Source organism: Grampus griseus (assembly GCF_964374135.1).
Source record: "Grampus griseus genome assembly, chromosome: X".
NCBI lineage: Eukaryota > Metazoa > Chordata > Mammalia > Artiodactyla > Delphinidae > Grampus > Grampus griseus.
The window spans coordinates 58350923-58422421 of record NC_138999.1 but is presented as its reverse complement, the minus strand read 5'-3'; the positions used below and the strand labels follow the sequence as shown (position 1 = coordinate 58422421).

Here is a 71499-nt window from a genome sequence, read left to right as displayed (position 1 = left end):
GGCAGAAGGATACACACACACACATACATACATACACACTGAAATAAGGAAAAAAGAAAGTATGTTTTATTGATTTTATCGACTCTTTGACCACCTGCTCTGGGCCAAGAATGTTAAACACTTGGCATATTATCTCATTTAATCCTTGCAGCATTCCCTACTTGGTATCTCTAACTTAAAAATGAGAAAACTGGGGCTCTTTGAGATTTGGGAACATGCACATTCACATTTATCTTCAAGGTAGAGGCAAAGGTGAAAAAGAGTAAAGAACTGAAACTCCCTAGGGTATAGTCTTTCCTCAAAAGGGCCCCAACCTGAATCCTCATCAGCTCTATCATTCATTCAGGCCCAAAGCCCTCAAATAGTGTTCTATCTACAGACCACAGACATGTACATCCCCTTTCCATGAGGGGAATGTCCGGAAAGGACCTTAATCTCATAGAAATGGTACCTCTTGATCTACCTCGGTTTCATCTTCTCATCCCAAGACCCCAAGTGGCCGATCACAGCCACCTCCATTCCTCCTGTTTGGGAGCTTGATCATCTTCCTAGCTGTCTTGACCTGTCTGTGGCCAAATGCCTTTTCACTTGAACTGATCTGAGATCAGATGGGAGTTTGCAAAAGAAATCTTTTTCAGAAATTGAGGGGAGGAGTTCGGGGAGCGCGCGGAGCGCAGGTCCCGCGGCGGCGGCGGCGGCGGCGGCGGCGGCGGCGGCGGCGGCGGCGGCGGCGGCGCGGCGCGACGCGACGCGGCTCAGGCGACGGAGCGGGCGGCCGCGTGCGCCGCCGCGTGCGCCTCCGCCTCCTCCGCCATTGCTGTTTACCCAGCTGCATTGTGGGAGTTTGACCTCCACCACCGCCAACCGCCGCCTCCGCTTGCGCCGTCGCCGCCTCCGCTTGCGCCGTCGCCGCCTCCGCTCGCGCCGTCGCCGCCGCCGCTCACGCCATGACCGACGACGAAGTCATACGGAAGCGTCTCCTAATCGACGGAGAGGGTGCTGGAGATGATGAGAGAATTAATCTGCTAGTGAAAAGTTTCATTAAATGGTGCTACTCTGGAGCCCAGGAAGAGGGGTACAGCCAGTACCAACAAATGCTGAGCACACTGTCCCAATGTGAACTTTCAATGGGCAAAACTTTGCTGGTATATAATATGAATCTCAAAGAAGTGGAAAATTATGAAAAAACTTACAAAGAAATAGAAGGTAACATTGCTGGAGCACATGAAAAAATTGCTGAGTTCAAAAAGCAAATTCTTCAAGCAAAACAAATACGAAAAAATCGCCAAGAATATGATGCATTGGCAAAAGCGATCCAGCGTCATCCAGACAGGCATGAGACATTAAAGGAAATAGAGGCTCTGGGAAAAGAATTAGAGCATCTTTCACGTGTTAAACAAAGTGTTGAAGATAAGCTAGAATTGAGAAGAAAACAGTTTCACGTTCTTTTTACTACCATCCACGAACTTCAGCAAGCACTGGAAAATGATGAAAAGCTCTCAGAGGTAGAAGCAGCTCAAGAAACAAGCATGGGAACTGATCCTAAACCATAGACTAACTCATCACTCACCATTCCCAAGAATACTGAAGTAGCAACATGATCTTAGTGTGTTCAGAATTTGTTGTGTTCTTGAGACAATTAAAGTTTTGGCAGTGAACTACGTTGCTGTTAAATTTTAATTCACAGTTCATTCATATTGCTTCACACAAAGGGAGATGACTTCATTATATGTTTGTTTTTATTGAAATGCCTTTTTTTTTTTTTTGCAGTGCGCGGGCCTCTCACTGTTGTGGCCTCTCCCGTTGCGGAGCTCCAGACACGCAGGCTCAGCGGCCATGGCTCACGGGCCCAGCCGCTCCGTGGCATGTGGGATCTTCCCGGACCAGGGCAGGAACCCATGTCCCCTTCATCGGCAGGCGGACTCTCAACCACTGCGCCACCAGGGAAGCCCTGAAATGCCTTTTTTATACTTAAAAGTTAGGAAGCAACATCCAAAAATGTTTAATGAAGTATTTTCAAGCCAGATATGTTAGTGCTCATTGGTATTCTAGGTAGTTTTTAACTGGTAACATTGATTTGCTCACAAAATAAGTGGAAGATAGTGAGAAGGTGGCATTTCTAGGATTTACCTGAGAAAATTAGTAAATTTCTGGAAATCATTACCACTTTTGAAAATGAAGTCCATGAATAGGCTCTCAGGAGGGCCGTGAACTTGGTGAAATTATGTACAAAATGTTTGTGGTGTATGCTTATTGTGGGAGAGGTTCCATGATATTAAGAATCACTGATATCAGAGGTAATTACAAGATGCAAAGTAAAATCAATATGCAAAACTTTCTAGAAAAAAAAAAGAAATTGAGGGGAACACACAAATTTTTAAAAATTCCAGAACCCTAGAAATAAATGAGTTTATAGAAGACATTCCTTTTCCTAATGGAACTCAGATCTTTCCACTGATGGGCTTGGCTGGCACAGTTTATAGGGCACTCAATCCTATTCCTAGTCTTGGCCTCAATCCTGTCTCAACCACGCTACTCAGACTCATTGCCTGGAAAGTTTGGGTTGGTGCCATCATTAGGGCTGATGGGATTCTCCATCCTTTCCAGAACCTGCTTTGTTAATTTAGCTTTGGACAGGGGGTGAGGTGGGAACATTTCCAGATTATCTCCTGGTCCTAGGAAACTTTATACTTGTCCTGAGTAGCTCTGCTGGCCCCTGAGAGAACTACCCTGGTTCCTGGTCCCATGTATGAAGAAAGCACTTATCTAGCCCTCAAGAGGCCTTTCTTGCACTTCAGGGGGCCTTGCAGGGGTTTCTGTAACTCCTCTTAGAGACCTCTATGGCTTTAGTCTCTGAAAAGCCTACCTTCACCCCGTCCTGTTTCTCTCGGTCCCTTTTGGTTTTCCTGAAGCATATCTAGGGTAGACACCTCTTGGGGTGGTGATTTGGCTCACAGCAACATGCTTGTGATAGTCACTGCTGATTGTCTAGCCAATAGCTATTTCCTCACTTTTTTTTTTTTGCTAACAGATGGAAATATGTTGGGTCCTTGGTGGTGAATTAACCAATCCCAGAACTCCATATTCCTAGACATGATATTGGTAAAACAATGAATTTTCCTCCTAGCTTAAGTCACTTCTGATGTGTTTTCGATTAATTGCAGCTGAAAGCATCTCTGGGCATGCCCCAATTCACAGGCCTAATAGTCAAGTCTGCCCTGTGCTATATGACCCTGTCTTCCCTCCATCACTTATTGTTCCAGGGTTTAAAAATTTGTTCCAAGTTGGTCCAATCAACTTCACTCTCTGGGGAGTTTGATAATGGGATACTCAAAGCAACAAAGCTTGGGTGCCAGTCATTGGAGCTGAGTCTTATGAGTGGCAGTGCTCTTGTGAGGAAGGGTCACAAACTTATACTGTTTAGGTCTACAGAGACGTCCTGGTTTCTTCCCCTTCTGAGGGCAACTCTTCCTTTTGTTGCTTGCAACCAAAGAGCCCTAGATAATGACATCTAACCGATTAGAACTACTTCTACCCTTTTGTGACACACAGCTGTTATTCTAGGCCTGAAATTACAAATTGCTTTCATTTCCGTGTCAATACTGCCTAGAGTGCTCAGTTTAAGACGGATTTTGAGGTTGAGTCAGCACTGAAGTTGGGGTGCAGTGACCAATTAGTAATGTCCACCATAGGCACAGGAATGGGTATAAGGCACTATATACAATCGTCCCTCTGTATCCATGAGGAATTGGTTTCAGGACCCCCATGAATAGCAAAATCCGTGGATGCTCAAGTTTCTTATATAAAATGGCATAGTATTTGCATATAACCTATGCACATCCTCCCATATACTTTAAATCATCTCTAGATTACTTATAATACCTAATACAATATAAATACTATGAAAATAGTTGTAAATACAATGTAAATGCTATGGAAATAGTTGCCAGAGCAAGGCAAATTCAAGTTTTGCCTTTTGGAACTTTCTGAAAAATTAAAAATATATATTTTCAATCTATGGTTGGTTGAATCCTCAGATGCAGTATCTGCCAACATGGAGGGCCAGCTGTATTTGCAGTGGTTAAGTGGCACCAAGTATTTGCAGACCTTATCTAGGCTAACACCTGGGGCTGTTCTCTCTAGGGGCCTATGTGGCTTCTTTCTGAAGCCCGTCCATCTGCCCAGTTCACTAACACAACTTTGTGACCTTGGCCACATCACTTTCTTTCTCTGAGCTCCAGTTCTGTAAGTGTAAAATTAAGAGGTTGGATCAGATAATCACGAGGTCCTTTCTAGTCCTATGACTCAGGTCAGGCCCCTTCAAAGGTCAGTAGAAGACTCTCTGTCTCTTCTCATTTCAAAACTCACTCCCCTCCCCCTATTACAGCACTCACTGAGTTTCAGTGTCTCGCCTGAGAAATGCCTCCAGTTCTTAGTCTGTTGGCAGAGGAGAGAGGATTGGCAGGTCTCGAGCCCAATGAATCATCAGGCCTTTCCCAGTTCAGGTTATAATCTCCACCTACTTCCCCAGGGTTTCTCTGATGATTCATTCAGGTGCCCCTCTCCTATCCTTGGGAATGACCTTCCAGAATTTTATCTCTCCAGTTTTGCAGTAGAAAAATACTTCACATGCTGAGTTATGGTAATAGACCATCTTCATAAACAGTAAAAGGGTGATTCTCTCCTGCCCTCCCTCCTCTGCCCCACCTCCATCATCCACACCATGTCCCACCCTAATCAGGCCTTCACCCCACCCCTTGGCTGCCATTGCACCTCCCCTTCCTCTCTCCCTCCAGACACAGTTCTGCATTCCTGAGGATTTATTCTCTTATATGCCAACTGCCTGTACCTCTCTCTTTTCCCTACATTAGGCTCTGGCCTTTGGTGGCAACCCAGCCTTTACCTTCTCCCCACCCTGCCACCCGGCTCCAGCCTCATTGCCCCCCTTGAGGGCCTCTCCCGCTGCAGCTGTTGCAGTCTGAAGAAGCACAACAATAAAAATTACCACATGTATTAAAGTGAAGCTCTTGTTGGACAACTGCAGATTTCCCTGGGCAGGATTTCAGTTCGATGTTCTCAGGGTTCCTACGCAGCCTGAGTTTCTGCCCAGACCTTCCCCACCCCCACCCCAGATGTCTGGGTCTGTAGGGAACCAGAGCCCTGGCCTGTCCCAGAGGACCAACACTCCAGAATTTCCTTGTCCACAAGTCAGGGGCCAAAGGAACAGAGAGGGCAGGGGAAAGTCAGCCAAATGGGCCAGGGAGCAGGCAGCTTGCCCTGTAGAGGAGTTTAAGTCAGAACTGGGGGCCTGACGGCAGGGAGCCAAGCTTCGCCTCACTGAAGCAGAAACCAATCTTGCAAATAAACACATAAACAGATTACCAGTGAGTCAGTAAGGGCTGCTAAAGGGGTTGGAGAGTTGAGCTGTCCCCAGCCCCACTCCCCGGCACTTCTCCCAAAGCTTAGGCCCCTGCTTTGCCCAGGAGGGCATGGAAGAGGGATTGGGTCTCCAAAAGCATAGGCCCCACCCAGCTTCTCAGTTGCTGAGGGAAGCCCTGAGCTTGGCCAGGCCCGGGCCTCTCTCCACTGTTGCCCCCTTTCTCCCTGCCTTCTCCTCTCGGGATCCCACTCCAACTTTTTTGTCTTCTCAAGCTTGGACTCCTGCTCATCTCGCTTGTGTGCACTTCTGCTATCTCTTGCCAGTCTTTCCCTGCTCCCAGCCACTTTCCCAATCGCCCTCAAGCACATTTCCCACTATGCGCCTCCCTCTCTGGGTCTCCTTTCCAAATATCCACCATGAGCCTTGAAAATGGCCCCAGGGAACGCTCACTTTACCTCCTCTCCCTACGCTTACTCTTTCAGAAGCCCAGGCAATTTCAGTTTGGGCCTCAGTCTGTCCCAGGATGCTGAGACCCCTGTCCAGCCTCCACAAGCTTACTTAAGGGATGTTGACATGCTATGGTACAGAACTGCGGTGTGCAGGCTCTGAGCCTCAGAGAGACTTTCCCAGCCTGGACCTTTCTGCCACTCCCATCACAACCACTAGGGAATGGCACCAAGTCTTCAGGTGCCCAAGGAGGGCCCAAGGGGATTTTGATAACAGATCAGAAAGCATGCCTCCATTTGGCCAGAGGGAGGGCATACTGCCCTTGGGCTAGGCTGTAAGTTCCATAGCTCTATCTGTGCTGTTCCTTCATCCTCAAGGCCTAGGTGTCTGGCACATAGGAGGCACTTAACAAATAGCTGGGAAAATGCGTGCATACGTATCTAAAAGAATAAAGCTTATAGCAACAAACTTCTAGGGCATGGGATGGTGCTTCCTCATAGGACTAAAACCCCAAGCAGACTAAAACAATACCTATTTATTAGCTCACAGTTCTGTAGGTCAGAAGTTAGGATGGGTTCTACTGGGTTCTCTGCTCAGAGTCTCATAAGACCAAGATCAAGTTTTCAGTTCACTTAGGCTCTTATCTGGAAGCTTGAGTAAGAATCCATTTCCACGTTGATTTAGGTTTTTGGCAGAATCCACTTCTTTGCGGCTGTAGGCCCTGTTTCCTTGCTGGCTGTCAGTTGGGGGCCCTCACTGCTCTGACAGAGGTTACCAGCATTTCTTCTCAGGTGCCCCCTCTGTCTTCAAACGAGCAACAATGTGTCAACTCTGACTTCTCCTTCTGCCTTCTCTTCGGCCACCAGCTGGAGAAAGTTCTCCGCTTTTAAGGGTTCCTGTGATTAAATTAGGCACATCTAGAAAAAACTTTTTTATTATGGTAAAATATACGTAACATAAAATATACCATTTTAACCATTTTAAGTGTACAACTCAGTATCATTGAGTACATTTGTATTGTTGTGCACCCATCACCACTAATCATCTGCAAAACCCCAAACTGAAACTCTATATCAATTAAACAATAATCCATTCCTTCCTCCTCCAGCCCCTGGAAACCACTATTCTACTTTCTTTCTCTATGAATTTGACTATTCTAGGTACCTCATATAAATGAAATTATGCAATACTTTTTCGTGTGTGACTGGCTTATTTCACGTAGCATAATGTCTTCAAGATTTATCCATGTTGTAGCATGTATCAGAATTTCCTTCCTTTTTAAGGCTGAATGATCTTCTACTCAATCTCCCATTTTTTAAGGTCAACTAGGCTATATAACATAACACAAGCATGGGAGTAATATCTTATCACACTTACAGGTTCTGAGAATGAGGACATGAAATCCTGGGGGCCATTCTTAGAAATTCCACCTACCACAGCCTCCAGTTCAGGGATGTTGAGTATTGCTGTCTTCTACCCAGAGCAAACAGATCAGTGTGTGTAGTAGTCAGAACATGCATTGGACCTGGTGAAAGTGGATGGTGTGGGGAATGGGCTGAGAGATCCAGTGAGGAAGGGCACTAATATTTATTGAATACCCACTCACTATGTGCTAGGTGCTGATAGGTGCTTTTACATGCATTATTTCATTTAACCCTCACAACACCCATGAGAAATATACATTACAGACTCCATTTGACAGATGAGGAAACAGGCTCAGTGTGTTTAAATGATTCTCCCAAAGTCTCACAACCAGTAAGAGGAAACACGTGCCTGACACCAAAGTCCATGCTCTTTCCACTATACATACCACCTTCCAATACTTGAAGTGAGATTGGTCAAACCTATGAGGGCATGATCAGATGGCTCTTGCCCCCACTCCTCTCCCACCTTGCCCACCTGTAGTGGAACAGTATTTGTGCATGCTGGAAGCACAGCAGAAGGTGACTGTTAAGGACTGAATGTTGTGTCTCCCCGAAATTCATATGTTGAAGGCTTAACCACAAATGCAACTGTATTTGGAGGTAGAGCCTGTGTAGAGGTAATAAAGATTAAATGAGGTCATAAGGGTGGGGCCCTGATCACACAGGCTGGTGTCCTTATAAGAAGAGGAGATGACCCCAGAACTCTTTCTTTCCTTTCTCCCTCCCACCCCTCTCTCTTCCATGTGAGGCCATAGTGAGAAGGGCAGCTGTCTGCAAGCCAGAAAGAGAGCCCTTTCCAGGAACCAAATCTGCTGGCACCTTGATCTTGGACTTCCCAGCTTCCAGAACTGTGGGAAAATAAATATCTGTTGTTTAAGCCACTCAGTCTGTGGTATTCTTTTATGGTAGCCTGAGTAGAGTGAGACAGTGACCGTGATATTCAGTGGCAAGATTGAAATAAAGCTCCCAGCCCACTTGTGCAATCCCACTCTATGTCTTTGACCTTTCTGGTATACACTGAGAGCCAGCCTTGGTGTCTTCCCGGCCCTGGCTCTGGGGCCAAGAAGGAAGGGGGAAGGAGCCAGTTTCTGAGCCTCAGGTTGGCTTGATGCAGCTGCCTGTGAACTAGATAGGGCTGTTCATGCAGCTGGGGCCCTGGGTGCGAGGCCACCTCCCCGGGCAGGGCCAGGAAGGCTGCAAGAGGAATTAGCTCCAGCTGAAAATCTGCAGCAAGAAGCAGGGCAAGTGCATGGTACCATCAATGTGCAATTCATTTGTGACTGCAAACAGCATATTTGGGATGTGACAGCAGACTGCAGGGTCAAGCAGCCAGCAGAGCTGGATTGGTTTGGAGGCAGTTCAAGACTCTAAACTGAAAAACCACATTTTTTGGGAAAGACCATGAGCATCTGTTTCAACCCCAAGATTGGCCCCTCCCCACTGATGTTGCTGATCTCTTTTGTCAGAGTGTATAAGTCTCAACTGTGGCCCCTAGAAGAAAAGCTCCCAGTTGTTCAATGGCATCTCACCCTCGGGGCTCTACCTTAGTTATCTTTTGCTGGGTAACAAATTACCACAAACTTTGTGGCTTAAAACAACAACAAATTTATTATCTCATGGCTTCTATGCATCAGAAATCTGGGCAAAGCTTAGCTGAGTCATCTGCTCAGGGTTTCACTAGGTTGAAATCAAGGTGTCCACAAGGCTGCAATCTCCTCTAAAGCTTGGAGTTCTCTACCAAGCTCACTAGTTGTTGGCAGAATTTAGTTCCTTGTGATTGTAGGACTTAAGTCTCCATTTTCTTGCTGGCTGTTGGCTGGGGATTACTCTCAGCTCCTAGAGGCCACCCTCGGGTCCTTACTACATGGCCCTTTTCATAGGCAGTTCATAACACGGTGTTTTACTTCTACAAGGCCAAAAAAGAGCATCTGCTTGGCCCTCTCTGTCTCTGTCTCTCCCTCTCTCATTTTTAACTGTTTACTTGGAAATAGTTATAAAATTGCAGGAAGTTGTAAATATAGTACAGAGAAGTCCCATGTATCCTTATCCAGTGTTCCTCAGTGGTTACAGCTTAAATAATTATAGTACAATGTCCAATCCAGGCAACTGACATTGGTGTGACGTATGCATATAGTTCTACGCCATTTTATCGCATGTACAAATTTGTGTAAACACCATTGCAGTCAAGATTCAGCACTATTTTATCACTTCAAAAGTCTCCCTCCTACTATTCCTTTATGGTCACGCCCACCCCTTTCCCTCCCACCATCTCTAACTCCTGGTAACTATTAATCTGCTCCCCAACTATAATTTTGTCATTTTGAGAATGTTATACAACAAACAGTATGTGACCTTTTGAGACTGGCTTTTTTTTCACTCAGCATAATACCCTTATGATCCATCTAAGCTTTTGCATGTATCTATTGTTTGTCCCTTTTTATTGCTGAGTAGTATTCCATGGTCTGGATGTACCACAGTTTGTTTAACCACTCACCTGTGAGGGACATCTTGGTTGTTTTCAGTTCTGGCTATTACAAATGAAGCTGTTATGAACAATTATGTGCAGATTTTTGTGTCAACATAGGTTTTCATTTTCTTGGAATAAATATAAGAGTACAATTGCTGGGTTACTTGGTAAGCATATGTATAGTTTTTAAACAAACTACCATACTCTTTTCGAAAGTGACTACATTATCTTACATTTCTATCAATACCAGCAGTATATGAGTGATCCAGTTTCTCACCTCTTCACCAGCATTTGGTGTTGTCACTTTTTAAAAAGTTGTTGTTGTTGTTGTTTATTTTAGCCTTTTGGATAGGTGGCTTTAATTAGCAATTCCCTAATGGCTACTGATGTTGAACGTTTTTTCATGTGGTTATTTACTATCTGCATATTCTCTTCATGGAAATATCTCTTCATACCTTTTGCTTATTTTCTGATTGGATGGTTTTTTACCATTGAGTTTTGAGAGTTCTTTATACATTCTAGATACCTGTCCTTTATCAGATACATGGTTGCAAAGATTTTCTCCCAGTCTGTAGCTTTCTTTTCTTTTTCTTAACAAGATCTTTAACAGAGCAAAAGTTTTTAATTTTGATGACATCAATTTTATTATTTTTTTTCTTTTATGGATCAGGCTTTTCATGTCAAATCTAAAAACACTTCACCAATTCCTAGGTCCCAAAGATTTTCTCCTATGTTTTCTTCTAAACGTTTTATAGTTTTACATTTTATATTTATATCTATGATCCACTTTGAGTAAATTTTTATGTAAGGTACAAAGTTTACATCAAGTTTAATTTTTGGGGGGGCTATGGATATCCAAATGCAGCAGCATTGTTTGTTGAAAACACTTCTTGTCTCCTTTAAGGGCTCACCTGATTCAGTCAGCACTCAGAATCATCTTCCTTTTGATTAACTCAAAGTCAACTGATTATGGACCTTAATAACATCTGGAACATCCTTTTTAAAATATAGTCCCACCTACACTCAAGGGGAGGGGATTACATGGATCACTAGCGGGGAGGAGTCATCCTACAAATCTGTCTATCGCATGCTAGGAACATCCATTCACACTGATTTTTTTCTCCCCCTGGGTTTGAGAAAGACCTAGCCTTAGTGTCTTGTCTAGGTGAGGTTTGGCTGGTTTGAAAAGTTCTAGAGGGAGCTGAAGGTAGGTAAGTGTGCATGTGTGATGCCAGGACCCAAGAAAAATATGATTTGGCTGTTCCTTCCCAGAGTTAATGCTGGGTGCTTTCACTCTGCACTAAACAGCTATGACGGTGAGGCGAAGCATGGGATGGGAGAAGGGCACTATTACATGAACCTTTTCTTTGAAAATAGAGCTCGGATTAGCCAACTCAGAGCAGAAGCTTTTCCTAGGTCCAATTAACGTAGGAAATGCCCACTCTCTTGCAATCTATTTTCTTTTTTTTTACATCTTTAGTGGAGTATAATTGCTTTACAATGGTGTGTTAGTTTCTGCTTTATAACAAAGTGAATCAGTTATACATATACATATGTTCCCATATCTCTTCCCTCTTGCGTCTAACTTTTACCAGAGTCAGTATTCTGTCTCTGCTCTATTCAGCTAATAAGCGTTCTAGTCAGATAATTGTCAGTGTTTGGGGCCCAAAGGTGAAACTTCTTTTAGCTGTGACTTCTTTTAGCCATGGGACTCCTTTTGTCCCTCTGCCCTTCTCTTGGAGACATCTACCACATCTCTTCTGCCTGAAAGAATCAGGTCTGAAGAAGGGAATGCCCAATGGGAGCCTTGTGGTAAAAGACTCAACAGCCTCTCTGAAACTGCAGACCAGCCACTACTGTAGAGGGACTAGGTTGACTCTCTGACCTTTGAATGCAAGGCTATGTGGTGAAATCAGGTCACAATGGTGTTCTTTCAAGCTGGGGCCCACCAGGAAATTGTAAGGAGTAAGTGGCCAAGAAGGTTGAGAAAAATTCAAGAAAAAAGATGCATTGAGCAATGTAAGGGGAAAGCCATTAGAAGAGACCCACCTGAAATGAGTGGGATCCAAAGCCTGTTTGTTTATTAGTCCTTCATGAAGCCAAAAACAAACAAACAAACAAACAAAGCAAAACTTAAAGCAAGAAGAGTGAGAAGGATCACAGAAGTCTCATCTGGTCACATTCTTTTATTCTCTCCCATACTGCTCTGGACTTTCTTCCTTACCAAGCCCATCATTCTCAATGTGAATGGCATCCCTGGAGCTGAGCAGTGTGTCAACTCTGATTCCAATGTGTGCTCTGCAAATGTCACTCTAAGGTAAGCAAACTCCCCTACACACTCAACCTCTTCTCAGAGTGCACCCTGTACCTCCTGCACTAACTCCTGAAACCAGGCTCTTTGTGGGCACAGTGCTTTCTCTACAACTCAGCTCCTCCTCCCACATCCCACCAGCACATTGCCTCCAAGTAGGGTCAGCATCACCTAAATCCCTGCAGCTGCTTCCTGACCACTGGCCCCCACTATTGCGTAAAGCCTCTTCCTCCTTCAATACTCTTTCCATCTGATATTATCACCCTCTATCCTCCTCCCTCTACCATCGCTGTTATCCAGTCTCCCACATTCTTAGAGTGTTTTGATTCTCTCTGGTTTATATATTCCTTCCTCATTCCAACTCCTGTTGTCACACTGGCTGATTTCAAAATCCATGTAGATGATTCTACCTGTTTATGTAGCCCAGTGGTTCTCAACTTGCATTCACTTGGAAAACTTAAAAAATACTGATGCCTGGGACCAACCCAAACCAATTGAATCTGAATGTCTGTGGATGTGGCTTTAGCACAGTTTTTTTTTTTTTTAGCCCCCAGGTGATTCTAGTGTGCCAGGATTGCAGTGAAGATTAAGATTTCCGTTGCAAGCCAGGATTGAGGACTACTGCTCTGGCCTCACAGATCCTTGATATCCTTAATTCTAATGACTTTCATTTCCACTACAGTTCAGAAAGCAATTTCATGGTCATATCCTGACCTTGGCATCACCTGGAATCTCACTACCTCTGAATTCTGTCATCCCAAGAGTCCCACTACAATCTTGCAGCTCTCACACTTCCCTACTCCCATACCTCTTCCATCTCATTACAACTTCTGACCCTTAAACCCACCATTCTCCTAGTTTATTAGCAGTCCCCCATCCTTGCTTCTTTCCCTACACATACTGGCTTCCATGACTGATCATTCTCACCAGTATAACTTCACTACTCAAGCTCTCTTTTTTTAAAAAAAATTATTTATTTTATTATTTATTTATTTATTTAGGCTGTGTTGGATCTTTTGTTGCTGTGCACGGGCTTTCTCTAGTTGCGGTGAGCAGGGGCTACTCTTCGTTGCAGTGCACGGGCTTCTCACTGCGATGGCCTCTCTTGTTGTGGAGCACGGGCTCTAGGCACATGGGCTTCAGTAGCTGTGGCACACGGGCTCTAGAGCACAGGCTCAGTAGTTGTGGCGTATGGGCTTAGCTGCTCCGCAGCATGTGGGATCTTCCCAGACCAGGGCTTGAACCCGTGTCCCCTGCATTGGCAGGCGGATTCCCAACCACTGCACCACCAGGGAAGCCCTACCCAAGCTCTCTTGCCTATCTATTACACTTACCTTACAAATCCCAAACCCTGATTCAACTGGAAAATCTGCCTCATCTGTTCTTCTGCCAGAACTTCTGGAGAAGAATTGGATGCCAGTCAAATGGGTACCACTACAAATGTGTGAGTTCTAATTTTAGTTGTTTTCTGAACACTGTTGATCCTTTGATTTCTATTCAACTCTCTCTCCCATTTCCCTTGGCCACAATTCTAAACCTTTGTCCCTTTTTTGAATAGAGGCCATAGGTATGAGCTCCCCTTCCAGAACTACAAGCTTTTGTGCATCTCCTGGTGTCCTTTTCTCTTTCCTTTTGCTCTCAGAGGAGTGTTCCTTTTCCTGCACAAGGCTAATTCTTCTTTCCGTGTTCTGGATCCAATCATCATGCCTCCTTCTTTATTGACTCTTCAATCTCTGCTGGCTTCTTCCCTTGAGACTACACACACACACACACACACACACACACACACACACACCCCATCTCTCTCATCTTCTAAAAACTCTCTCTTGAGCTTGTATTTTCCTTCAGCTACTACCTTCATGTGTTTGGTCTCAGCTAAGCTTCTTGAAAGAGCGGTCTAATTCACGGTCTCCATTTCCTCACCTCTCAGTTACTTCTCAAACCACAGCTACCAGGCTTCTGCTACTATGCTAACTGCATGGGCAACAGTCAGGGCAGAAGCCACAGGGACATTTGCAATCTTTCTTTGATTGGAACTCTTCTCTATACCATCTGTGTTAACTACTTCTGCCTTTTGAAAACCTACCTTGGGTCTCATGATTCTCCCCTACCATGGCTCACCTCCTACCTCACTGACTGACTGCTTCTTCTCAGTCTTCATTGCTGCATCATCCATATTCTATTTTAATTGAAGTATAGTTGATTTACAATGTTATGCTAGTTTCAGGTGTACAGCAAAGTGATTCAGTTCTATATATATATATGTGTGTGTGTGTGTGTGTGTATATATATTCTTTTTCAGATTCTCTTCTATTATAGGTTATTATAAGACATTGAATATAGTTCCCTGTGTTATAAGTACTTGTTGTTTATCTATTTTATACATAATAGTGTGTATCTGTTAATCCCAAACTCCTAATTTATCCCCCCATCCATAGTCTTTTATATGTATTTTAAAATTTGGCAGATTTGAAGGTCCTGTCCTTAATCCTCATTGCCTCTCTCTATACCTTCTCCCTAGCTAGCTTCATACCAAGGAGTCCTCAAACTCTCAGTCCAGTCAAGCCCCTTGGCTGAGCTCTAGACCTATATATCCAATTGTCTACTGGATCTCGCTTCTCCCTCCTCCTAGTATTTTATATGTCCCAAACAAGCTCTTTACTTTCCTGAATCCTCTTCCATCAAACTATGAAACCAGAGCCCATTGTTTCTCACCTTTATTGGTGACGGTATTATCCATTAAATCTCTCACAACAGAAACCCTGGTGTAGCTATCTAGACTGTCCTCTCTCCCTCAATGCTCACATCCAATTAAACATCAAGTCCTATCGATTCTACTTCCTAAATAGCTGTCCAATGTGTCTACTGCTCTCCGCTGCTACCGTCTTCATTCAGGTCTTTATATCTCGCCATAACTAGTGATACAGCTTCCTAACTTGTCCCTTTGTCTATAGCCTTGGTCCTCAGTGATTGCTTCACCCAGCAGCCAGAGCGATTAGATATTCAGTAAAGTTTTGTTGAATGAATGGAGGTCCAAATTCTCTCCAAAGTGATATACAAAGCCTATTCCTACTTTCCAGCCTCATTTCCTCTCTTGCAATTTAGGTTCTAGCTAGTGAGTGCAAGAACAGATCTCACCACAGGACTTCTGATTCCGAGTTTGAGTGCTCTTTCAACTACAGCCCAGCTGCTTCCCTTTCAGCCTTGGAAGTCCTAAAAAACCCTCTACTTCAGAGCATTTGGATACAGTCCCAACTGGAGGCAAGAGGACAGACAATATATGTCCCCTTGTCACTTCCTGTGAGGGAATGCTATGATGTTAGACATTCAAGGGAAGGAAGGAGGTAGATTCTGTCGAGGTGTAAAGCATGGAAGAATTCAGACCATAATTACTACATTCATTAACTCATTCACATTCATTTATTCAACAGACATTTACTTTGTGCCAGGCTCTGAGGGTATGATGTGGGTTCTCCTGCCTTCAGGAGTATTGATGGACATGATGGGAAGTTTTTGACATAGTGGGAAGCACAAGGGGATGAGCCAGTGGAGCATGACCTTGGTGGTGGTGGGGAGTGAGCACCTCCCATGTCGAGGGGAGAATGGCCAAAGGGCTGCTCCAGGATGTGTCCTGGCCTACTGCAGTACCACGACAGTGTGACATCATGAGATGGCGGGCAGAGAGGGAGTCATGAGTGTGGAGCAAAACATTACTGTTTTAGCTCCTCAATCCTTGCTGTGACCACCTCTTAGAGCAACAATGACCCCCATCTCCCTGGATACCTTGGATGTGGCCAAGTCAACCTTCCGAGATAGGCGGCAGCATCAACTTCCCTGGGGAGGTGTTATTGTATGGAATGGAGCATGTCCACCGAGGGACAATTTGCCCAGAATTCTCAGTCTGAGTTTCCTCCTATAAGCTTCTAGCTCTTCACTGGTGACTCACTCAGGTGTCCCCCAAGGAGGGTCTTTTATCCAGAGTTTTAGAACTTCTTGGACAGTGTTTGAAAAACCATTTTATATACCAGACAACTGCTGCCAACATCGTTGGTGGAGAAGGGTTGGCCCATCACACAGTCACTGGCCTGGGAGGACTAGGGCAGGCAGCGGGGATTGAGGCTGCAAAGCTTAGCGGGTGGAGGAATGTCTGCACTGTGACCCTCTGCTTTCTCCTCAGGGGTCTGAGCCAGACCCCTAGGCTGGTCTCCTCTGTGCCCCTCCCCTCGGCCCCCACCCTTTCTGGGCATGGCTGTACCAGACCCAGAAGACACCGCCCCAGGGGCTCATAACCTGAGCGAGACAGTCCAATTACCTTCAATTTATGGAGCTCAATTGGAGTGAGTTCAGAAAAGAGCAACCTGAACAATTAAGGGACCAGAGGGCTCAGCTTCTGGGGCAAGATAAAAGGCAGGAGGTCTGAGGCAGCAGTAGTGGTTTCGGGGGAGTGGTGACTAAGGGGGAGGGCCCACAGGAATGTCTGCCAGCAAGTGAGCATTGAAGGGGTCCAACACCTGGGAGGAAGGGGGTGGAACGAGTAGGAAAAAGACAAGGGCTGCGAGTCCCCAGGAAGGGTAGGCAAAAAGCTCAGAGCTCAGATCCAGCCTTTGGGAGTCAAGCCATGTTGAGCAAGTAATAAATTTCAGCTTTCCTAGCCCAGGCTCTGGCTTGAGGGACTCTCAGGCTGCCCCAGAAAACAGAGCAAGCAGGAGGGTGATGCCTCTGACAGAAAGAAGCCTAGACCTGGGGCCTGTTGAACACTCAGGCCCCATAAGAAAGTCATATGGTGGAGAAGATGGTGGTTTGCTAGGCTGGTTGAGCTCCAAAGTATCCTGGAGCCAGGATCTGTTCTAGCCATGTTAAGATCCCATAGGGAAGGATGCTCTTAATCCAACTCAATTCTTAAATCAGATTTTGTATTCAATACTTAAGAGGTATAGTGGGCATGGCCTAGTACTGGTTGACAGGGGCCCCTGCTTCTGGACCAGACTCTGCTCCTGCCAGGCTGTGTGACCTTAGGTAAGTCTTTTCCTTACTCTTGGTCTGTTTCCTTTTCTGCCAAACAAGGAGACCCTTCTAAGGCAGCTGAACCCTCCCCCTTTTCATGAAATCTTAACAGAACCGTACTAAATAAAACAGATCAAACCAGTGCTCTGTGAATAGAAATGTTTTTACTGAGTTCAAATTTATCTCATTTGCCTTAGTAGAAAGTAAATCAAGCAGAATTATGGGGCGATTTTGATCAAATTAGTGATTTGAAATGAAGGGTTATGGCTCTTGGTTGCTGTCTGATAGCTACCAACACATCCAATGTTTGCAGAACATCCGAAGCTCATCTCTAAAGCCCGAGGCCTCCACAGAACTCTGGGCAAAAGCCATCACCTCAGTTATCTCTCCAGATTCTCTCCAGTTATCTCTCCAGATTCAGTTATCTCTCCAGATTCTTTCCAACTCAGACTTTTTCAGAATCTATACTGTGAGTCTCTAGAAGGCAGGTGCTCTGTCTCCTTTACTTTGCTTTCCCTGTACCTCAGGACCTTTACACCAGTCCAGGGCTTCACACAGACTTTTAAAAAACAAAAAGGAAAAAGAAAGAAGTCTGTTGGATCAAATTGGGGACCTTTGGTCAGGTAAAGGAAGGGGGCCTTGGTAAGGAGGGTGCCCTACTCAGATGTAGGCGCTCTGCTCCCTCCCAGATGACTGGGAGAAACGCTTTCGGAGAAGGAGGGTTTAAGTCCTGGTCTTCTGGTGCATTTCTCTTGCCAACCCCTTTTCACTTCAGCCGAAATCCCCAGAAGGCTTCACCTCTAGGTGCCAAGGAGGCAGCCCAAACCTGGACTTCGTAGAGGTCTAGTAAAGCCAAGCAGACCAGAGTAGACCAGGTGGCCTGGGCAGGAAGGAGCAGAGTGAAACTGACTTAATTACACTTGGACGTGGATGACTGTGGTAGTGACTTCTCCAAGTAGTTTACTAAGCAATGGTGCACTCCATCTGAAGAGGGAAGATTCTGTTCCAGCAGGCAATGGGGGTCCAGTAATGTCAGAACTGCTGAATTTTTAAGAAGATAGAAATCTGGATTTTATGTGAACTCTCCCTAATCTATATACAATAAAAATAGTAATAGCAACAGCAAGCATGTCTATAGCACTTACTACATGTCAGGCACTGTTCTAGGTGCTTTAGACATCCTAACTCAATATTCGCTGTAACTCTACGAGGTAGAGGACTATTGTGTAGCTCCATTTCACAGATGAGCAAAGTGAGGCACAGAGAGTTTAAGTAACCTTCCCAGAGTCACACAGAACAAGTGGCACAGTCAGGATGCAAACCCGGGCCATGCTCTTAATGACTATACTCTTACTGAACTTTTGTTTAACACCCTTATTAAACCTCTTATCGAGGAAACTGAAGTCAAATTTAAGCACTGCACAGACCAACACTGCCAAGCCAGACAAAATGCTTTTGGAAGCCTCCGGTTGGAGACCTCAGCTTTAGAGGCTACCTGGCAAGAAGCTGGCTCTTGCTCTGTTGATCCTGCAAACCTCAATATTGACTGAGTTGCCCTGCCATCATTCAGACCCAGGCAGGGTGTCAGCACAGCCCAGCATCCAGGTGAAAGCCCTTTCCTCTGTTTCACTAACGCTACCTGTGTTTTCAACTGCTCTTGAGAACAGAGTGATGGTACAGGGCCTGGGCCAGTTGGCTTACCTTTGGGTCCTAAACAGGTCACCAAACTCTGGGTGAGAGGGTGCTGGCACTGCTCTTGGAGTTGGAATCTCGGCTTCTAGTCCTGGCCTTTTGCTTTGCGTTTTATTTATGGTTTTCTTTCTCTGGTTTTTTTGGTGGTGGGGGCGAAGGTGGGGCTTTTAGCCTCTCTGAGCCTCAGTTTCTTCATCTGTAAACTCAAACTGATAGTCCCTATTGCACAGGGTTATGGTGAGGAGCACCAGACACTGTGTGTACATGTGCATAGCAAATGGAAGAGGATATTCTTAGCAGTAGAGCTTGTTTGGGGGACAGGAAGCTGTCATTTCCCCGGGGAAGCTACCCTGAGATGGAGTCAGGGAAGATGAGCTGTCTCCTCTTATTCCACCCTTCTCAGGGTTATGTTTTTGATCCCAAGTTCTTTCTTCTATCAGGCCACTCCTAAGACCATGAATGAGCCATATCTAACTCTGGGCACGGATTTCAAGGGCGCAAGCAGCCTGAAATTAACCATCAGTGCTTTATTTGCCAATACATCTGCCTTTGCCAATTTTCCTGTTCACTTGTATGCTTTTCCATGTTAATTTCCATGTTTATGTGCTGGGTTCAACAAGGCTAAATTCAATATAGGAGTCTAGCTACCTATAGTCTTAGCGTCTGTGAATATTGTTACTCAAGAAAAAACTGCTGAAAGTGAGACTCAGCATCACAGAGAAACCTGGTCATGCATGTCATCAACCACTTTGTGAAAGGATGGTGTGCCTTTGATGAGTAAAAGCCTCATGGACCAGCAGGAGGGGCATAAAGGCGTGGGCAACGTGGATGGGAAAGGGGACAGGGAGATGGCAGGAGAGCAAAACAGATCCAGGGGACAGGGGAGACAAAGGGAGGAGGCAAAGGAATAAACATGGATATGCTCCCATGTTCTAGGGGAGGCAGGTGCTGTGTTCTCTGCATACCTCCAGCTGTGACAGTGTGATCATGAGTTAACACTGTTCAAACAGATGCCTATGGAGCCCTGTACAGAGTCCCACAGAGCCTCCCACTGTGTTCACTTCCCCTTCCAGCTCCTCTTCTACTCGGGGCAGCCGACCAGCGGTAGGCCTTTTACTCTAGATGTAAGTTGAGGAGAGGCTAAAATAGTGAGGTCAGTGGAGGGTCTTGAATGCCAGCTTCCCATTTTTCCAAACAATGGGAGCCATTACAGGGGCAAGATGTCAGGCCGGTGGTCCAGGAGGCTCCTGGTCCTGTGCAAGGAAGTCTGGGCTGCAAGGGCAGGAGGCTGGAGGCAGGGAGGCCTGTTGGGAGGTAATGAGGAACTGGGCAGGCAACAGCAGTGAGGATGGAGGGATCAGTTTAGGATATAGAATGCGCATAGAGATATCGGATACCTGGGCTAACAGCAGTGGAGTAGAAGCCACCAAAGGAGGAGTCCCAGATGACTGGCTTCTTGTTTGCTCCAGGGGCCGAGAGGAAAAGCAGAGCTGTTAACACAAAAGGGGAATTGGCCCCTTCATGGCTGGGGCCCCTTCTCACCAAAAGGCTATCCCTGAATCCCTGACATCCCTTTAGCTCGGGCCTGGCTGCACCGGGTGGCCGAGCGGCTCAGGGCGGCGGCCGCGGGAGCTCTCTCTCGTCCCTGGGGTCCAGGGAGGCCTGAAGCCTGAATGGGCTGAAAAGGGAGGGCGCCCCTGGGCCCCACCCGCCCCTGCGCTCCGCCCGACCTCACTTTGGCCTGCCGGGTCGGAAAGCCAAGGAGAGCCACAGGAGGAGGAAAGCGGGTCCCACTGGCTGGGGTGGGGGCGGGGACGGGAAGGGCCTGGACGCGGGGCAGCGCGGAGGAGGGAGAACGAGGCGGACTAGGAAGAGCCCACGGGGCAGGCGCCGACGGACCCCCGCGCCAAGGCCCGGTTCGGCTGTTGCGCCTCCGCCTCCCTGGCGCCTCCTGCCCGGGTAGGAGGAGCCACAGCGCCACCCAGCGGCCGGTGGCGGGGAACGGCAGTCAGGGCTCTTGCGTGGTCCCAGAAGAGTGAGGGAGTTGAGTGGACCAGGTACGCGGAGGAAGGCTTAGAGGGTAGCGAGTGCGAAGGTGGGGCACATAGTGGTTGATGGACTCTTAAACCAGACCCTACGTTCGCTTCGCCCACCAATCCATACGGCACGTGGCACTAGATGACTCTTCCTCCGGGTCAGCTGATAATACTCCTCTTAAGCTCAACCATCTTCCATGGCTTCCCATGGGCCTCGCTGTAAAGCTCAAATTTCCCACCTTGACCTTCAGGACCTTCCATGTTTTGACCTCAGGCTGTCTTTCAGGCTTCATCTTTTGCCACCCACTCCACGCATCCGACCACCACTCACGCCTGCCCAAATGAACCACTGATCCGCATCCACATCCATTCACTTAGTGAAACTTTACTAAGGCACTGGGGAAACAGGGAGCAGACAGAAAGCGCTTGTCTACTCAGTGCTTACATTCAAGTGAAGAGAGAGGCAATGAACAAGAAAGACGATGTGTAAACAAGATCGTTTCAAATAGTTACCAGCACTAGATCATATAGAAACAAGTGGTATGATAGAGCATCTGCAGGCAGGAAGGGCACTACCATACCCAGAGTAGTCAGGAAAGGACTTTCGGAGAAAGTGGCATGTAAGCTGACATCTGATAATAAGAAGGGGTCAGTCTTGCAAAAATCTAGGGGAAGAACATTTCAGGCTGAGGAAGGGCAGGTACAAAGGTCTTGAGACAGGAGTCAGCTGAGTGTATCAGAGGAAAAGAAATAAGGCCGGGTGGCTGAAGGAAACTAAAGGGAGTGTACTGGGCGATTGGAGGTAGGCAAGTGACAGGTCATGTAGGGCCCTGTGGGCCATGGTAAGGGGTTTGGATTTTATTCCGATTAAGCTGGGAAACTATTGGAGGGTTTTGGCAGGGGAGAGACATGATCTGATTTGCATTTTTGAAAGATCACTGTGGGTGGACTGTGTGTGTGTGTGTGTGTATGCAAAATTGGAAGCAGGGAGACCAGTTAGAGTGCCATTGCAGTGGTCCAGGAGAGAGCTGATGGTGGCCTGGTCTACGTGGTGACAATGGAGGTGGGAGAAATTGTCAGACTCTAGAGGTATTTTGGAGTAATTTCTGTTCATGTGTCCAAAACATCTAAGAATGTTTTTGGAGGGAAGGAAAAGCAAGGATTATGAATTCCTCCTCTGTGCTAAGAACTGTGCTCAACGCTATCACATATACTACTTCGTTTAAGTTAATTTATTTAATTTTTATAACGACATCTAACCCTATCCTTTTATGTTAGAGATAAGTACATTAACCCCAAAAGGAAACGGGACTTTATGAAAGGCAAAGCCGTCATAGCACCAAATAATTCACTATTTTGAGTCCTACATGTAAGTCCCTTCCCCCCCATTTCACAGCCTAATACAGTTTATCCAAACCCATTATGCTAAGGTCTTTTTCAGCCTCTTGTTAATTGCTAGTATTACACAATGCAAATATATTTCAGAGTGAAACTGAAGGTCTCGAAAAAGATATAGGGTTTCATGAAGTCAATGAAAGTGACGTAGAAGACCATCTCTAACGTCATGTGGAGTCATTCATAAATGGAATTTGGCAGAGAGAGACCAGTTACCACCAGCAGAAGAGAAAATTGACTTGGGTAATGACAGGATCAAGGCTTCAAAGAGAATGATTCAACTCTCAAAGGATCACACGAGGTCCTTGGGATAATTGAAGAAGCTCTCTAATTTTGGAAAAATAAAACAAAACTCTGTTTATGATTGCGTGGCAAAAGTCAATATTGTGTTGTCATGCACGTCAGTCAGGAAAATTGTTATCCCCCAATGCTTGATTCATTCTTTGTTCATTCTAAGAATTAGTGCATATGTGCAATTATTTACACATTTTAAATTTAAACAAAAATGTTTTCACCTTTCCAATTTTATTTTCCAAGATAAAGTCCCAGTCAAACCCTTCCCTCCTTTTCCCCCACTCTATTGTGAAATGTTGGTCCCCACTTCAAATGGACTCATTGTAAGTGGCCTTTTTCTAGCACCACTTGTCTGAGAATAACAAGGACTTCACATAGCCCCAGCCATCGCTTCATCCCGTGATTGGCAAGCCTGGCTGCACGTTAGAATCTCCTGTGGAGTCTGTTAAACAATACTGAAGCTGGGATCCCAACCTGTGCTAATTCAATCCAAATCTCTGCTGGTGGGACCAGAGCGGAAACTCTCCAGGTGATTCTGTTGCATGGCCAGGGGTGTGAGTCACTGCCGCCGCCCCTCCTGCACATGCTGAGGCTGGAAGAGACTGAGGCTGCCTGCAGCTGGACTGCCCTGAAGGGAGAGCACCAGGGCCTAGGCCCAGCGCGTGAAGGGGTCGCTCAGAGGAGCAGCTGCAGGGCAAAATCCAGGAGTCAAAGGGCAACGTGTGGCTGGTAGGGTCACTTCCTTGGCACAGCCATTGTGCCCTTTACTCCCTTAGCACTGTGGGTATATAGCCTCCTCCAGTCCCTTGCCTCTCTTTCCTACGCTCAAGGCCAAGAGAGCCTGGCTCCCTCATGGACATGTGGTGAGACAAAAACTTGAACATTATAGTAAGCATATGATGGTTGCTGAACACATGACATCATGTTATCTTGTGGATCTATAACGTGTCTGTATTTTACTGCTATTCCCAGCACCCAGCATAGTGCTTGACTTACAGTAATTGCTCGATAGGTATGTTTTGAATGAGTGAATAAGCCAAATACAGGCAGGATGTGGTAAGTACCATGATTAAGGTACAAAGTATTACAGAAGTACTGAAGAGGACAAGGGGGTGTTCAGCTTGGGAGAGGGGGAATGTGCAAGTCTTCACAGCAGAGGTGGCATTTGAACTGGACTCTGAAAGGCAGTGATGGACAGAGATGGAGAGAGGACATCCCGGGAAAAAGAAACCATGTGAGCCAAGGGCAGGAGGTGAGAAGGTGCAGAGCTCATTCAGTGAAAGGTGGGATGGGAGTGTGTGACAGCCTCAGACTGGTAGGATGGGATCAGAATCCAAAGAGCCTTGAAAGTCATGCTGGGAAGTTTACACTCGATTCTACAGGCAATGTGGAACCATCTGATGTTTTTGCTCACGGGTGTAATATGTTCCCTTTGGGAAGATTAGATGTGTGCTTTACGGCAGCAGTTCTTTCACAAAAATATTTATGGCGTGCCTCCTAAGTGCCGAAGTGTGCAGTGCTGGGGAAGATGGATCGAAATTGGAGTAATTGAAGAAGAGATTAGTTGTGGGGTATTGTAGTAGTCCAGGCAAAAGCTGCTGAGAGTCTGAAGCGGCTGAGAGGGAGCAGGTGGAAAGGAGGGGAAGGAGTTGACGCATGTTACACAGGGAGAATTGACGGAACTTCGTGACTGTTTTAGGTGGAGGTCAAGGAAAGAGAAGACCGGGTGACCGATGACAATAATAATGATCAATAGTTGAGTGGCTCCTTCATGCCAGCTGTTGTGCGAAGCGCTTTATGTCCATCATCTAAGTCTCACAATAACCCTCTTGCTAGATGAGGACACTAAGGCTCAAGAAAGTCAGGGAACTCACGCCAAGTCGTGAACTCATACACTCGGGCTCCAGAGACCACGCCCTAAACTCCGTGCTCTGCTGCTTTCTGGGGAGTTGAGGGACTTGGGTTTTCTCCGTGAAGGAATTCAGCAGCTCAGTGAGGACACCAGATTCCCTCCCAACTAACTCATGCTCTCCCCTCTCCTGGGTATGTGAGAAGGTGGCAGTGGTGGAGGGCTCTGTCTGTCACCTCTCCTGTGCTCCCCAAGCGCCTTCCTGCCTGGGATAGGAAGATGGGCCTGGTGAGGCAGAGTGCAAGAGATGAGACTGGGAGACTAGAAGCAAAGGCCGTGACGAAGGTGAAAAACTGCTAATCCCCAGGCCATGTGGGGCCTGCAGACATATTTAGCCCACACAGAGGTATATGGGATTTTTTTAGACTTGAGCCAACATTTTGAAATTAGAGGCTTCACGTAAAATTCTCGAGTCCTGATGTCCCTTGAAGAATGAGAAGACCTGGCAATGCTGGGCCCACATTCCCACAAGTCAACCCTGGGCTTGAGCTGCCCCTGTAGACATCCACACCCTGCACTTGTCACCACTTCCAGCCTTGGCGTCCATACTTCAGCCAGCCCAGCCCACTTCCTTCACTCACACTTATCTGCCTGATCCCTGCAGGGGGTTGAATTTGTATTTCCTTCTCTAGAATGGCCTACTACAGAGTTTCCCCTTTTTTTCTGAGACTTGAGCCAACAAGCGGTGGCACAGAGGTTCAGCATCCTCTGGTCCCGCCTCCTCCCCAAGCCATAGACTTTTTCCTTGGGCAATTTTTGACACCACAGAACAAAACCAAGAAGGGAAGGTTATCATCAAGTCTTACCATTTATTTCTTTATGGGGTTAAACAAGAGCAGAGAGGCTTCTGCCCCACAGTGCAACAAAACAGAAAGCGGTACACATACAGAGACTCTCACCGAAACACAGAGGCAGGGGAAGGGCGACAACTGAACCATAGCCAGGTGAGGGAAGAAGGGACAGGGACTACTAGGAATCCAGCTTGGAGACTCAGTCATAGGAACTAGTGCAAGAAAGTCCTACTCATGAAGCACAGTGTAGAAAATGGCGTAAGAAAGCTGCCCAGCTCTGCTGCCTGTGACGAACGGCAGGGGCAGCTGGAGGGGTGGTGGAAGATCTGGGCAGTGGGGTGGATGGGGACAGTCAAATGACTTCGAGGTGGAGTGAGGTGCCCCTTTCCCCTGCCACTGGGCAAGGCCCTGGGCTGGTCTGAGCCAGGGGTCTCCTGGGCACTTGGTGAGGGGGAAGAGGGGATGGGAGTCTCCAAGGGTCCATTCCCTGGGGTCCTAAGGTCCCCCTTTACTTCCCAGTCCCTTTGTCCCTCCTGAGGATGCAGGAGTTACAAGGCAATACATAGAGTCTCTCACATCTACAGAAGCATCTCTGGAAAGGAGCCAGCACCTCTTCCCCTCCCCAGCTGAAAAGAGCACTCTAGGGATGGGGTATGTGGCTAGGCCTGAAATGCTGAAGGCCAAACATGGAGTGTGTGGGCAGGGCACAGGGCTGGGCAGGGGGAGGGGAACACGCTGTGAGAAATGAGAAAACTGGCAGGGAAGGACTCCCTGGTCTCACAAAGCCTATTTGGGGACCCAGCTGAGGCCCTTGAATGATTCCCTCTCTACTAGTGAGGTTTCCCATTTATCCCCCAGCCAGCTGATTCCAGCTGTTCCCTCCCCCTCCCCCTTTTGGTTTCCCCTAATGCAGCTCCAGGCCCACCCCTCCCCTTAACTCACTGGCATTGCAGCCCAGGACACAGGCCCTTCTGGCACTGAAAGCCGCTTGGCCTGTCCCAGGAACACAGTTGTGGCTTCCTTTCTCGTCTGCTCCTATTGGCTTGTAGATGTCCCAGGCCATGTGGCCTCCCACCCCTAGGAGATCAGCACAAGGCTAATGGCCCCCAAGGGGCTCTCCAGGCCTCTTCTCTCGTGCAGCTCTCTAGCCTGACTAAACACTTCAAGTCTCTCAACCAAGGGACCACAGCACATCGTCTTTATTTAGCAGGTCCTCTTGCCAGTTTCTGGACTTTCTCCAGCTAGGGGCACGGGTGGCTGGATTAGGGGACCTGCTACAGGGTGAGGAGCAGTGTAGTGGTTCCACAATTGGGATAGTAACCCATGGGGTCAGGGATGAGAAGGGATGAATACTCTTTGGTAGGCTGGGGACGGGGACAGGCTGGGGATGGGGGAGGCTCATCTCTGGAAAGCTCTGGGGCAACGCCACCAGGGTTTCCGTCATGGAGGCCTGGGCTAGGACGAGTTGGGGGAGTCTGGGGACCCAGGCCAGGCCTGACCCTCTTGGGCTTAAGTCCCTCCTCCCCATGGAGATCAGAAATGGAAACGTCTTTGGCCCCAAGGCCAAGATCTCCAGGGCAAGAGTGGCCCTTGGGAGTATGTGCACCTTCTGTAAGATATGGCCCTTCAGACAGCGGCAGTCTGACCATGTGCCCTCAGCCTTCTGTTTCAAGGCCCAAGAACCCAGTCCCTGTGCGCCTTCTCCAGAGGGCTCCTTACGCAACCCTTTCTGATTTGGGGACGTGTCCTCGAGCCTGCCTCAACACTGATCATCTGCCTCCCCAAAGCCAGGTGGTGACAGCCCATTTAGCCATCTCTCTAAGCCCTCTGCCCACCTCTCTCCTCTCCTCTCCCTCTTCCCTATCTCCGCTCTCTCCCGCCACTCATTCTGCACCCCCTTCCTATACCTCATGGCCTAGGGTGCTGGGGCACAGCTTAACTGGGGCCCTGACCTAGCCGCAACTGCGTACACCTCATGTCCCAGCTGGGCCCTTCCCTGTGGCGGCCCCACATGGGACAAGGTGCGCTGGAGCGGGAGGAGGGCCGCTGCGTTGTCTGCCGTTGCCTGCAGGGGTGTGGGCAGGAGGAATTAAGGATCGTGGCAACAAAAGGAATGCGGAGGGGGGAAAGAGCTTCTCCCCTCTGTGCCCCCCAACATTCCCTGAAGAGCCAAGGCTGGGTGAGAAGCCTCCTTCCTTGGGGTCAGGGCTCTCAGTGGTGGTGGGCATTTCCACCCCCCACTACCCCCTTTTTTTTTGGCTAAGCCCCATAGATGGGGGCCTGGGAGGGGGGCACCTGCTGCTCCTGCCTTTTTCTCCTGGATGAGTTTTGCAGCTCCCTGGGGCCCTCTGGCGGTTCTGTTGGAGCTGCTTTTGGAGTGGGGGTTGGTAGGGGGCGATGTGTGATTGCCCCATTTCCCCCACCCCCCACCTGGTCCTACACCTCCCATGGGAGGGGCCCCCGCCCCCTCCCCCTGGGGGGGGGCGCTGGAGCTGATGTCGGTGTGTGGTGGAGGTCTGATCTCCCTCCTTGCTGTCACTCTTCCCGAGTCAGGCCCTCGTCTAGGGCAGGCAGTGCCTCCAGGCCCGGTCCCCCACCACCCTGGCCGCTGGAGAAGGACACCATGGTATGGAGGAGCATGAGAACAAGGACGTAGAGCCGGATCCTGCTGGGACTGAGGCGGGAGCCCCCAGAGACCGGCAGCAGGGAGGGATTGTGGCTGAGGTGGCCTGGGGGGTCGTGGCGGGGGTGGTAGTGGGGGTACTGTTGGTGGTAGTGGTGGAAGTAAGAGTGGTGGAATTGCTGGTGGTGGGTTTTAGGGGCTTCAGACTCCTTGAACTTCTTCTTCTCCGACTCACAGGAGACCCACTGCACGTCACAGCACTTGGTTTCCAGCCGCTTTGGCGAAGTATCCAGCAACCCTGCCAATGGATAAGCAAGGCGGGGTGGGGTGCTAAGGGGGCTGCTGGCTATGTCTTTCTGAGAGAGGTGATTGTCAAAGCTGGGGCTGCTCTGGTAGTCCTGCCCAAGACTCTTCCCCCTGCCCCTTAGCATCGTCCCTTTCTGGACACATCTTCCAGGGACCCCAGACAGTTTTTCTGGGGTAACTCCCTGGCCAGGTATGTTTTGGATACAGATGGCCACTCTGCTCTCTCCCCCTATTCCACTTTGCCCCATCCCAACCTGGGGCCTCACTACCTACTCCTGCAGCCACTAACCTTCTCCTGACCCAACTTCCCTGTTGCCCTCCCTGCTCCCACAGCCCCGACCTGGTGCCTGCTCTGGGCCCCTGGCCTCCTCCCTCCTCCCAGGGCCCTGCCTTTACCTGTACAGATAAAGCCAGGGAGCCCTCCGTACACCATTTCCTCATTGTCAGGGAGGATAAAGGGGCACCGGGTCTGCACCTCCAGGCAGTATTGCTTGCAGGGCACCCAGCGCTGGCATTCCTGCTGGGTCACGCTGAAGTATTCTGAGCACAGCCAGGCCTTGTAGACAGCCTGTAGGGAGAGGAAAAAGCATCAGCCCAGGCGCCAGCCCCTTTCCGCTTCAGAGGAGAGGGATGAGGAGGGGTGTACCTGTACTCTATAGGGGGAGGGCACGGTGTGCTCACCAACCCACCCTCAGGATCCAGGGGGTGGGGAAGAAGGGTTTGGGTCAAGACCACTACCTCCGACCCTAAAATCTCCCATTTCATAGCCAGAACTCCCAAGTCCCCAATCCGCAGTCATCCAAGACTTTGAATTTGTTCATTGGTAAAATCACAAAATGACTCCTATATCAGAGCTGGAAGAGGCCCATCCAACCATACCATTTTATAGCTGGTCCCGCGAGATGTCCTGACTTGTCTGAGGTCACCTATATTGAGGTAAATTTCACTTCCATTCAATTCAGCAAACATTTCTTTGGCTGATGGTGTTAAGTTTCTAAACTCAAGAAGAGAGATGGAGAGGATAATCTTTGCTTTACCTCATTAGGGTGTTGTGTAGATCAAATAATATGACACATATGAAAATGTTTTGTAAATTCTATAGTGCAATACAAATGTGAGGGGTTATTTTTAATAAAAACAGGAATCTGCCTTACCAAGCACCACATGTGCCTTCAAGCTCTACTTAACCCGTGCTCTGTCCTGTTGGCGTCCGCCCTGGAGTGGAGCAGACACCACATTTCATTTGGAAACTTTGCTTGGCCGTTTCACTTCGTGGGTATACTTCCTGCCCCTCATCTAGCCCATTTCCACCAGGCACTTGGTCCTGGCTAAGAAAGGTTCCCTGCTCTATACTCTTTGGCTATCATCAAGACCAGAGTTCCTCAACGGCGACACTACTGACATTTTGGACTGGATGATTCTTTGTAGTGGGGGCTGTCCTGTGCATTATAGAATATTGAGAAGCATTTCTTGCCTCTACCCAGTAGTTGCCAGTCGCATCCTCCCCCTCCTCATTGTGACAACCAAGAAATGTCTCTGGCCATTGCCAAATATCCCCTGGGTGGGGGGCAAAATCATCTCCCATTGAGAACCAGTGATCTAACTCCTTGCTACTGAAAGTGTGGACCTGGACCAGCAGCATCACCATCACTTGGAGCTTGTGAAAAGTGCATAATCTCAGGCCCTGCCCCAGACTTGACAAGTCACACCTGCATTTTAACAGGATGCCCAGAGCCCTGCCCACATCCATTCTTCGTATTTTCAGGGGCACCTTCCCATAGTTGCTCCTTGTAGCGATGGTTCTCCGACTTCAGTGTGCCTCAGAATCCCCTGGGACACTTGTTAAAAAGGCAGATGCCCCCCTCCAATTCAGCTTCAAGAGGACTGAGGTGGGCTCAGGAATCTGCCTTTGGAACAAGGGTCCAGGTCATTCTGCGGCCAGAGGCCTTTCAACCACACTCTGAGCAACGTGGTCAGAGCTTCTTACACAGATTTTAAACATTTACACTCAAATACAAATAACTCCACGGTGAACATGGACTTGGGCAATGTAATCCCACACTGGCCTTTTCCAAAGTGGGGGCAGGGGCGTGGTGATGGGTGGTAGTGGGTTGTGGTGCAAGTTACCCCCCTGAGGAACACAGATGTGATACCTCACTGGCTTCTCAAATTTAACATGCTCTAAATCTTAAAATTCAGTTCTTGTTTTTACTCCAAATCTGCCCACGCCCCTGAGTCTTGACCACTTCGGTTAAGTGCCATGACCATCGACCTGGGTATTCAATCCAGAAACTTAGGTGTCAGCCATCACTCCTCTCTTTGCCAGCATCCCCACACGCAGTTCATCAGCAAGGCATGCCAATTCTCCCTCTACTTTCACGACTCTGTGCAGGCACTGTCATTTGTCACCTGGACAACAGTCTCCTATGTGGCCTCCCCACCTCCACCCTTGCTCTTTCCAATGCACTGTTTACACAGGAGTAAGAGCAATCTCAAAATGACATTCAATCACGTTACTCCCTTGCTTCAAACCCTTCAATGCATTTAGAATAAAACCCAAACTTTCGACCACAGACTTCAAACCCCTGCATAACTTGGCCCCTGTCTGTCTCTCCAACCTCATTTTCTCCCTCTCCCATACGGCTCATAATGCTCCACACGCTGAGGTTTTCTTTCTTTTCCTTGAACATGCCCTACTTCTTCCCACCTTGGGGCCTTGGCACACACTGTTCTCTTGGCCTGATATGCTCTTCCCCTGCCCCCCACCACTTTTGGCCTGGCTAGGTCCTTCTCAACTTTGAAGCCTCAGTTCAAAAGTCACCTCCTCAGAGAGGGTCTCCCTGACCACTCTAGTTAGAGAATGCCCCCTCATTATTCTTTTTCTTAAATGTTTCTTCACCACAAGTATGAGTTTGTCTGCATCCTTGTTTTGTTTTTCTCTGTCAACCTCACTAAAACGTAAGACACATAAAAGCAGACGTGGGTCGGTCTTATTGACCATATTGAGTATTCATCACAATATATGTAAAAAAACAAGTCTTGTTGATGGAATGAACTAGATGAGTAAATGAGGACATGTCCCTACTCTCAAAGAAATTTCAGTTTCATGGATAGACAGATCTCACTTGAAACGATGGCACATTTTCTATATTATAAGAGAAGTTAAACCACTGGCCACTGGAGTGAAGCAAATAGAAAAGCCAGAAAAGATTTCAGTGAGGTTATGAGTTGAGCTGGGGGAGTTCCCTGGTGGTCCAGCGGTTAGGAATCCACCTTCCAATGCAGGGGCGGTAGGTTCGATTCCTGGTCAGGGAACTAAGATCCCACATGCTGTGGGGCAACTAAGCCTGAGGGCCACAACTACCAAGCCCACGTGCTCTGGAGCCCACGCGCCACAACTAGAGAGAAGCCTGCATGTTGCAACGAAGAGCCCGCACACCACAACGAAAGATCCCGCGTGCCACAACTAAGACCCGAGACAGCCAAAAATAAATAAATAAATATTTTTTAAAAAAGAGTTGAGTTGGGACTCAAGGTAGGATTTTAGATGGCATGGGCAGAGATGAGACAAAAGGGCATTCTGGACTGAGGCAACAGCTTAAGCAAAGGTACAGATGTGAGCACATCATGGTGTGCTAAAAGAATGGAGAACGGTTTCATATGAATGAAGTGCAAAGGATACCAATCTCCCGTGGATGGACACTTAAGTTATTTCCAGGTTTCCACTATCACAAACAATGCTTTGGTGAGCGAGCAGGTCTGTACACACCTCTCTTGAACACTTGTGTTACATTTTATTTATATAAACTCAAGAGTGAAATTATTGGGATAAAAGGTATGTGCAATGGAGTGAGAAGGGAGTGGAAGGAGGTGGAAAGGAACAAGTAAAGGTAAGAGGCAGGGGAAGAGGGAGCTACAGGGGTAGGAGAGGGGCTCAGGGGTTGGATAGAGTGGCAGTGGAGTCCAGGGGCACAAGGGAGGAGGGGAGGAAGAAAGAGAGGGTAAGAGAGTAGGGAGTTGGAAGGTAAGAAATGGTGGTTATAGCGGGGGTAGGAAAAAACAGCACTGGGGAGGAAGCACGGGAATAAGAGATGGAGGGTGTAAGAGAGGTAAAGAGGTACAGTGAGGGTGAGAGAAGATGAAGGGTAAGAAAGAGTAGGGGATAACAGGGTGGGGGACAGGAGACGTGGAAGATGGGCTGTGAAGAGGAGGGGTAAGAAAGACGGAGGAAGAAAGAGGAGGGTTCAAGAGCCAGCAGGGGAATAAAGGGGGGTAAAGAAGATGGGAACAGAGGAAGGCCAAGATAAGAAAGAGGGATAAGACAACAGAAGGAGATGGGGGAGACAGAAAGAAAAGTAAGACAGGAAACAAAAGGATATCCCTAACGCTAAGGGCCCCAGTACCCTGGAGACTCCCCCCCCTCCATCTTGTGGGTCCCAGGGCGCCAAGAGGCAGCTCTGTCCACAGCCTCTGCCCCAACCTCTGCAGCCTGGACCCAGAGTCCACCCCCACCCTCACCCTGAATTGTGTGGAACAGCCCAGTCCTCCACTGCTGGGGTTCAGAGGCCCCTGCGCGATTCTCCCTGGGCTCTTTCGGTTTAATATTCCTGCTCCCAGGTGAGGCTGCAGTGGAGGGCCAGCTCTCCTCCCAGGCAACTGCAATTAGCCTAATAGCAGGCGCTGGTGGCGGCCGGGCACTCCCCGCCTCTGCTCTGGGAGAGAGAGAGGGAGTTGAGGGAGGCGGGGCTGGGAGAGGGGTGGCCTGACAGTGGGAGGGAGGCCTTTCTCCTTAGCTAGACGACCCTCCCTCAGGCCCCAGGCCCCAGAGTCACCATGGCGAGCAGGTTGCCTGAGGAGGACACCAGGCCTGTGGGAGGCAAGACAGGAAAAGGCAAGGAACTAGTGAGAGGAATGGAGGAAGTAGAGTGACACGGGGCTGAGAGGTAATCCAATTCCTTAGCCCCACATATGGCCAGCTGAGGTCATTGCTGGCCCATGTGCTTTAAAAAGGGGCTGGGGTCCTTCTCAAATGAAAAGTCTGGCTCTCAGGGCTACCACCTGGACAGCAAGCCTGCCTTAGTCTCCGTAGCCCTCTTCCCTAGGCAGGCCTAAGTCACTTGCCCCATCTCATCAGTGTTAGGACTGAGCCAGAGGGGACCGGGTTGCTTGGGCAGTTGCAGGGGATGTGGGCACTCATCCACAAGGATGGGGAAGAGCCAGGAGAGCTGTGGGGCTTGCTGGAGGCGGGGCATGCAGAGCAAAGGAAGAAATGTCTCAGAACCAGACAACAGTCAATTGGGAGACCCTCGGAGGTCTTTTGCTCTAGTTCCTCAATTCTGGCTGCATATTAGAATCATTCAGAGAGTCTTTTTTTTTTTCCCCAGGTATCCTGCTATTTTATTTTTAACTAGTTTTTTAACATCTTTATTGAAGTATAATTGCTTTACAATGGTGTGTTAGTTTCTGCTTTATAACAAAGTGAATCAGTTATACATATACATATGTTCCCATATCTCTTCCCTCTTTTTTTATTTCTTATTTTTGTTTACATCTTTATTGGAGTATAATTGCTTTACAATGGTGTGTTAGTTTCTGCTTTATAACAAAGCGAATCAGTTATACATATACATATGTTCCCATATCTCTGCCCTCTTGCGTCTCCCTCCCTCCCACCCTCCCTATCCCACCCCTCTAGGTGGTCACAAAGCACCGAGTTGATCTCCCTGTGCTATGCGGCTGCTTCCCACTAGCTATCTATTTTACATTTGGTAGTGCATATATGTCCATGCCACTCTCTCAGTTCATCCCAGCTTACCCTTCCCCCTCCCCATATCCTCAAGTCCATTCTCTAGTAGGTCTGTGTCTTTATTCCTGTCTTACCCTTAGGTTCTTCATGACATTTTTTTCTTAAATTCCATATATATGTGTTAGCATACGGTATTTGTCTTTCTCTTTCTGACTTACTTCACTCTGTATGACAGACTCTAGGTCCATCCACCTCACTACAAATAGCTCAATTTCGTTTCTTTTTATGGCTGAGTAATATTCCATTGTATATATGTGCCACATCTTCTTTATCCATTCATCCGATGATGGACACTTAGGTTGCTTCCATATCCTGGCTATTGTAAATAGAGCTGCAATGAACATTGTGGTCCATGACTCTTTTTGAATTATGGTTTTCAGAGAGTCTTTTAAAAATGCTTCTGCTTGGCCCACATTGCACTCCAGATCAAGTCAGTCAGAATCCTTGTGGGTGGGGCCCACACATCTAGAGTTTTTCAAAACACCTCAGTTAATTTTAATATGCAGAGAACTTAGCCCTGCTTCATTTTATAGCTGAGGAAACTGAGGCCCAGAAAAGGTGGGGGGGAAGGACTCTTCTACAGTCACATAAAGTAGTGGCAGAGGGAGGAACGTGAAACCCAGTTTCTCGACTCTAACTCCAGGGTTCTTCCTACTGGACCATCCTACCAGTGACTGCATTCCAAACTCAGGGGGCAGGACACATTAGCGTGGGGAGGGGAGGAGAGCTGAGGAGAACCAGGCCTGCTCTTGGCTTTCAGGCTCTTCAAACTCCAGCCCTGGCAGGAAAGCCTTCTTCATCATGCCCTGTCCTCTGAGCTTAACCATCCTGGACCCTCAAGGTAGCAGCAGATGATGGGTGGGGTGAAAAGCCTTGACCTGACAGTGCCCTGCTTTCCCTACAGAATCCCCTTCCCCACCTCCAGCAGGCCACTGCTGGGCTCAATCAAGTTCTGGCGGCTACAGCCAAGTTGCTATGGGAACTGGGAGGGGAAGGAAGCAGGGAGTAACTAGAGGGAACACCAATTAACCCAAAAAGGAAGCTGAGAAGGCTATCCCACCCCTCCTCCCGGCTGGGCTGTTAAACCACTCTTTTTTTTGTTTTTGTATAATGTCTTTTTTAAAAAAAATATTTACTGGGGCTTCCCTGGTGGCACAGTGGTTGAGAGTCCGCCTGCCGATGCAGGGGACACGGGTTCATGCCCCGGTCCGGGAAGATCACACATGCCGCGGAGTGGCTGGGCCCGTGAGCCATGGCTGCTGAGCTTGCGCGTCCGGAGCCTGTGCTCCGCAACGGGAGAGGCCACAGCAGTGAGAGGCCCGCGTACCGCAAAAAAAAAAAAAAAAAAAAAAAAATTACTGATTGATTTTGCCTGCATCAGGTCTTAGTTACGGCACGCGGGATCTTTAGTTGCAGTATGTGGGCTTCTTAGTTGCAGCATGCCTGCGGGATCTAGTTCCCCGACCAGGGATCGAACCCAGGCCTCCTGCACTGGGAGCAGGGAGTCTTACCCACTGGACCACTAGGGAAGTCCCTTAAACCACTCTTGAAATGGGAGCAGGTAAGACGAGGGGGATCCCCACCCATCCTGGGCTCTGCAGCTGCTAGTTTAGGGAGGAGTGGGAGGACCTGGAGAGCCTTACCTTCCTGCTCCCTGACTTGCAGCCCTGGCGGGCATTCTCATCCCTATGCTCCTCTGGGAAGAAGCATGTGACTTCTCCTGGCCCCCAGGGTGCTACGGGAATGCATACAAGTGTGTACCTACAAACACAGCCCACAGCCAAGACTCAGGGCCAGAGGGTTTAGGAAGAGGAGGCCATCCTGGGCTCCTCGGTTAGGGGGCGGGAAAACCCTCCAGAGAGGAGAGCTTCAGTTCCTGCCAACCAGGAAGTCGGCAGTTTCCTTCTTGGATTCCAGCTTGCTTCCCTCCCTAGGGCCTATTTCCCCATCCAAATCCTCCCTACAGACCTCTTCATGGCTCTTTGCTTTCCTAATGCACTCCTGGGACACTTGGCCAGGAGCTGCAGCTGCAGAGATCGTGGAGGCAGAGTGGCAATCTGGGCTGGGCTTGGGAATGAAACCCACTGTCCACAGCACATACATAACCACCCTGCCCCTGGAATTCACCTAGGTGGAAACTGAGGCTCAGAAAAGGGATTTGGTTCAGCCAAGTCAGAAACATGCGAGAAATCAACTATAAAGCCAGGATTAGAAGGGAGGTACTCTGGTGACTAATCCCATGTCTCTTTGTGCTGCATCCATCAATACACAGAGCATTGTGTGAAGGACCTCCTTGGGCAGGTCTGAAAAGAGCCGCACGCTCCTATTCCTGATTCTGGGCTTTCAGAAGGTTGGGTCAGAACAGGGTAAGGTCAAGGTCAATCTCTCCAACCCAGGGGAGGGAGATCTTGGACATATCTCTGGGAGTAGTTCCTTGGGATTGGCAGAGTCAGACTGAGATGAGAGGCATTACAGGGCAAATGCAGGTGGATGACATGGCTTTACTTTAAGTGGCTGTAAAAATAAGCAACAGCTTTCCTGCTGCTGAGAATGAGCAGTCATGAGTCAGAGTGGCCTGGCCTGGCCTGGCCTGGAGGAAAGGCGGGGGAGATGGCTTGAAAGGTGGATAAGAACCCAGAGCTACTGCAGTTCCAGAGGGTCCAGTCACCTCCAAGCCTCTTAGGCCACCTGCTCCAAGGCCAGGGGCAGCCTGGTTAGTGGAGAAGTGGTGTCCCTAGTGCAGGAGCAGTTCTCTGAAGGAGCCTAGATGACCCATATCAATCAGGTGAGCAGAGGAGGCAGGTTCATGACCACTCGAGAATAGGAAGGACTGTGAGAATCACAACTCCACCTCCCTATCTGCTGTTGGAATTTCCACTCCAACGTCACTGCCATAAGCTATCCAGCTACTGACTGCACACCTCTTGTCACAGGGCGCACGCTCTCTCCTAGGGCAGCCCGTATCTTCAGACAAGTCTCGCAGTTAAAGAAGTTCTTTCTCCTTCTGAGCTGAGATAATGCCTCTCTGTGGCATTGCTCGTGGCTCCTCCTAGCTCTTCTGGGACCATAAACTTCCTGTCCCCATGCCAGCCCTGCAGTAGGTATTTGTAAACTTCCCTGAATCAGGTCAGGTCTTCCCATTCATTTTTTCCTGCAATGATCAATTTCTGAACATGTTCAAGTGCCTGGCACTGTGCTGGGGAACTACATATGACAGAGATAGGGAAGACAAGATTGCTATCTTTAAGGAGCAGGAGAGACAACCTTGTGCATCAATCATTAGAAGTCACTGTGATAAACAGTTATGTACTTGGTGCAATGATAGCATAAAGGGAGGAAGGATCAATGGTGTTTTGAGGGCTGAAGCACAGGAAAATACCTCCATGTGGGAGAGGCTAGAGTTGGGGCTTGGAAAAAATGGGTAGAAGTTCACTGGGTGGAATAGGGCAGGAATAAGTGCACTTAAAGCAAAGGAATAAGTAGGTATAAAGGCCTGGAGGTGTGAAACAGTGCTGGCTTCAGGCACTGTCGGTAGTTTAGCATAGTTAGAGGGTACAAAGGGGGCCATGATGGGAGATGAGGCTACGGAGGAAGGCCATGCCCATATTATGATATGTTCTGCATGCTGAGGAGGAGCCAGGCTTCATCCTATAGGCAATGGACAGCCTTTAGTGGATTTTAAATAACTGCTTTTTAAAAGATTGCTTATCACTTTTAAGTCAGTGATAAGTTAGTCTTATCACTGACTAACTTTTCAGATTTATGTTCTGAAAGTGTGGATGATGGAGCACAGGCATCAAGGCTGGAGGTAGGGAGGCCAGTTAGGAGCCTATTGCAACAATCTGAATGAGAGGTGATGGGGATACCAGGTTTCTGGCTTGGGTGGCAGGATGAATAGTAGTTTCATTCATTAAAGAAGGGAAACCAGGAGGAGGAGTAGATTTGGGGGTGAAGAAGATGAATTCAGTTTTTGGTCATGCTGACTTTGAAATATAGGTCAGTATATACTAGGCTAGGTAGAAATGTCAAGGAGGCAGCTGGACACAATGGTCTGAGCTCAGAAGGAGGGTCTGGGCTAGAAATAAAGGTTTGGGAGTCATCAAGGGTTAAGGAGTTAATCATCAGGAACATAGTAGGACTATACTTTCCCACACCCTTTGACATTAGGTATGGCCATAAGACTTACTTTGGCCAATGAAATGTGAGTTGAAGTGACATGGATCCCTTCTGGGGAGAAGCTTTAAGAGCTGGAGTACGATTTGCCTCCGCTGCTGACTGTGGAAGTGGTGTTGAAATGGACCTTTTGCTAGCCTGGGTCTCTTGGTGACTATCATGAACAGATGCTCCCTGCTGACCTATTTTGGACATGTATTATGAGCAAGAAATAACTGTTTGTCGTGTTAAGCCTCTGATATTTGGGAATTGTTTGCTACTACAGCGTAACCTGGCTCACTCTGACTGATAAAGTAATAGTGGAAGCCAAGGATATTGCCTAGGGAAAATTAACGCACAGAGAAAAGGACCAACAATGGATCCCTGGAAAACACTAACATTTAAGGGGCAGGTAGAAGAAGGGAATCTGATGAAGATGGGGGAGTGGTTTAAGAGCTTGGAGAAGAAACAGAAGAGAGTGGCATTCTATAAATTAGGGGAGGAGAGTTTCAAAGAATAAGAGTGGTCAGCAGATGCGGACATGCTGGCAGTCTCATCATGGTGAGATCAGTTTCAGTGGAGCAGTGGGGGCAGAAACCAAATTGAAGCCAATTTAAAAGGGAATGTGAGGGAAGAAAAATTGAGAGAGCTATGTGTAGACTACTCTTCCAAGAAGCCAAACTAGTTTTTCAACTATTTTTTGGGATGTGGTTTCCAGTTCTCTGTTCTACCCTGGTTGTTCCTATTCAGACAAGTTCCTATTTTTCTATGTCCCTTGCAACTGAATGCAATCCCCAGACAGAGTTTATTAACACAGAGTCAAGTAGAAGTATCAGCCCTCCTATCCTAGAAGCTCTGTTTCTGTTACTGCAGCCTAAGACCACATTTGCTCTCTGGGAGACTGTATTGTATTCTTTTGGTAATTCAGTGGAGATGGAGAGGGGAATTTCTGCCTGGAGTGTGGGATCAAAGACACAGCCTAGATCAAAGTCCCTGGAAGGAGCTCAAGCCTTCTGGCAAGACATCTGAATGAATTAAACATCCTTGAGACGGTAGGCTCCCTGAGGACAGGGACTGTGTCTTATCTGTGTATTTCCCTTAGGACTCCACATGGAATTAGGTATACAGAAGAGATGCCTGCTAAGTACTTGAAATCCAAGCACTTGTAAACCAAGCCTCCAGCAACTAGCCCAGACTGGAGTAAGGTGGAGATCTCCAAGAAAAGGGTGAAAGTAATGGCTTATGTAATGTGTTGCATGAATCTTACAGCTTTGATGGAGAAATTGGGGATGCATTAGCAAAAAAACAAAAAAGAAAAAAATCATAGAAAACTAAGCAAATAGAAAAAAGAGAGGCAATTATTAACTCCAGGAAAACAAGTTGGCCAAGGAAGAAAATGTAATCACAGTATTCTACATGACTCAGCTGTGAACAATATTTGTAATCCTTATAATGTAAATATGGAATACTGTTAACACCAGAAATTGTGATATGACAATATTGGATATATGAGGGGAGTGCACATACGGTGCTGCTGGTAGTAAGAGAGCTAAATTCCACTCTAAAAAAATAAAAAGGCAGTACATATTTAAATCAGAAAAAAAAATAAAGAAATGACAGTATTGGTATATCATTTAGGGATGTGGAGGTAAATATTAGAAGAAACAGCTAAGAGGTTTAGAAGTATTTGACTATGAAGAGTGAAGCTTAGGGTTGGAGCAGAGGGCTTCTGTTTTAATTATAAGCAATGAGCTCTATATTTATCATTTAAAAGATATTACATTACATATCATTTAAAAGACAGATGCTACAAGAATATATATCTATATATGGAATAGATATACATATGTGTATACATGTATATATATGTATATGTGTGTATCTTTGTGTGCACAAAGATATTTCAAACAGAAAAGTCAAGAAATAGCAGTATTGGCACACCATTAAAAATGTGACAATAAATATCAGAAGAAAAAGCTAACAGAGCTTCAAGTGTTTAACTCTGAAGGGTGACTATATATATGTAGCTTATATGTCTTTTAAAATGATGAACATATATTACTTTGATAAAATGAAAATAAAATAAATATATAAACTGATATGCAGCCATGAACCTCAAAAACAACAAAACAAAATCCCTAAGACTTGACCTGACCAAGCTTGCCAGACTCAGCCAAAAAACCCCAGGCCCTATTGCCCAGTCATGGATCTTCTACTTCATCACCACTGTCTGGGGCATGGGCTTAGGTCAGGTCAGCTTAACAGGCCAGTGGAATTAATGAGTGGCCCCATAGCCAAAGAGAACTCATATGAGAGGAGGGGAACTTTGAGGGCCTCTGTGCCCAACAGCTGTGCAGGCCACCCACCATAGAAATGGTGCCAGTGTGACATGACAACCATGGCTTCATTTGAGTTGCACACAAATGTGTTTGGCATAAAATCCCGCTGCCCCCTCCCAGGGGGCACACACTGTTAGTCTGGGCCCAGGCCCAGGTAGAAATCTCCAGTTCCCTGCAGGGATCATTGTGAAACCAGCTCCTTGCCCCTACCTTACTTCTGTCCCCAAACACAGTACCTTGCTAAACAGATGAGAGGCTGGGGAGAGACCTAATAAAAGGACCTGTTTGTTGTGCTTGGTCTCTGGGGGTGAGGTAAATCAAGGCTTTGGAGTCCTTCCATCTCTGGCTCTTCCCTCCCTTACCTGAGCATATCTCTGTGCCCTCATTCACTAGAATCTCTCCAGTTGCCTTCTGGCTCCTAACCTTCCACCTCCACACTAGACACTTCACCTGCTGCTCCCAAATTACCTTTCCCTTCTCCTAAGGGAAAGTGTTGTCAATCTCAATTGAGTATTAAGCAGTCATTTAGATTAAACACATCTAATTAAGGTGACAATAATTATAGCTACCATTTTTTAGGTGCTTAACATACGCCAGGCTCTGTTCTAAGCAGCTGACCTTTATTAACTCATTGAATCCTCACAACCACCCCCTGAGATGGAGAAACATTTACAGGTGAGGACAGGAAGGACCAGAGTTAAAATAGCTTGTCCAGGACTTTCCTGGTGGCACAGTGGTTAAGAATTCGTCTGCCAATGCAGGGGACATGGGTTCGAGCCCTGGTCCGGGAAGATCCCACATGCCGTGTAGCAACTAAGTCCGTGCGCCACAACTACTGAGCCTGCGCGCTACAACTACTGAGCCCACGCACCACAACAACTGAAGCCTGTGCACTTTAGGGCACGCATGCTGCAACTACTGAGGCTGCATGCTGCAACTACTGAAACCCATGTGCCTAGAGCCTGTGCTCCGCAACAAGAGAAGCCCCTGCAATGAGAAGCCCGTGCACCGCAACAAAGAGTAGCCCCCACTCGCCACAACTGGAGAAAGCCCACGTGCAGCAACGAAAACCCAATTTAGCCAAAAATAAATTTAATTAAAAAAAAAAGCTCGTCCAAGGCCACACAGCCAATAATAATATATGGTGGCTACCATTTCCCGAGCACTTTCCATCTCACAGGCACTGTGCTCTTAAGAGATTAGCATGTTATATGTCATTGAAGCCTAATAATGACCCTATTTCTTAGTTTTGAATTCAAAGAAAATGAGGTTCCAAGAGAGATGAAAGGTCTCAACAACTGTTTTATGGAGAAGACAGATTTCAAGCTGGAATGTGAAGTCAAGTTTACCTGGGCTTCAGTTCCCAAGCTTATACACCATATTGCCCCTAGGATGGTCCCTCCATTTCACTATCACCATTGAAGTAATTAGCTTGTTACTTAAACGAATCTTTTTGATGGAATTTCAAGTCAAGTTGGGGAGAGATTTCTAGGACTGGATGGGAGAGTGATTTTCTAAAATCAGTGTATTCAGCTCACTCCCAATATGAGTAAAGTTTTCTTTGTAAGGGAGTGTCAGGGGAAGAATACTTGGGTACTAGGGGCTACAAATGACCACTTCCATTCCCCCATCAAAGCACTCCCTTTCCTCTTTCCTCTAAATGCATGCATGTGTGCATGCATGGGAGCACAAACACACACACACCCTGGGAGTGTTGAAAAGAGGCAACTGTTCCTGCTCTGATCTTTGGCAACCTGTGATGGGAAGGCAGCTCTCTCCTTGTACAAAGGTCTTCTTGCCTTTGGACATGAGTTCTCCTGTTCTAGGTCTTGTCACGTAGGGGCTCCTGGAACTGCCTTGCCCTGGAAGACTCCAATACTAGAGTCCATTCCTTCAGAAAGGTTTCAGGGCAGCCACAACACTCTACCTAATTGCTCCTTCTCCCCAGCTTGCTCCATAAATGTTCTTCATCAAAAAGCCTTTGCTCCAGTCAGGTGGAGAGTTAGCCAGAGCTGGGTTCAGATTCTGGCTCTGCCACTAACTGGCTGTATGAACTTGGACAAGTCATCTGTAAGGAGGTAGGGACTCAGTCACTAATTTGCTATGTGACTGTAAGCAAAGTACTCTCCCTCTCTGAGTCTCAATTTGGATCCAAGAAGATGGTCCCTAGGGAGGCAGCATGCATGGGGAGAAGACAGGCTCAAACATCTTTAACCTCAAACATTCCTGTGGTCAAATCCCAGGTTTGCTGTCACCAGTTATGAAAACTCAAACAAGTTACTAAATTCCCTGATCTATACTTTCCTTATCTGCAAAATGGAGATAATAAAAGCACATATCCATAACCTTTCTGTAAATGATGTCTGTAAAGCAACTAGCACAAAGCTTTACCTATAGTAAAATTACACTGGTACAGATTGGGTACCCTGGATTTGACCTGGATTCAAATCCTAGCTCCAACTCTTATTAGCTGGATGACCTTGAGCCAGTTACTTAACCTCTCTGAGCCTGTTTTCTCCTAAGTAAAATGGGGATAAATATACATACACTTCACAGGACAGATGTAAGAATTAAGTGAGATAAAGTATATAAAAAGTGCCTGGGATAATTCCTTTCCTTCCCATGCCCTCCTTTCAAGCTGTAAGATGCAAATAATAAATGGAAAAAAAACACAACTGCCACAAATGTAATCAGAAAAAATCATTAATACATACAAATCAATAATAAAAACACAAGACATGGACAGACAATTCATAAAACAGGCAATAACAAATGACCCATAAACAAGAAAAGCAAAATCTGACCTAAGGAATGCAAATTACAAGCCAATGCTATAACACTTTTCAGCTACAAATTAGTAAAGTTTAAAAAATATGATAATCAATATTAGACAAGGGTGGTAAATTAGTCTCACATTTTTGGTGAGGGTATAAACTAGAAGCAGCCTTCTGGAAAGAAATTTGGTAAGAAAGAAATTTGTATGTCAAAAGCCTTAGAAAGGTTAATACTCTTTGATTCTGTAAGACTAGTTCCAAATGTTCGTCCTGAAGAGTTAATGTATATGCTTCCATTTGTATGCAAAACAAGGGAAAGAAAAAGTCATTTTGTGTGCAAATGTTGATGTAAGCTCAGAGAGGGATGGAAGGATACACACCAAATCGTTAACATCAGTGACCTCAGGGCAGTGGGACTGTGGGGGGAGGGAACATGAAGATTACTAAGTGGAATACAGAGGTTTCTTTATAAACCTCTGTATTGTTAGATTTGGTACAATGAAGGTGCATTATTTTGTGATTTAAGAAACTCAGCAAAGCAGAGAAATAAGAAAAAAATGATTGAGATACTATTTATTAAAAAAAAGGAATCACAGATCTGACAAAGATTTATGGACAAAGATATCCATCACAGCTTTATTTACAATAGTAAAAGTTTAAAGTAAATATCCAACAATAGGGTACTAGGTAACTAAATTGCACTAAATTCATGGGATGGGATATTGCATGCTCATCAGGAATGATGTTTGTGGGAATTCCCTGGCGGTCCAGTGGTTAGAACTCCATGCTTTCACTACCAAGGGCCCAGGTTCAATCCCTGCTAGGGGAACTAATTCTGCAAGCCATGCGGCACAGACAAATAAAAGAGGTTTGTGAATATCTAATTACATGGAAAGATATTCAGTATAACTTTAGCAATAAGTTAAAAAGAGCAGGGTAAAAAACCTGGATGATTTCAACTATGTAAAAATATATAGTCACATCTATTAGGGCGGCTATTATAAAAAAAAAAAGGAAAAGTATAAATGTTGATGAGAATGTGGAGAAATTGGAACCCTGTGCATTCATTGCTCATAAGAATATAAAATGGTGCAGCGCTGTAGAGAACACTATGGAGGTTCCTCAGAAAGTTAAATATAGAATTACCACGTGATCCAGCAAGTCCATATCCGGGTCTCTAACCAAAAGAATTGAAAGCAGGGATTCAAACAGATACTTGTATACCAATGTTCATAACAACATTATTCACAATGGCCAAAATGTGGAAGGAAATGAAAATATAGGTCCACACAAAAACCTGTCTATGAACGTTCATAGCAGCTTTATTCATAATTGTTCAAAGGTGGAACCAACCCAAGTGTCCATAGAGATGAATGACTTTAAAAAATGTGGTACATCCAGACAATGGAATATTATTCAACCATAAAAAAGAATGAAGTACTGATACATGCCACAACATGGATGAACCTTGAAAACATTATGTTTAATGAAATAAGCCAGACATGAAAGGACAAAAAGTGTATGATTCCACTTATATGAATTACTCAGAATAGTCAAATTCATAGAGATGGGAAATAGAATAGAGGTTACCAGGGGCTGGGGGGAGGGAGGAATGGAGAGTTATTGTTTAATGGGTAAAGAGTTTCTGTTTAGGAGAATAAAAACATTTTAGGGATGAATAGTGGAGATGGTTGTACAACACTGCAAATATACTTAATGCCACTGAATTGTACACCTAAAAATGGTTAGAACGGTAAATTTGATGTTATGTATATTTTACCACAATAAAAAACTATGCTACAAAAAGACATATTAGGAGGAAATACACTATAACATTAAGAGCATCTCTGGGACCTTTTTCCTGTTATATTTCTATTTTCCAAAATTTCTCAGAGACCACCTTTTTGGCAATTGGAAAAAAAGGTATTTTTAAAAGATTCTGAGTCTCTAATAGCTCTGAAAGATTAACCTGGTTGGAAGTTTTAGTTGAGTTCGACACTGAGCAGATATGCTCACCTTTCACACATCAGCCAGGTAGCCATGCTATCTGCTGAAAACCAAATACAAAGACAGGAAACAATGGTAACACTCACCACCACCACTCGTCCTTCTCCAGGCAGAGCTTGGTGAGTTGGCACTTCCTTCTACCTCCAAGAGAAGCCTCACCATCCCAGGCCAGGGCTCACCAAAAGCCTGGCATGGGAACTGGGTGTCCAAAGGCCAAGCCAGGCCTTCACAGGCTCTGGGGTGATAAGGTCTGATGGTTTCCCCTCCCAGCTCTCCCAGCAGCTGCTGGGCAGGGCTCAGGCCTGCACTAGGTCTGTCTAGGAGATCTACTCCTCTCCTGCCCCGGTTGATCCTTCCGGCAGATTGGGGCTGAGAATCTAACAGATACCCTCCTTCCAGGCAAGAGGAGCCCAGCTCCTCCCATCTCCGTGGTAGAGCCTGTAGAAAAAGGAGGGAGCAAACACCTCCTTTCCTCACGCCCATCCTCTGTCACAATCTCAAGAGGATACTGGTGATTATCATTGGGGCTCAAGGACAAGAGACTGGGGTATTGAACAAGGAGGATGTTGGTGGGTCCCCACTTTGGATCTGAGCTACTCCAGGGGGTCCCTACAAGTTGCCAGTAGGTGCTGCTGGATTTCCCTTGCAGTTCATCAGCTTCTCACTCCAGCCTCTCAAGAGCCAGCTGGGCATTGCCTCTGACAGCTGGGGGAGTTTATTAAGATTTTCTTCATACATGTGTGCACTGGGGAAAGAAAAGACAGACCTGGGTTTGTGTGGCAGTCCTCCCTCCTTTTAGCTATGTGTCCTGGATGGGTCGGCCACGTTCCTTCACTGAACCTCAGTTGTCACATTTGTAAAAAGGGAATAATGAGAGTACCTGCCTGCTAGGATGACTATCAGGATTAAATGAGTTCATGGACACACATAAGCCCCTGGCATCTCCCAGGCACTTGGAGGCTGGCAGTTTTCTTTTCCCCTTTCCCTTTGTTCTTTGGCACCAGCCTGCCTTCACCTTCTGGCCCAGAGACTTGTGGCTCAGGTTCCAGCTCCTTTTTCCAGAATCCATTCAAACAGGAGCTTTGGTCCTGGCAGCTCCTGTCACTCCATGGTAACCCCTTCCTTCACCAGGACCAGCTGCAACTCACCTGGTGCCCTTGCTCTCCTCTCTAAGCATGGCTGCCTGGCTCGAGGTATCAAAAATTCAGGCTTTTCTGAACACCCTCATATACCCAGGGAGAAAAGTCTGGTCCAGCATCCCTGCACACACCCTGGTCTGTGCGCCTGTAACCACAGGAACACAACATACCTATTCCCCAGAGGCCTCCCGGCTCAGCATTGGAGAATGGTGCTCCTGGAGGCCCACGTTTGTCTAAACCCCCCTCAGAAGCTGCCCCTGGTTTTCCAGCAAACACCTGCAGCTGGAATCCACATGTGGCTGAGACGTGAGCTGGGGATGGGGGAGTAGGGGTGGGGGCAGGTCTGATGCCCAGTCTGCAAGGGCACAGGGCAGATAAACAGCCTCACAGGGTGGGAACATAAAAGAATTGCCCATAAAAGAACTGCCCCGAGGGAGAAGTTTTTCTAGGGCAAACTCCCACCCTCGAGCCTAAGGTGTCGTCCTACATATGCACCCACACACCGAAGAGTGGGTGTGCCCTTTCCCTGAGACACCGATGCCTGGGGAGGAGACCAACATGCACCCACATGGCTTAGAGGCACCCTCTCATGCTTGTAATGTGTTCGGAGATCCCTGACTCTCCTTTAACCTCAGCCGCACCCACTGTCTTCCCTTTCCTCACCCTTACCTCCACTGTGTTCAGCAGACTCTTCCAGTCAGACCATGAGAGTGGGTGGAAGGCTGCTGGGCTCCCTTCCTCCACTTAACTCCCCTCCGCCCCCACCTTCAGGAGATACCAGTTTATCCTTCATGGAGGTTCCCGTTGCTATGGTGACTATAGTAGTCAGGCACCAGCCTGTGGGAAGGATGGGAAGTCGCCATGAAGAAGATTGTGCCTTGTGTGTGTGTCTATGTGTCTAAGCATGTGTGCATTCACACACACACACACGTCCACACTGACTGGGGAGGACAGAAGGCAGGAAGGAGAAAAAGAGCAGAGAGGGATAAAGGGGACAGGAGAAGAGGGGACCAGAAGATGAAAGGGGGGCAGGAGGAGGGATGGGGATCAGAGAGGCGAAGTGTGAGAGGGGTGCGAGGGATGCGAGGGGTGAGGGGGCATGCAGGAGACAAGGGCAAGAGGTGCAGTGCCGGGACGGGGGTTAGGGATGAGGCCAGAAGATGGTCAGGACGCGGGGTAAAGGTTGGTGGAGTATGAGGTAGAGGTGAGAGATGAGGGCAGTGGAGCTGGATGGGAGATGGGAGAGGGCTGGCAGTTAGAAGGGAGCAGGGAGGGGCGTGGGGGGAAGGGGAGGGGTGGGAGCAGGTGGGGGTAACTGTGGGGAGAAGTGGGCGTTGGAGGAGTGAGGTGTGGGTGCGGTTTGGTAAGGGTCTAGCAGAAGGTTGGGAAGGTTGTGGGGTCATTGGTATGTGGGGGTGTTGGCTGTGGGCCAAAATTGGGAGGAATATGGGGATTGGTAGTGGGGTGGGTCAGGGTAGGGGTGAGGGGATCCGGAGAGCTGTGGGCAGCATGGGGCCACTTTCCCACTCTCACGTTTAAGCCCCTATACCCTGTCTGAGCTACAAACATTGCCTTTTCCGTCCCCGGCCCTTCCCAGAAGCCCGGTGCTCACGTTCATGGCCAGTGAGCTTCGGTGGATCTGGACGCCCCTCCTCAGGGGAGCCTTTGCCATGGTCCTGGGAGGCTGCTTCTTGACTGCCTCCCCCTTCCTCCACCCCCAAATGGGGACAAGGGTACTCTCTCTGCCCTCACGAACCCTGGGTCAGGGAGGCTGACTGTGGGGCACTGCTCCGTGCCTGAAAGCTTGGGTGACAACAGGGACCACTTGCCAACTTGGGGCTCCTGCCCTCTGCCCAGTGCCCCGAGCTTCCTGCTCTCAGCACCAGCGTTAGCCTGGGAATCCTGCTTGGCAGGAAAACTGTGGCAGGTGGGAGGAGAGAGGAAGGCAGTGAGGCAGAAACAGCTGCCAGCCGGAGTGGAGGAAGAGGTCCCCAACGGGTAAGGGCAGAAGGCGAGGTGCTGGCTCTGGCAGCCCCCTCCCCTGGGTGTGGGTGTTAGGCATCCTTCCCTGGCCTTGCCTATCCAATGCTGCTGTTGAGGCGGCAGGCTCTGCTCACTGGCCTGAACTCTGAGCTGACACCGAACTCAGAGGTCAGCTGATCCAACCCGCTCTAGACTCTGGAGCCAGAGTCATCTCCACAGCATTTCCCCCAGGGCTCTGTCTGAATCAGGCTAGACCTTTCCCCTGGGAGCAGGAACTCACCTCCTCTCAAGGCACTCTGTTCCCTCTTTGGAAGGAAAAAACTGTTAACTGAACAACTCTGATATGCCAGGCCTAGGTACTGTGCAGACTTCTCATTAATAATGAGCTCATAGGGCTGTTCTGATGAATTACCTCCATTTTACAGATGAGAAAAGTGAGGCTGAGAGAGCTGAAGTCCCTAGCTCAAGGTCACACAGGTAATACATAAAAAAGCTGGGCTTGAACCCAGGACTTTCTAACCATGAAGTCCCTCTGGGGTTAAGCAGGACATGCCTCTTGTTTTGCATCCTGACAACTCTTCTGAGGTCTGAAGTTGGAGACCACACCTTCCTGAGTCTCCTCTTCTTCAGGTGAAACAGCTCCTTCAACTCTGTCCAGGAGAACTTGAGTTTTAGCCTCCTCCTAAACTGCTCAGTGTGAGACCCAGAACCAAACACACAGTATACCAGGTGGGTGTGGGCCAGTCCCGAAGATAACAGAACTATCGCATCCTTCCTTGGCACTAACCTTTATGGTTGTGGCCCTATGGCTAGTGAGAACTGAGAACTGGCCTTCTATCCCTTCTTGGATCAGAGCTATGAGAGAAGAGGCCAGGGTTTTGTTCCCATCTCCACCACTGCCCCCCCCACACCCCATCAGACTATCCTCAATTTAGAGTAGGGAAGGGGCAGAGGTGGAGGAAGAGGCAATCAGAACCAGGTGGGGTGTGGCAGGGCTGGGAGATGGAGAGGGCTGGGGGAGTGAGGGGGTGGTCCAGTAACCACAGGCAGGGCCAGAAGGGCTAAGCAGAGCAGGAGGCAAGGGCTGAGGGGATGCGTGCACAGGGAGGTAAGGGAGGGGTGGAGCGGGGCCCCAGGGGTTGGGAGAGGCCAGCGTGGGAACAGGCACTGGTCTCCCTAAGTTATCATCGCCCTGCTGTGTGAGAGGAAGTCAGTCACACATTAAGGAAATGTCACAGCTGGTACTAAATTGGGAGGTGTCACAGGCAGCATTGAGGACAGGTATGATGTGTGGGGCCCTGTGTGGCCCGAAACAGGGGCAGATGTTGCAAAGGGAGAGAACAGGGTTTCTGGGGCTGCCCGGGAAAGATCTAACTGAAATACTGGGGACAGGCCCCCCGGGATGGGGGTCACCTGGCCTTGGAGCAAAGGCTCCAGGTTTGGTTTCCAGCAGCAGAGGAAGCCACCTTACCCTAGCCTGGGGCGGTGTGCTCTCCACCCTGGAGAAGCTTGGAGGATGTGGCATTATCTCCAAGGGATCCCATTTTGGGGAGGGGCTGGACAGCAGGGCTTGAAACTGGGGGGCAGGCTTGGGGATCTGCAAAAAAGGCCTGGGATAGAGGTGGGGCACTGGGGTGAAGACAGAGGGGCTGCAGGAAGGAGGAGAGCAGGGCTGTCTTTTCCTGTAGGGCCTATAATACAGCTGGAATCCAGAGGCCTGTGGGTATAGGCCTCAGTGAAGGGAGAGCATGTTGGAGAGGGTGGGAAAGACAGGAAGAAAGCTGTGGAGCTGACACTGCCCTTCTCCCAGCACAGCAGGCAGCAAGAGAGCAGGCGGAGTTCACTTGAGAGGGAGAGAGAGAGTGAGAGTGTGAAAGCGGCAAGGAGACAAAGGAGGGCAGGGAGGGCCCTGGCCATTGCAAACCTGATGAGAGGCCATGGCCAAAGCGTGAGCTTAGCATCGACGCCATGTGGGTTGGAGTCCTGGCACTTCTGCTCCTTAGCCGACTGGCCTTCGGGCAAACTGCTTGAGCCCCCTGCACCTCAGTTTCCCCATCTGTAAAATGGGGCCCATGATGCTGGTATTACCAGCCTCCCCAGGCAGTTGTGATCTCATAATACACGTGAAAGAGGCTACAAACCCTAAGCAGGACATCACTGCCAGGTGTTCTGTTATTCTTACAAAATACTATCAGCTACCTTTTCCCATTTCAGTCTCACAGAAGACTCAGGATGTGGGCAGAGCCAGGATTATTATCCTTGTTTTACGAATGAGGAAACAAAAGCTTAGAGAAGTGAAGTGATGTGCCCAAGGTCACACTACGAACAAGTGGTAGAGATGATCAGGCCTCCTGAATCCAAGATATCAGTCGTCTTTCTCCTCCAACAAACTGCTTGGTAAAAATAATCAACATGAGGGATTATCATTCAGTGCCGGATCAGACAGAGCCTGAAGCCAACTATGACCTGGAGAAAACCCCACGGGAAAGTTGTAGCATGGTCTCTTTTTCATCCTGGAGATTGTGGGAAAGAAAAAGTCGGGGCCACGGGGTTGGAGGGAAGGCCACAAAAGGCAGACATCCTTTATTCCGTCTGCTAGTGGCCCGTGTCCCTCTGCTCGCACTGACATCAAGGGTGTGTGTCTCTATCTCTATATGACAAAATGTGTCCTTTTTCATGTGACAGTACTTCTGCCTGTGTGTCTCTGACATCCTGGGGAGATGTGCATATGTATGACACCTTGTCTGCTTCTGTGGCACCGTTTGTGGGTGTTGACGACCTCTCTCTACCTCTGTGTGACTTTGCCCGGGGTGGTGGTGGTGCTGTTTGGCAGTGTGTGTATGTCTATCTGTCTGTACACCTTTAAGAAGTGGAATATCTCATTTGGTAGTGTGAGTGAGGCAGTGAGTCAGCTGAGGCTGAGGGAGGCGGGAGGGAGACTGCTAGGTTACGAGAACAGGAAAAAGGAGAACGAGAAAGTGAAGTCAGGAGCAAGGAGCTACCCGTTTCCTCCCCAACCCCCTGCCCAAATCCCTAAGGAGCCCACCAAGAGCGTGGAACTGAGCAGAAGTCCGCAGGGGTCACGTCAGATGGAAAGGGGCACTTTCTGTCCCTCCCCAAAGCCTCGGAGGGAGACAAGCTAGGCTATGAGACAACTGTCTCCCTCTCCAGCTCTCAGCCCCCAGCTTGAGGATGGGTGAGACCAGCACCCCACCTGGTTTCCTCTTCACTTGACCCTTTGACCTTGCTGTTCTCTTTCCTCTCAGAGGCAGGCCACCTGGCCAGGCTGCACAAACAGAGCAGTAGCACCACGTCCCAAATGTTTACAGCCCCCATACACCCACTGTCCAGAACGACCCTGCTCAGGGTCAAGAAGTTTCTCAACACTCAGCTCTGCCCTAGGCAGGCCCATTCTGCAGGGGCCCCGCCTCTCCTCTGGATGCCCGTCCCCAACAGCCAGTAAGCCAGCTTTCCCTCCACTGCCACCCCAGGGCACTGGGAAAGCACTGGAACTTCTGTAGTGCACCAGCCTCCAGTAGTCCTCCCACAAGCTGCTGTGCCCTGCTCCCAGCTCCTTCTCTTGTCAGGGGAGAGGAGCTGGCAGGTACCCTCCTTGGGAGAAAACAGGCACCCTGGGGCTCCACCTGCTTAGACTCTGACTAGCCACCTCAGGTCATATAAGGTCAACAGTGTGCTGTGCCCCATAACCAGGTGCCCCTCCTCTCACCCACTGGCAGGGGCCAAAGGGTCAGGGTTAGGTTGCCAAATAGTCTTCCCCCACCTCTGGCCTTCCCCCTGCACCAGCCAGTCCCAGGACTTTCCATTCCAGCCAAAGAAAGGAAAGGGGCACCGCTAGGTGAGGACGGGGGCTGGGGGAGCCAGAGCCCTCTTTCCATCCCTTTGCCAACCGGGGGAGCCCCCGGACCCCTCCCTCCTCATGCGGGGGGCGGGGCGCGAGAAAGCCCCAGTCAGATGGTGCCCAAAGCCAGAATCAATAGAAGTTGGCCAGGTGGTTACCTGACTTGAATCCCTGAGGCCCTGCTTCCCGGGAGGGTCCCAAGGTAGCACTACCCGTGCCCCACTGAGAACGGTGGGGGTGATGGGGGGAGGTGAGGTGGGTAGAGGGGGAAACCTCCTTTTTTCTCCCGGTCCCACGGCCACGGCTCCCGCCGCCGAAGCGGCAGCCGTTGTGGCCGCGGACGCCAGTCCCTACCTTACAGCCTTTCGTGCAGGACCGGATTGAGTACTCTTCTGCCTGTAAGTATTTATGCAGCACGAGGTCGAACTCGTCATATTTTTCCTGAGCATGTCGGTCGAGCCGCTGGTACGCCTCGATACAGTTGCTACACACCTCCCAGGCCCCGGAGCCCGGGCTAGCCACCAGGGCCAGCAGGTCCCCCAGCAGGGTGTCCAGGCTGCAGTCCAGGCTGTCGGGGCGGTCCATGCCCAGCAGCAAGTCCCAGACCGTGTAGGTGTCGCAAAAGGAAAGAGTGAAGTTCCGAAAGTGGCCTTTGAGCAAGTTTTTTTTGGCGGTGGGGAACTCGGCCGGGGCACGGGAAGGGGAGTCGGGGGGCCGTAGAGGGGGCGCTGGGGTGGTCGGTTCGAAAAGTCTCTGCAAAGATTGCAATTTGGTGCAAGCTGCGTCCAGCCCCGTGGGTTCTGGGACGCCGCCGCAGTCCGGCCCGGGACCGGCGGCGGGGGCGGCTTTGGTCAGGTTGCTGTATCGCGGGCCGCAGGTGCCTGGGGGCGCGCTGGGCTGGTCGGGCGGCTGCGGCGGCGGCGGCAGCACCGCGCGAGGAGGCACCGGCTGCAGCTCCCGGCCGGCCCCCCAGGGCGGCCGCATGGCGCTGCTCAGCTCCCTGGCCCGGGGCCGGGCCCCCGCGCACAGCCACAGATGGTCAGCGAGCAGCACGGTGAAGAAGAGCAGGGACGCCAGGGACAGTCGCCATCGCTGCGCCCGCTCGGAGTCGGCGCAAGGTTTGTCGCTCGGCCTGGGAGCCCAGCAGCAGCAGCAGCAGATAGTCAGCGCGGCGGCGTCTTTCCCGGGCCACATCCAAGCGCCCCTGAACATATTTCAGGGGGGTCCGGGCTGGAGGGAAAAGGCGGGCGCGAGGCCGGACGGCCGTCTCGGGCTGGCGGGCGGGCAAGCCGGCTGCGCGCCGCTCCGCGCTCCTCGGCGCCGTCCAGGCTCTACCTCGGGGGCTGCATGGCGAGGCAGGCCGGCCGGCCCGGGGCCCCGCTCAGGCCGGAGTGGCGGGGCGCTCTCGCGCCGTCCCCGCGCCCCTCCCGCGCTCCCTCGCTCGCCGCCCGGGCGCGGCCGCCCGGCCCGCTAGGCGCTGCCCGGCGTCCCGGCGGGGGGCGGTGCGGGGCACTGGGGCGGTGGCGGCTGCGGCGGCGGCGCCGCACTCCTCATAGTGTCGGGCCGCTCAGCTGCCCCGGGCTCAGCGCCACTTCACTCCGCGCCGGCTGCCGCCCGGCTAGCACTCCGCTCCGGCCGTCTCGGCTCGGCGCAGCTCTGCGCCCCTCAGCGCCGCCGTGCGGGCCCGGCCGCCGCGCTCCGCTCCGCTCCGCTCGCCCCGCGCCGCGCTGCTCAGCTCCCGCCCGCCCGTCCGCCCGCCCGCCGGCCGCCCGCTCTGCGCCGCTCCCAGCCTCGCTCGCGCCCTCCTAGGCCCGCCGGCCGGCCCTCTGTTCGGCCCTTCGGGCTTCGCTCGCGCTCTGGCCGTTGGCCGGGGCCGGTCCCGGGCCAGCTCCGCTCCGGCTCCGCGCCCGCCGCTCCCGGAGTTCCGGCTCGGGCGGGCCACCTGGCTCCCGGCGGCGCCACAGGCGCCGGACGCCGACGCGGGGCTTTACTTAGTGCGCCTCTCGCTTCCGCCTCGCGTTCGCACCGCTGTGGCGGCCGCCGAGCGGCACGGCCCCTTGGCTCCCGCTGGCCATGCCCCCTCAGTCTGTCGCCATCTTCCGCTGTGCAGAGAACACCTTGAGAGCCCGTGTGCGAGTGTGTTTGGGGGGGACTGGGGGCGGAGAAAGAGCCACGAAGAGGAGGAGGGAGCGGGACTGGGGCCCCGACTGCGCCTGCGCCTCAGGACTCCCCCCCACCCCCCCCCCCAGCCGGCCGCAGCCTGTGCTGTTTGGGGATGTTTCCAGTCCACCCCCAACTCCATTCACTTCAGCGCCTCCGTTCATCCGCCCGCTCCCCGCGTGTACTGGCCGCACGCTGAGTCCCAGGCCCGGCGCTCCCCCTCCCCCGGTGACCCGGGAGCCCGCCTCCCTCCCCGAAGCAGCCGGTCGCTCCCCCTGAGGGCTAGGGGACTTCTGAGGGTGATTGTTAGAGGCAGAAGGAGGCACCTCCGTAGCGTCTCACTGCCACCCTGGGTCGCCGCCCCCGTCCCCGTGACTAGGCGACGCTGGAGCCGGCTGCGGATCGGACCAGTCCAGTGTCCCTAACTCCGCTGTCGCCCTCACTGTCCTGCCCCAGGCCAAGGCGGCCCCTGGTGCTGAAGGACAGCTCCCGGCTTAGCTGCTGCAGAGGACAGAGCTTAGAGAGAGTCCTGGAGGGGGCAAGACAGTGGGCTAAGATGGGTAGTAGCGATGGGGTGTCGTTTCTGCCCTTAGTAAGATTTCCACCAGCCTCTCCCCTGTCCTAGCTTCCTGGCTCCCCCTACAGGCTGCTGAGAATAGCTGAGCGAGAGTTAGGGAAGCTGCGCCGCCAGGATGGAACCATGTGCTTGGGGCCCTCACAGAGTCACATGGCACTAGGAACTCAGACGTACAAACGTCCTGCTGCACCACTAACCTTGTTTGGATTCCACCAAATCTCAGACTGATCCGATCGCTTGTTTCCTTTTCTCGTTCCCTCCCACCCCAGTAACTCCCACCTCTAATTTTTGTTAATATTAAGAATACCAACAATAAAGTAGCCTTTGTTGAGCACTTACTAGGTGCTAGATACTGCTCTAGGCACTTTACATTCATTATTTCATTTAATCTTCACAACAGTCTAATTACGTAGGCACTGCTGTTATCTTCATTTACATATGAGGAAGCTGAGGTTTAGGGTGGTTAGGTTGCCTAAAGTCACACAGCTAGTAACCAATGAGGCCAAGAGAGAAACGCAGGTAGTCTGGCTCTAGAGCTTCCCACACTCCAGTCAAGCCCTGGGAAGATGAATGGGTGGAAGATAGTCCTGCCTTCTAGGAAATTGTAGTCTTTATGAGGAATATACAGATGAGGCACATATGTTGGCTACTGGGAGAACTCGTGGACTGGAGACTTGGGTTCAGGTAATAGTTCTACCACTGCACATCCTTTGTGCCCTTGAGAGAGTCCTTTCTCTCTCTGAGTCTTGGTTTTCCCCCGAGTAACACGAGGGGATGCCCAGGGCTGTATGAGATGGGTGGGCATTGTTAGCATTACTCAGAGGTGGGCTGGGGTGGGTGCACGAAAGCTCTCTGGAAGAAGGAGAATTTGAGCTGGTTCCTAAAGAAGTAGCAGAATTTGAGTGGGTGGGTGGGTGGGAAGGGCATTTCAGGTAATAGGAATGCAGGTGAAAAGTTTCAGGGATGAGGAGGAGCTTTGTATGGTTGCAAAGTCACGAGTGTGACAGTTTGGCTGTATTGGTGGTGAGAATTTGTGGGGAAGAGTAGAGGGATTTGAGACAAGGGACAAAACTGTCAGGCATTTGGGAGGCTTATTCATTATATTCCAAGCACTACGCTGGGGACTAGGTAGGAGCCTGAGGTGGATCAGACATGGCGCTGCCCTTCAGATGCTCACAATTGAATTAGGGAGGCAGATATTTTAGAGAAGGAATTGTAACCCAGTATAGTAAGGATGATATGCAAGGGAGGAGAGGTCTCCCTCCATAGAGAGAGGGACTGATCAACTCTGCCAGCGTCCCTCAGAGATGATTTTGCACATAGCCAACTGAGTTGGGGGCATTCATTCATTCATTTATTTAGCAAACATCTACTGAGGACCTGTTATGTTCCAGACACTGTACTAGGCATCAGAGATATAGACATGAGTGAAATACATGTCTTGGGCTGCGGGAGTTTAGTCGAAGTCTTAAGGAATGAGTAAGAATTGGTTAGACAGATGGGAGAGAAGGTGGTGTGTGAAGGATGTCCCAGGCAGAGGGAATGTCATGTGTAAAGTCCCAGGAGCAAAGCCAAGAATGGCATGCTCAGAAACCTGCGAAGTAGTTCATTGTGACTACGTGTGAAATGGGAGCACTGCCAAAAATGAGGCTGACGATTTGGCAGGAGCCAAGTCATGAAGGGCCCCGGGTGCCATGCTAAGTAGTTTGGACTTTATCCCAAGGGTACTAAGAGCCATGGGAGAGGTTGAAAGGTTTTCAGCAGGAGGTGACACAATCAGATTTGTATTTTTAGAAGATTGATTTGGCTTCAGGGATAGAGATTGTGTTGGGTGGGGCAGAGGGTGGGTCCGGGGGACTCCAGGCAGGGAAACTGGTTAGGAGACTGGTTAGTAGTCCAGGTAAGAGTTGTTGAGGGCTGAACAAGGCCAGCAGCAGCAGGGGAGGAGAGAAGAAATGCACATGGGAGGGAAATAACAGGGGTAGAACTGAAAGAACCTAGGACGGGCCTAGATGTAAGGAATCAAGTAGAGACAGGGCCTGAAGAAGGAGGATGAAACTAAAGGGTTCAAATTAGTGACATGGGCACGACTGCCCCTGTGCACCTAGGAACCGTCTTTCCAGAGCCATTCTTTGTTTAGTCCTTGGAGGGTTCAGTGTTCTGTTTAACAAAGAATGCTAATCACCTACAGATACTTAGTTCACAGCTTATTGGCAGGACCACAATGATTGACACCCTTGATTGCCAATGAAAGAGCAGCCTGCCAGGCCTAGGCTATCAGCTCTGAGCACCTCTGGAGCTTTCTGTGAGAAGTCACTCAGGCAAGACTCCCTCCCTTCTCCCCAGCACAGACAGGGTGAAAAAGTGTCTCACAAAGGTCCATTTATCACAGGAGCACAATATAACAATAACTTAGCCACACAGTACCCACTGTGCACAAAGGAGAAGTGGTAGCACACCAGGGATCAGAGGAAGTTCTCCTTCTCCCGCTCTAGATGACACAAGAAATTGGGATGGGGGAAGGGAAGGCACTGGCCTCTAATTGGGCCCCTGGAACAGAATAGCCAGGTGGGGAGGGGGCTGCTTCTCCCCAGAGCTGGTGGGCCCTGACCAGCCTTCTTCCCAGCCCTTTCTCTCTACCTGCTCCCAGGTCAGCAGGGGCTAAAGCCAGAGGGTAAAGGTGGGTCACTTCTGAGGGGACCCAGACTGCCCAAGAAGAGTGAGAGAGTGCTCTCAAACCAGGCAGCGGGGAAGGCAAGTTGGAGTAGAGGGAGGGAAAGGGTTTTTCCACAGTGAAATTCCGACAATTAGGCAGAAGTAAAAGTGGGATCCATTTAAAGAGACCAATGTGGTGACACAGGGAGCCTTCTGTTAAGCTCAGATCTTAAAAGGTCATGGGCAAAAGATGGAAATGAGAGCCCGTAATTAAGGGTGAATTTACATACCCGTAGGAAGAGTGTCAGGATGGCTAAAGCACAGCTTGAGCTGAAGCTTGTCAGGTTTTGCCTGATCCCACCCTCTGTCCCTTTCCTCCCTCCATAGTTGGAGTAATTTTCCTCCCACCTGCAGGCTATACCTGTCCTAAGGCGGGAAGGGTTGAAGTCATCCCACCCTGCATGCTAGAACTCAGGATCAAGTAGTCCCTTTGCCACAGGTCTGAGTCTGATCTCAGGTTTCCACTGAGGCCGTCTCCTTGTTCAGTTCTGATCCCTGGCCTTGTCTCATGTTCTGTGTCTGAGTCCCCCAGTCAGAGACCCGGCCTGACCACCAGTCGCCTGTCAAGGCCTAGGCCCAGTCATGCTCTTTTAGTACACCATCTAGGGAGAGAGTCCTGAGCCCAAGCCCCGACCCAGTGGCTGAGGCCTGATGTCTTACTGATGGACCCCTCTGATCCTGCTGCCCACTTGTATTTATAAATGTTTAGATGCCTCTAGTCATGTTTGCCCTCCATTTGGATCCCCGGTTTTCCTATATTATAACCCTATGTCAGTTAGGTGTGCTTTGGGCTGCAAATAATAGACAACTCTACAACCACAGCTTAAATAGATAGATGTGTCTTTGTCTTATGCAACAAAAGTTCCCTGAGTACGTGGTCCAGGGATGGAAGAGCAGTTCAACAATGCCATCAAGACCCTGGCTTATCATCTCCACCATCCTTAGGCTCAGCTTTCATCTATTTGCTTTTTGCCTCATGTTCACAAGATGGCTGCTGCAGCTCTGGGCCTCCTGTCTGTATTATAGACAGAAAGAAGGGGAAACAGCCACAGGGCAAGATGGCTAAGGACAATGGACCTTCTAGAGAGGCTTTGCTTTTTTAGTCAGAATGGAACACTTTCCCCAGTGATATCTACCTGCATCTCTTTGACTAGAACTGTGTCATATGGACACTCCTAGCTACAGAGGAAGCTGGGAAATCCAATACTTTTAGCTGGCACATTGCTGCTCCGAGCAAAGTTGGGATTCTCTAAGTGAGCAAGAAAGAGAAATCCTTACTAAGCAGGCAACTGGAAGCATCTGCCGTGAACCCCAACCACCAGCTGGTTGCCTGGACTACATTTCCTGCAGATACTGGGCTTTGACTGCTGGACTTGACTTCCTCACAGCAACTACAGCTGGTTTGTTCCACTAGCACAGGATAGAAGAGAACTGCCTGGTTTAACAACAGCACATGTGAAAAAGACCTTGATTTGATTGTAAAGTCAATGTGAGCCAACAGAGTGATGATGCTGCCAAAAGAGGTAATTCGATTTTAGGCTGCATTAATAGAAGTATAGAACCAGAACAAGAGAAAAGATGGTTCTGCCCTTCTCTACACTTGTCACATCCCACCTGGAGCACTGTGCTCCATCCTGGACATCCCATTTAAATAAGGATACAATGACAAAGTGCAAGGTGTTCGAAGGTGAGTCACTAGGCTGGTGCATCAGCAGCCACATCATGTGAGGAACACTTGAAAGACCTGGGCTTATTTGGTCTAGAGGTAAACAGGCCTAGAGAAGGAAGGGTCAGAAGTAATTATTCAAGTTAGGGTTCAGAGCCAGGGATATTACAGCAAGCAGGGTAGTATCAAGTGATTAAGTGGGAGAGAGAATCAATAACAATAAAAACAAACATTTATATAGTGCTTGGTATGTACCAGGTACTGTTCTAAGCGTTTAAATGTATTAAGTCACTTAATCCTCTAAGACAACGAGATAGGAACTGTTATTGTCTCCATTTTTCCAGATGAAGACAGACAGGTTAAGTCACTTGCCTAAGGTCACACAGCAAGTGGCTGAATTTGAACACAGGTGTTCATGCTCACCTTACCTCCTCTTGGAAGAGGGCTGGCGATTCTGGGTAATTGCCTAGATTTGACCACCAGAGAGCATTTGCAGCTTGCTTGATTGTTCAGCTGTGGTGAGTAAGTTGGCACAGATGGGGCAGAGAGATATAGGGCCCCATTTTAAGACCTCTAACTCAGGGGATTCCTCTTAGATACTTTGATACCTTCTCAGTCCAAACCAAGAGAAGTAAATGTCCACATCTTAGCCCACCTTGGGCTTTCCCTCTCTTCCAATTTCTAGTGTGAGGAATCCAACCTCAATCCTAGGTTATTGACAGAGTGACCTCACCCTAGACTCTTCCACTCTAGGCTGAAAAGGTAGAGATGGTCAGCCACCTCTGGGGTCACCACTACCCTAGGGCCTGCAGCTCTTGTGGCTGCTACCAACCCAGGCCAAGAGAGCTGGTTTTCTGGCCACCAGGCCCAGAGTCTGATAACTCCTCAAAGATACTAGGACTAAATCCACCCTGACCCACATTTCCCAAAGTCATCAGTTCACTCCCACAGTGTAAGCCTCACTTCCACCCTCCCACTGATTTTCACATTACTATCAGAGTAGTGATAGTACTACTATCCAATCCATCCCTCCAGTTTTTCTCCATCTTCCCGAGTCTTCCACCAGAGCCCTCTTGACCAGCTGCTCCCTAATCAGCATTCTCAACTTCTTTTACCTAACAGAAACCTAGTTCTACCCAGAGGGCTCTGTTTCCCCTGCTGCCTTCTATGTGAAGGCTGCTTGTTGTCTTGTCCAGTATTTTAGGGTCAGGAGGTAGGGTAGGTGTCTTCCTTGCTCCCCACTACTACTTCTAGACCATTTGTTTTCCTCCCTCTTGCAAAAACTACAGCTCTTTTGAGACTCACATCATGTTGATATATCACTCAATCCTGTTCATTGCTGTCACGTACAGACCTCCTGGTCATAGCCTCCATAGTGAGTTGAAGTCCTAACCCCCATTACCTGTGAAGGTGACCTTATTTGGAAATAGGACCTTTGTAAATGTAATAAAGTTACGATAAGGTCATACTGGATTAGGGTGGGTCCCTGACTGGTGTCCTTATAAGACAAGGGAAATTTGGACACAGAGGCAGGCAAAGAGGGAAGACGGATGGCCGTGTGGTGACAGAGGCAGATAGTGGAGTGATGGGTCTACAGCGCAAGTCAAAGGATGCCAAGGATTGTTGACAATCACCAGAAACTAGAAGAGGTGCATGGGATAGATCCCCCTTAGGGCCCCTAGAAGGAATCAACTCTTCTAACACCTTGATTTAGCACTTCTGGCCTCCAGAACTATTAGAGAATAAATTTCTGTTGTTTTAAGCAAACCATTTTGTGGTAGATGCTCTTTGTTGAACTGCTCTTCCATCCCTGGACCACGTACTCAGGGAACTTTTGTTGCATAAGACAAAGAAACATCTATCTATTTAAGCTGTGGTTGTAGAGTTGTCTATTATTTGCAGCCCAAAGCACACCTAACTGACATAGGGTTATAATATAGGAAAACTGGGGATCCAAATGGAGGGCAAACATGACTAGAGGCATCTAAACATTTATAAACATTTTGTTAGAGCAGCCCTAGGAAATGAATACATGCTCTTTCTCAATGAAGACTTTGGTTTCTGTCTCACTGGCTTTCATTCTCCCCACTGCAAGTCCTGCCATCATCCTAAGAGACTTCAGTGTCCATGTCAACGATTCAGCCATTACTTGGACCTCCTGCTTCCTAAACATCCTCATCTCTTTCACTCCACCTGAGCCACCTACCTCCATTGTCACAAACTGAATCTGCTCCACTATAAATCAGCAATCTCAACTGAGCCCTCAATACTGTTTCATAATCCTACTAGGTACTAAATTGTTTTAGTGTCTCTCACTCTCCAGAATGACAATTTCAAATCTTCTCCACTCTTTTCTTAAACCTCCAACCCCCGTGTCTCCTCTCTGTCTCTCCCATAGCAGATGACTATGAGAGATAACCTCATCATTTACTTTATCAAAAGATTGAAGCATCAGGCAGGGCCTCTACTTCCCACATTACCTCATCAACATCCTCTGTAGGACTTTCCTCCTGTAATGGTGGGGGAGGTGTCTCTTTTTCTCAGAGGGCCATTCCTTCCACTGGTGTTTTTAGCCTATCCCCTCCCTCCTTCTCACACTACTAACAATACCTTTTCTCTCCTATGTATTCAACCTCTTTCTCTCAACTGCACCCTTATCAGTAGCAGGTAAAACAGTCTCTACCATCTTAAAAATAATGTCACCCTCAACTCCACACCCTCATGCAATTATCAGTCATTCTTCTCCCCTGCCAGAATAAACTCAAAAGAGTTGTCTACATTAACTCCTCAGTCTACTCCAAACATGCTTCCTCCCCATCACTACCCTGAAAGTGCTTTCACTCAGGTCACCAATGACCTTCATGCCATTAAATTCAAAGAATTCTTTCAATCATTATCTTACTTGGCATCTCAGTGGTATTTGACATTATTGACTGCTTCCTCTTTATTGAGACACTTTCTTCCATTAGCCTCTTTGTTCTTCTCCTACCTCTCTGAGAATGCCTTATTGGTTTCCTTTGGGGGCTCATTTTTCTCTAACTGGCTTTTCAATGTTGGAGTTCCTCAAATCTGCATTATATTCTCCCCTTATACTCTTTCACTAGGAAATCTTGTCCATGATCATGTTATGTATCCCATATTTATATCTCTACTGAGATGACTGAAACACAACTCAAGTTCAATACACCCAAGACCAAACCTAGGATCTCCTCCTTGAGATCTGGTTCTTTACCAGTGTCCCCTTTTTTTCAGTGAATGGAATCTCCAACTACCCAGTTATGCAATTCAGAAACCTAGGAGTTATTCTCAGCAATCCCTCTCCCTCATATCCAATCCATCACTAAGTTCTGTTTTACCTCTTAAAAGTTTCTTAGTCCATCCACATCTTTCCAATGACACTGCCAGCCACCACCCTTGTCTACTTTGCTGTCATCTCTCATTTTATCTATTACAGTAGACTGTTCTCCACATATCCATGCTGCCTTCTCTCCAACCCAGAGTGATGTTTTCAAAAGTTAAATCTGCTTGTGTTATCATCTTGTATAACAATCCTCCAATAATTTCCTATGACTCCTAAAAGAATAAAGAACTATCAATATGGCCTATGAGATCCTGTAAGATCTTGTCAAACTTACATCTCTAGCCTCAGCTCACATCACTTTCTCCCTCATGCTCTATGCTCCAGCCATGCTGGCCTTCTTTTAGTTCCAAATATACCATTCATTGTTGGCCACAGGGCCTTTGCACATGCTTTTTCCACTTACTGGAACACTCTCTCCACTTCCCACCTCCATCTGTTTTGCTTGGCTAATCCTACTTAATACTCAGATCTTAGCTCTAGCATTACTTCCTCAAGGAAGGTTTCCTAGACCAGTCCATCTAGGATAGGTCAGGTTCCTTTGTTATATCTCTCAAAGAAATGTCTTCCTTTCTTCACAGTACTTATCTCAGTTGGGCTTCACCCTTATTTGTGTGATTCCTTGGTTTATTACTGTCTCAACCACTACACTCCAAACTTCATCAGAGCAGGAGCCATGTCTGTTTTTGTTTCTCCCTGTTTATCTAGCAGCAAGTATAGTGCTTAATACATAGATGGTCAGTATTTGTTGGATGAATGAATGAATGAATGAATGAGTAAGCAAGTGGATGAATAGACACTTCAAGTGAAACCATCCCCTCCCCATTATAGGGATGTGGCTTTGCTCTAACAGATCTGCTAGCATGACTGTGTTTTAATACCAAACATGAACCACACAATGTAGAAACAGAGGGTCTTTCCCTCGTAGTTGCCTCCGGAGGTACTAAATTCTCCTCAGTGAAGGTATCTAAGCAGAAATTGAATGACTTTCTTGTAGTTAAATACCGATAAGAAGAACTTTTTGCCATCCAAGGTTTTATGATTCTAGGGTTTGGTACACAGAAAGGGTAGCTTGAACAAAGAGGATTCAGACACCCTCTGGGATAGAAAAATGGAAAGACATGGAAGAAACCACTTTAGGATCCTAGCCCCATTGACACCACATTCATTTCCTTCCCTCTCCAAAGAAGTTCTCTTCTAGTCCATATTTGGGAGGACCAGCATTTTTTCTACATTGAGGATTGCTATGGGCGGTGGTTAGAGATTCTTTAACTTCCAAGTCTCTCCCAGTTCTGTCATTCGCTGGCAACCTTGCTTCCAATTTTCAACTTTCCTGCTTAAATTTAAAGCTATTTCCTCTTGCTTCTCATAGTAAGAATGGAAGTACACTGCCCCAGCTATATCCAGAGTTCTTAATAAAGGTTATTGTTTTGGGCTGGATATAAGTCCCCACATTTCACAGTACAGAGAATTGAGGTGCCATCTGTTATACTGTATGTGGGCTACTCTTGTTATTCGGATGTTAAGGGCCTTGTAAGGTTGAGCTGTTGTTAGACTGTAGGGGTCAAAGCCATGCCTCTCAGTGTAGGGGACTGGCTCTCACCTTAACTGTGGGTTAATAAATGGTATCAATCATAATCTTGAGGATCACCTGAGAAAGAAGTATATTTGTCAGAGAGGGAACCAGGGCTGAGGAGGAGGTCTCTAGGACATCTGGGAATCAGGTTTCTGTAATATTGGCTGGGAGGGAACCTAGCCCTCAAATACTTCCTCACTGAAATTGCAGGTGAGAGGTGACCACCCTGTGAACACAGGCCAGGGACAGAGAGGGAAGGGGCCAGGCCTCTGACCCTTTGGAGCCTGGATGTAGTACAGACAGTGTGTCAGTCCCAGAGAAGGGTTAGCCATGGTTGGCTCAGAGATGTTGCTGTGGAAGCTGAGCTGTTTGGGTTTCTGTCATTGCCCCATGCTTCCCCCAGAGTGCTTCAGGAAGCTCTTTGTGCAAATGCTTCCTGCTGCCTCTGCCATGCCCAGGAAAAACCAAAGATTGGCTTCATTGCCCTCACAGGCCAGAGTGTTAAAAAGAGAGTGTCACATGCCTGGAGCTGGATATGTGGCAGTAGAGTCAATGAGAAAGAGGCAGAGCCCTACCATGGGGCCCACTGTAAGGGTCCTGGGAGTGAGAACTTCCCTCCTGCATACTCTCCTTCCCAAGGTCTTCTTTGCTCCAGTCTGAGAGACTCCATGTTCTGTTTTGCTAAAGGATTGACAGTGGTAAGTAAGGTCAGAGTGAGACCTAGGGCCCTAAGGAGAAAGGGGAGATGTAATAGACCAGCATTGGGAGGCAACCACAGCCTCTTCCCCATGGAGATTCTCTTTTCAGTGCAATGGGTGTCCCATAATGAGGGAAGTGGTTTCTTTATTCACTGGGTAGTTTCTCATGGGTCGACAAGAGACCTATCTATAGAGACAGAAGTAGATTTTCCAGTTGGCATTGGGCAGATGGGGTCTGTCCAGCACTGCTCTTTAGATCCTCTCTGGAGCCAGCCCCCTAGGCTGGGCAAGGCCTTGGTCAAAAGGCTCCTGGTCTGGGATCTGGTGTAGATTGCTTGTGAAGGCCAGAAAGCCCCTCTTTGCAGCTTCCTGCCTCATTAAGCCATAGGGAGCTGCCTAGTGAAGGTGATGAAAGGCAGGACCAGGGGGCAAGGAAGGGCCTCCATCCTCCACAACTCAATACCAAGTTACTGTCTGCCTCACCTTCTGCCACCGGCAGAGCTGAATATAGAAGGGAACTGAGTGGAGGTCGTAAAGCAGCGGAACTGGGCTGAGCAGTAGAGTCCAAGTTACCCTGGATGCTGGTCCATCCGTGATCTGGAACTCTGATGGAAGGAAGACCTGGGTTTCCTAGACTTGGGCTTCTCCCTCAGTCCCTCCCACAACCTGCTCCTGTACCGCTTCTGGCTAGGGGCCCACACCCTGGCATATGCTGCACTTTGGCTCTGTAGCTGTCCTGTCCCCTGGAGGGTCTGTGATTCTCCTCCTTAGTTTTGGGGCATGGTACAGTGATCTAAAAGTTGCCTCTTTCAGCTGGCCTTGTGGTCTCTAGTCTATGGCTCGCACCCTCTTTGGGAAGCAGCACTTTGGTAGTAAAAACAGTACAGACACTGGAGTCAGGCAGGCCTGGTTTTGCCTCCCAGCCCAGCACAAGCCATCAGAGCCTATCAGTTTGCCTATCAGCAAAATGGGAAAAATAGCTACTTCATAAGGTTGTTGTGTAGATAAAATGTCATGATGGCTCTAAAGTGTCTGCTACATGGCCCTTAGTATGTATTAGTCCACCCTGAACTGTTCCTTGTAGGACAAGGTAGGCGTTCCCTTTTCGTCTCTCATGGTGTCTTTATTCTGTTGCTTGAGACACATTCCCTAGCAGGTTATTAAGTCTGGTTCTCAGCTAACAAGAAATTCTCAGAGGGAACAATTTCTGTGTATAGCAGAGACTTGTGGGCTGGGTGCTTGTCTTCATGCCCTTCAGGACAAACATCCTCCGAGATCCAGAGAAAGGGAGTCTCTGTGCCCTTGCTGCTCAGGTATGAGTGGGACAAATGTGTGTGAGGGAGTGTTAGGGGGAAGTGATTCCCACCCTCAGGATAATGAATGCAGAGGGAGAAAGCCCCACAGACCTTCTAGTGGCTATCTCAGAAAGGAGTCAGGAGATAGAGCCCAACATCTTCATTCTCAATCTCCTCAATCTGGGAACTTTGGAAGATGGAAGCTTTGCCATTTTATGTTCATTCCACTGTAACAATTCACCAAACCTAGTACGTGCAACGTGTTGCTTTTGTTACTTCTGTTTTGCCTTGGTGGTAGTCGACAGAGCTCTCTACCTGAGGGTTTTCTTTGGATTTATTTTGGAGGGAGTGCCAGGATGACTTTATCTCACCCTTTAGCCAGCCCAAAGGAGAGTTGTGCCGCACCTAAAAGGATGCGTGCCAATGGCAGCTTTACAGAGGAAAGGAAAGGAGGCTGAATCCCTAGGTCTTCAGGAAGGAAACCAGTGGATCTCTTGGAGTTGGTGTGAACTTCACACATGGTCTGGGAGCTTAGGAGGAAAAGCAGGTGAGGCTTCTGCAAGGTATCCCTCAGGGAAGCTCAGCGCTTTCAAAGGTTGATCTAAACTCACATCTGGGCCTGTTTGTTGTATCAGCTATGTGGCCTCTTGAGTGGATGCCCTTTGAGGCTCTGATATGTCAGTTATCAGTCTCTCTCTTCCTGTTCTGAAGTCTGAGCTCAGCTCTAGACTATTCCAATAAGGACCTATTTTTCAAGGAGTGCTTCTGGCTTTCAGCTCATTTGTGGGATGTGGATGACCAATGTCTTCTGAGTTTAGTAACTAATTAAGACTCACCCTCTTCCCCAAGAAATCACTGATGATTCACCTTTTTGGTGTACCCAAGGGGAGGGTGAAACTCTTCTCAGAGTCCCTAAATTGCCTTCGTATAATATCTGGGTACCTTAAATTTATGGACCATAAAAGTAAAAAGGTGGCTTTTCCAAGCCAGAGAAACCAATGTGGTAGACATGGAGAAAAGCCATTGCTACAGTGATCTGGGGGTGAAGTTGAGACAGCTGTTCTGAGCAGGAGTTCTTCTAGGCTGGCACAGCTCAGGCTAGAATATCAAAAGTGGGATAATGTTTCTATGTGAGAGTCAGTTAGGGAGGGAAAGATTTCTGTGCACAGACATAGTAAGGACTGAACTAAATTATATGCGAAGAACTGTCTTCCTCCTTTACTATGCTTTGAACTTCTCTACTGTGGTATTTTGGGTCCCCAAGCCTGTTCTAGTGTTCTGGAGCCTTTCATCTTCTCTGACTTCTCTGGCTGCTCTTTGGACCGCCTCCACCCTCTACATTGGGTTTCATATGATTTGGGCTTCAGGGAGGTGATGCTGCCTAGGACTGAGCTGCCTCGGATTGAGCTGACCCAGCATGACTCTGTGCACAGGAGCAAACAGATTCTAACCCAGGAGTTCTGAGTCTAGGCTAAGGGTTCTGTAAATTAGCCTCTGCTGCCCACCCCCCCCATGGTAACTGAGGTTACTTTTTCTCACCTGAGGTGACTTGTGAAAAAAGGCTGTCAGACCTCCAAATTACTGGCCACTTTCCCCAGCCCCTTATAGCTACCTCGACCCTCTCTGCAGTGCTGCCATGAACATAGCTCTCTCTTGGGACAGGGGAAAGACACAACTTGGTCAAGTCCTGAGACTGGTAAGATTCAGGCCATCACTGAGAGGGGCTGCTGCCCACTTTGGCCTGTATCCAGGCCCCCCCCCCACATCAGGGCTCTTTTAAGGATGTGGGGAGTGAATGGAGAAAGAAGGTGTTCAAGACACTGGGAATGGGATACTTTCTCTCAGAGCATGCTCAGTCTCAAAGTCACCAGCCTGAAGGCCCCTAAGATCCCTGAGCACCCATCTCAAAGTCTAAGAGCATGAGCCTTCCCAAGTATGCCTTGAAGTTAACTCAGGAGCCATGACTTAGCTTCTATCGTTCTTTGCCAGGTAGCTCTGGCAGGGCAGACATGGCCCAGAGCCCAGCTGGCCCACCTTTCACCCTCTGGGCTCTGCACACCTTTGGACATTAGGGCGTGGATGGAAGAGGAAGCAGGCTCTTGATCTGATGCAAAAGATGTAGGCTTCTCTGTGGACCTCAGGGAAACGTCCCATTGCTCTCAGAGAGAGTACTACTCTACCTACTGAGCCAGAAAATGAGTTCAAGGCCAAGCCTGACCACCCAGACAAGTTTGGAGGGTTTATGCCTCTCTGATTATGAGCTGGCAGAGTAAGGATACCAGTGGCATCCCACCTCCCAGCTTAAGAATTAGGTGGGGAGAGGGCTCCTAGAAATAGATCTAGCAACTTTCATCCTGGGCTCTAAGGCCATCCCTCAGCATGCTGGGAAACCGCTGCTCATTTTCACTTCTGGCTCCTTCCTTCAGGTATTCCTTATATAAATCCTTCCTGTATCCAAGACCCCTACCCCATCCCAGAGGCAGAGCTTGACCTATCTAGGGGCAAAGTTAGAAATCTGAAGTCATAATAATAAAGACCTCTAGATGCTTTATATGTATTAGTTCGTTAATCCTCATAAAAACCTTGTGAAAGAGGGATCATAATTCTTTTTTACAGATGCATAAACCAAGGCTCAGAGAGGTGAGATTGCCAGAGTCTCACAGACAGGTCGTGGAGGACTATCTGGCTTTTAAGCCAGGATTCTTATAGAATATCACTCTGCCACCTTTTGTTATTTTAGATCCCTTCCTCTTCCTTACTCTTTATATCCTACTAAATGCCAAATTTATAGATTCTACTTTATAAATAGCTTCTATGTCTGCTCCCTCCCCTCTTCCTTTCTCTCCCTCCTCTCTTCCTTTCTCTTGTCTCCTATATTCTCTCTTGTAATTGAAATAAAATTTGCATACAGTGAAATGCACATATCTCAAATGTTATAACTCAGTGAGTTTTTATGAATGTGTACATTGTATTTTTACCACTTTAAATCAAAATATAAAACATTTTTATCACACTTGAAAGTTCTCTCATTTGCACTTTCAGTTAATCCTTGGCCCCCATAGGCAACCATGGATATATTTTCTGTTAGTATTCTAAAATTTCATATAATGGAATAACACAGTATACACTTTTTAGGATTCTACTTATTTTGATCATATAATGTTTTTATATTCTACATGTTGTGTGTATCAGATATTGATACTTTACACCCCCCCTTTTTTTGGTAACAGCTTTATTGAGCTATAATTCACATACTATACAGTTTACCCATAGAAGTGTTCACTGGTTTTTAGTATATTCACAGTCATGCAACCATCACCACATCGATATTAGGACATTTTCATTAATCCAAAAAGAAACTCCAAACCCCTTTGCCATCACCCTTCAGCTCCCCCCACCCCTGCCCCCAGCCCTAAACAACCATTAATCTATTCTGTACCTCTATAGATTTGCCTATTATGAATATTTCATACAAATGGAATAATATGTTTTTATTGTGACTGACATCTTTCACTTAGCATAATGTTTTCAAGGCTCATTCATGTTTAGCATGTATCAGTAAGTACTTCATTTCTTTTTATGGCCAAATAATATTTCATTGTATGGATATACATTTTGTTCATCCTTTCTTCAACTGATGGACATTGGGTTTGTTCCCACCCTTTGGCTAACATGAATAATGCTGCTATGAATATGCATGTACAAGTCTTTGTGTGGACATGTTTTCATTTTTCTTGTTTCATATGGTTACCCCATGTTTACATTTAGAGTAACTGCCAAACTGGGAATGTCTTAATTTTTCCTTCATTGTTGAAAAATAGTTTTGCCATATATGTTTCTTGGTTGATAATTTTTATTTCTTTCAGCACTTTGAATATGTCATCCCCACTGCCTTATAGTCTTCATTGTTGTTGATTAGAAGTTAGCTGCTAATCTTATTAGGGCCCCTAGCATGTGATGATATGTTTTTCTCTTGCTGCTTTCAAGATTTTCTCCTTGTCTTTGTCATTCAACATTTTGACTATGATGTATCTTGGTGTGGCTCTCTTTGTCTTTATTGTACTTGGAGTTTATCAAGCTTTTCAGTGTGTGAGTTAATGTTTTTCATCAAATTTGGGAATTTTTCAGTCATTACCTCTTTGAGTATTTTTCTGTGCTTTTCTCTCTGTCCTTTCCTTCTGGTACTCCCATTACCTGTATGTTGCTGTATTTAATGATGTCTCACACTTCTCTGAGGCTCTGTTAGTTTTTTCTTCTTCCTTTTTTCTCTCTGTTTTTCAGATTGTATAATCTCTAATGATTTATCTTCAAGTTCACAGATTTTTTCTACCAGCTCTAATTACTCTTAAACCCCTCTAGTGAATTTTAAAGTTCCATTTATTATATTTTTAGCTCCAGGATTTCCATTTGGTTCTCTTAAAAAATAATTCCTATCTCTTTATTGATATTTTCTAGTTGATGAGACATTGCCATCATAGCTTACTTTACTTTTTAAATCTTAGTTTCCTTTAGTTCTTTGAACATATCTATCATAGCTGTTTTAAAATCTGTCTACTAAGTCTGACATCTGTGCTTCTCTACAGGCAGTTCATATTGCCTACTTTATTTCCTGTTTATGGGTCACACTTTCCTGTTGTTTGCACATCTTGTAATTTTTTTGAAAACTGAATATTTTAGATAATATATTGTAGCAACCCTGGATACTGATTCCCCTGGTCCCTTGGGGGCTTGTTTTTATTGTTGTTTGCTTGTTTTCTTGGTTATGGTTTAGTGACTTGGCTGGACTATTTCAGTGATATCTGTTTCACCCACAGTATGCTGCCTATTCTGTCACTCCTCAGAGGCACAGCCTTGGGCAAGTGCATAGTCTCCTTGAATGCCTGGGCTGGTCTTCCTCTGGTATCCCACCCAGTTGTTAGCCTCAACTAATTGCTAGCTGATTTGTCTGTTGTTTGTAATGATGGCCTGGGGGTATGAATCACTCCATGGTCTAATCTGATTAAAGTAGATTCCCTTTGTAGAAGCAGAGTGTTAACCAAGGTTTGGGGCTGCTCAGATCCCACATAGGCTCTGTGTCTTTCTGTTAAACTTCTAGGTGGTATACCATTTTGCTTGTTGCTTTGAGTATTCTGGAGCTACTAACCTCCTTTTAATTGTTCACCATCAAGGTCTCCATTGTTTTGAACAACACTCTCAGGCATGAACTTCCCCACACTCTATTCCAAATAATGTCAGTTCCTTTGAAGAGGGCTACAGAGCTCTCTGTTTAAAAAAAATTTTTTTCTTTCAGTTTTAGTGAGATATAATTGACATGCA

The 71499-nt window shown here is 48.1% G+C and overlaps 2 protein-coding genes across 2 annotated transcripts; one reads left to right on the top strand and one right to left on the bottom strand.

Moving 5' to 3' along the window:
* Positions 1-947: 947 nt before the first annotated feature.
* On the top strand, positions 948-1625 carry LOC309839206 (THO complex subunit 7 homolog; the record flags this gene model as incomplete). The annotated part of the gene is made up of 1 exon (XM_082680856.1): positions 948-1625. The coding sequence occupies one exon, from the start codon at positions 948-950 to the stop codon at positions 1551-1553; it is 606 nt and encodes a 201-aa protein (XP_082536982.1). The 3' UTR covers positions 1554-1625.
* Positions 1626-27685: 26060 nt separating this feature from the next.
* Positions 27686-53350, bottom strand: NALF2 (NALCN channel auxiliary factor 2; the record flags this gene model as incomplete). The annotated part of the gene is made up of 3 exons (XM_082681165.1): positions 27686-28071; positions 28476-28647; positions 52493-53350. The coding sequence occupies 3 exons, from the start codon at positions 53348-53350 to the stop codon at positions 27686-27688; spliced, it is 1416 nt and encodes a 471-aa protein (XP_082537291.1).
* Positions 53351-71499: the final 18149 nt, after the last annotated feature.